Here is a 60,948-nt window from a genome sequence, read left to right on the forward strand (position 1 = left end):
GGGTGGAATTCAGGATCATTTGGATCGAATTGAAATTCTCAAGGATACTCAGCATGGTTTTGTAAAGGGAAAATCATGTTTAACAAATCTGGTTCGCTATTTCGAAAAGGTCACTCACGAGCTGGATTTAGGGAATAATTTCGACATTGTTTATTTAGATTTCAGCAAAGCTTTTGACTCAGTCCCACATGAGCGGTTGCTTTATAAGCTGGAACAGGTTGGAATCACTGGGAAAATCCTTAGATGGATAGAAGGATGGCTTCAGGGCAGGAGGCAGAGGGTTGTGATAAATGGCTATTCCTCAGATTGGGTTGAGGTAAGAAGTGGGGTTCCCCAAGGATCAGTATTAGGACCACTGTTGTTTTTAATTTTCATAAACGACATTGATGAAGGGATAGAGGGCGTGATGTCTAAATTTGCAGATGATGTTAAAATTGGAAGAGTAGTTAATGATCACTGTCAAGCTGAGCTTCTTCAGAGAGACCTAGATAGACTTCAGGAATGGTCAGAAAAATGGCAGCTGTGCTTTAATCCAACAAAGTGTAAGGTATTACACCTGGGAAACAGTAATCCCAAAATAACTTATTCACTTGGTGGAGTTCAACTAAACCCAGTATTGGAGGAAAGGGACTTGGGTGTTACGATACGGTCAGACATGAAATTCTCTGAGCATTGTAAACAGGTTGCAAGGAAGGCCCATGGTGTCCTATCGATGATCTATCGAACTTTTGCAAGTAGAGATAGGGACGTGATAATCCCATTATATAAGGCTTATGTTAGACCACACTTGGAATACTGTGTTCAAGTATGGAGACCGCACCTGAAGAAAGACATCGAGCTTCTTGAAAGGGTGCAAAGAAGGGTAACTCGCCTGGTGAGATCGGCAAAAGGGCGTCCTTATGAAGAAAGACTTCGAATATGTGGGTTGCAGAGTTTGGAAACTAGACACCTTAGAGGAGATTTGATTGAGGTGTTTAAGGCTCTGAAAGGCATCAGTAAAATGAATGAGGACGAAATTTTCAAGATTATAAATGATGCTAGAACTAGGGGACATAAATTCAAGTTACGGGGGGAAATGTTTAGATTGGATTGCAGGAAGTTTTATTTTAGCCAGCGAGTTATAAATTACTGGAATAAGTTGCCTTCATAGGTGGTAGAGGCCGACAGTTTGGGGAAATTCAAAGGTCATCTGGATAGTACTTTCGGGTAAGGGAAGCGCATAGGATGACAGGTTTAATTTCCTTTTTATTTATTTTTTATTTTATTATTATTTTTTTTATTTATTAATTATTATTATTTAGTTATTTATTTTTTTTTTTTTTGTTTTTATCATTGTTTTGTTCGGATTTTTTTTTTTTTTTTTTTTTTGGCTGGTGCAGCATAAGCCATAGGCTTTCTTGCACCATGCGGCCGTTACTAATACTAATACTAATACATCGATAAATAAGGTCATAGCATCTGTCTTTTTTGATTCAAAATGGATAATAATGGTAGATTATCTTCCAAAGGGAGAAACAATAAACAGACAGTGCTGCTAATATAGTAATTAAATTATGAGGTTTAATAGAATCAAGAAGACTTGGAAATCTCACTAAAGGTGCATTCTCGTGCAAATGATATTCTGGTGCCTTGTGGACTTCGTTGCCTAGGCGGAAATTATAAACAACTAAATAACACCGCTCTCATCACTCTTTTATTGTGACGAAATTTATTCTTTTTCGATGTAATGGGAAGTTCTTAGAAAACAGATCGATGGTGTCAATAGTTTTACTGGAGGTCTGTACCCTAGCATCATGACACTGCTCTGAAACTTCTTTACTTTCTTCTAATTTCTCTCTTTTTCTACTACTAGGCTGAAATTCATTTCCCAGATTACCATAAAACAACAGTTATAGTAACTAGATAATTCTCAAAATTTGTCAATAAAACTTTATGTTCAGAACACCAAGTTTGTGTCTTCTTGGGAGAGGGTTGAGTGCATATTTACCACCGCCAATTGATTGTTTGCAGGTCAATATGGATGAGGAAACCGATAACCTTCTACTTTCGAACAGCAACTTAGGCCATATTGCGCCTATGTAATGGATTATACCATCTGGGCAACCAAAGATGGCTGGCGTTCTATTACCAGATCAGCTGGACTTGCTAATCGATTAAGTCCATATCGTGGGTAGCACAGTTGGTAGGGTCGCTGCCTATCCCACGACGAGTGGAAAAAACTGGAGTTTGAGTGCTTTCGATGACGGAAGGAATTTTTATGGGTCTTTCTCACAACGTGGCTGAGTTGGTCGATTTCACGCGAGGGTAGCATGGTTTTCTCTCCAGGAAACTCGGGTTTTTCCTCCAGCAAACAGAAAATCGACCTCAGAACACATGCAATTTATAGACAATATACACGGAACAATGTCCCTTAGTTGCTGATGCTCCTAGAACCCTACTACAACAACAACGTCCACATATACTTCACAATTATGCATTCAAATTTTTGGAGAAGTCCGTCCATCTTTCTCAGTTGGGAGATTTCACATTTGAAATACTTTTGGTGATCATAATTTCATTTATAAATTTCAAAAAGAGAGAGAAACAGTTCTCTATAATGCAATAATGTGATGGGTGTACATAAATTAAAATTTATAAAATTGAATAAAATATTTTTTAATAAGCGACTTTGTACTTACCATCCAAGGCCATTCACCAAAATGAGAGTCCGTCCCACCTACAATTCTTCCTCGTGGTCCGAGTGCAGGTCTTCCACATACTGTAACAAAAAACGGAGTATTCTTTTAATTTCAATCTAATTCTCCAACTTCCAAGTACTGGAAGAGTAATCCATTTGATGTCATAACTTATTATTACAGGTTTGTTCATGTTATAACTTGTTATAAATCGTTAGATATTTCTTATGCGGATTTGAGGCCGGTTGTTTTTTTTTCTTTGTTTTCTGATACTCGCTATCAACTAAGGCTATGAGGCGTCAGTATATTTTGTCTGTAATTGAGTACGTTTTTTTTTTTTTTTTAATCCAGTTACTGTTCGGTTTATCAGAGAAAAACCAACAACTCCCGACTGAGATCGACTAACTCTTGGAAAGAGCTCACATTCCCGAAAAGGAAGAGGACCATGGAAGATTCAATTTACATTTCAGAGATTAGCAAACAACCGCACCTAGCTGAAGAATGTGAGATTTAGACCTGACGTAGCCAAGTGGGCAAGCTTGCTTCATCCATTCAAAGCCTTAAACATCTCAATCAGATCACCTTGCAGGTGTGTAGTCTCCAGACACTGCAATTTACACAACCGAAGCCTTTCTTGGTAAGACCACCCTTTTGCTCCATTTGCCAAAGTCGTTGCCCTTCTCTGCATCCGTTCCAGCAGATCGACATCGTTTCCTATAATGAGGCCTCCAGACCTGTATTCAGCACTCAAGATGTGGCCTGATCATTGCCTTGTACAACCTTTGTCAAGTGTTTTTCACGCGGTGTGGGGAGGACGGTGATTATACCAACTGTGCCACTTACCCACGAGGGCTGGTCCCGACGATAGGTATAGAAGACGCCATGGAAAAAATGTAAGTGGTTCAACAGAACTGTTGGACCACTATCATTTATCGGTTGGTTGGATCCTTTTTGGTAATTATAAGTATGTACTTTCAATTAGTTTAGAAGACATTCTATTGATCAGACAGCATTGGCTATGGATCAGAGAGTACGATTTATAGAGCATGCTGTGTGTTAGAAATCATGATTTAGAGAGAGAATTCTATTGGTTGAGGTGCATGATTTGGAGAGTATTGTAGCAGCATTATATTGGCATGATTTGAGAGAAGTTATGTAGTAAGGATTGAATGGATCAGAGTCAATTAACCAAGTATTATTGTTTGTGGTATGGTAGACAAAAAGAATTGCACCATCCTTCCCATCCAGTTGGGAAGAACGGTGACAATGCCATTGTGCTACGTGCGCAGATCACCTCCTGCGAACTGCAAGAATTTTTTGTGGGCAGCTTTTTTGGTATTGATGGATGAAAAACCATGAAACTCCTCTTTCCCTAGACCTCACCTTGACAACAGTGTGAAAAAATAGTTATAAAACTTTCCTAAATACTACTGAACTGACAAAAAGACTCAATCGTATCTTATCTACCCTGACAAATGACAATACATAAAATCATGGAAAAAAATTTAATAACTCATGAAATGTCTCTTACCTTTTCTGTAGTCAGAGATGTCAGTCACAGTGGAGTATACGGGTGCTGCAGAAGAAGTCTCTGTTGAAGATGGTGGTGAAGTGGTTGGTATTCTTGTAGTGGTAGTAGTGATGATGGTGGTGGTGGTGTCTGGAAATGTAGTTTCTGGAGGGTCCGTTTGGCGATCGGTTGTTATAGGCAGATCACTGATTGTAGTTTCTTCTTGGATTGTCGTAAGAGGAGAACTAGGTGTCTCAGTTCTGTACTCTGTGGTTGAAATCCTCGTGGTGAGTTGAGATTCCGTAGTACTTGTTCTTGTGGGTACTGTCTCGGGTCGAGGTTTTATTGTCATTTGTGATTCGGTAGACAGTTCTTGATCAATGTGCTGTACAGTTATTGTAGATGGTACATGGCCAGGGGAAGTGCTGCTGTATTCTGTGGCTGCTGTAGTTTCAGAGTCATTGGATTCAAGGTTTCCGGTATCCATAGGAGTTGTCCTATGGAAGACTGAAAACGGCACTTCACTGGTGGAAGCTGTTCCAGTGCTTACACCTTCCCTAAAAGACTCGAATGCAGTAGGTGTTCCAGTCTGTGGATATTTTGAGGAAAATTCCACGGTTGTTGAAGCATCTTCGGGACTCGTCCATCCTGTGGTTTCTCTCTCGTGAACAACAATAGTCCACGTGGGCGTAGTCGATTCTACATCATTAAGCGTGTTTTCCAATGGTCTCCAAGTGGAAAGTCCAGGAGGGAACAAAGGACTTGTAATTGGTCTCTGATTTGTGGCCGAAGAGGAAATTTTCGAGGTAGTTGGAGGCTGGTAAGTGGTGGACGTCGGAGATGGAAAATGAAAATGGTCATTTTCTTCACTAATGTCATTACTGCTGATTTCTAAGGAGTCAATAGTGGCACCCGGCTGTAGTTTACAGCAACTACCGAAGTAAAACCTATCAATACAGAAGGTTAAGTGAGTTCCATTTGCCCTATTACAATTCCAAGCAAACATACAAATTCCTTCTTCTTTTGTATAACTGTTTTGACACGGATTAGGCCTAATTACTCGACCTGAAACTAAAAATTGGACTCTTAGACCAAAGTCACCAATATTTAAGTTTTAAAATAATCTAATAAATGTATAATTAATAAAAACATTTAGTTTTTAATTACAATAGTTGTTATAAATACAGTTTTTATGGAATTATACAGTATTCAAACCATTATTTGAAAACACTGATTAAGAAATATCGATGTACACTGAGGTCCAAAAAATATATATCCAAAGTGCCAATTACATTAAGGTTCATTGCCGTGACTTCACCCTCCTGCCAGTATTTTAAATAATAAAAATATTAAATTTACCAATAGTATCTTTTGAATAGTAATAAAAATGAATGAATCTCTCTCTCTCTTCCCCCCAAACTTGCTTAAAACCGTTATTCGTTCCATCGGAAGGTGACCGACCTGCATGATGATTCATAAGGGGAAAAACCTAGGAAGGTGGTATTTGGTTTCTATGCGATTCGGAGAAAACGATACTGTCATCCTCTTTATAAAAAATATCCAATTTCTCGTTCACTTCCTATAATTATCACCAATCAGAGAAACTCAGACACTGGCACGGCGTCACCAGATCCTATCAGTGTTCCGATGCTCAATGGCCTGGAGCGTGTAGCGGCATTTATTGCTGTTGGCACGCGGAAATCTTACTCCCTCTTCGACCCCAAAAATGCTGTCCTTCAGCCTAACTTGGCCCGGTCATTCACCCGATAGCGGATAAGGTAGCTGTTTGACACACACCTAAGGAAGTCAGACACAGTGCTTCGTGTTTCAAGGTGGCGCTGATGAGTTAGCGCAGGTTCTACTGTCCTCTTTCTACCAGTCTTCACTTCTAACCATTCTAGCCAACAACGCCGGTTTTCTGGCAAATAAACGATAGATTATTATTTTATATCTAAGAGTGGTGCGTAGAAGACCAAATCATCCTAGAAGTACGGGATATCTAAAGGGGTTTCTAGCATGTGTAGGGTTAACAGAGTATGAGTTGATGAAGGCGAATTAGTTAGACCACTGGTTAAACTCAAAATCCAACACGAAACAAACTGATAGTGATTTATAAGGCTTTATTAGTTTCGGGATGAAAATTTACGTAACATTGTAAGTTCTTTGTAAGTCAATTTATATATTCAATAATTTTAGATTTAATTTTAGAATATATACCAACGCCAGTTGTAAATAAATGTACATTTATTTACATAATCCAAGACAGATTATTAATTTTAAAACTTTGGATCGATATTATCCATTCTCCAAGTGTATAAAAACTTAGTACATGTTTCAAAATAAAGATTTCGCCCATAAATAAATTCATGTCTATCGATTTACGGTTTACTCGAAGTTTATTACAGTTTACTCGAAGTTAAGTTTCATTTAAAACTTATCGGGTTATTTAAGGGAGAGTTGGAAATTGAAATACGAATTCTGATTATCTATTTCGAAGATAAACACTTTTAAAATAAACTGAAAGAGATTCTCAAACTTTGGTGATATAAGGAACTCTTTTTATTCAGAATAAATCAATCAATAGAAACATAAGAACCCTTTTCAGCTCAAAAATATTTTCGCGGGGGACCTAACTCCCACTTTCTACGATCCAAATTCACCTTTATCGATAACAGCCTTAATCGCAGACCCCCTGAAGTAGCTCAACGAGCCCTTCAGGTGTCCGCGGACTACACTGAAAAGCTGAACATAAAAGGCACATCTAACAAGTTGGTCATGCCACTCCAGGAGAAGAAGAAGAAACGGAAAGATATAATTAAAAAGCATTGCCCACAATGAATAAGAGGTCAAGAAACTGAAAACTTCCTCAATTTCTTTATAATTTTACTCCGCCATCTTTCTCCCCTACAAGTTTCCTAATTGACTTAATTCCCGAATTTAAAAATTCAATGAAAAAGTGGTCCAATTTTTCCTTGTTTATCTACTCCAACTGAATTAGTAGTGGTTTTAAAATTACTCTTTAGAACCGCTCTCAATAGGTACCCGGAGTACATTCATCCTTAAGATTTCTCATAACTAGACACAGACGTGTAGAAAGTAACAGTTCTAAGCACCGTTTAAAGAATAAAACCCGAGAATTTGAAAAATAATAAGAATATTATTCTAAAAATTACAAACCACGTTTATTTCTTAAAGATAGTTTCAAAACTTATTTGAATTCTACAAAACAATAATCGAATTAATTAATTTTCATCCACTGATCTTTCCATCTTCAGCAATGACTTAAAACATAAAGAACAAGTAAAAGTATAAAATACATTACCTGATCTTTGGCCCACAGCGCTCCTTCCTATCCGCAAAGCTGTTAGCAAGACGAGCACTTCAATAATAGTTGGCATTCTGTTAACTGGCAACATGCAAATCATGTCTGTACGTTGTCTCCTCGGGACCTGCCTTGCGCTAAGGGACCCCTTGAGGGAATGGGAAAAAGGAGAGAGAGTAGGCACTCAGCTAGATCGTACCGTTAGTCGGACACTCTTCCGCTCATTAGCAAAGATCGGGTGGGCGGTGTTACCAATAGTAGCGGAACCCAGGTACATCGACTTCTGCTCTTGGCGAATAAATCACTTTCACCACTTGTAAGAGTTCACCTCAGTATGTGTGTGTGGTGTTTGTGTGTGTGTGTGTGTGTGTGTGTGTGCGTGTGTGTTTGTGTGTGTGTGTGTACGTGTGTGTGTGTATATGCCTGGCCTTTCCGGTCGGATGGTCAGATACAGCCCCGGGAGTGGCTGAAGAGGTGTGTGTTTGTCTGTTGTCAGCTGTTAATCCTCGCACTAGTGACAGTACAAGTTAGCGGACCCAGATGCCAAATGCTCTTTTAGTAAGGACAGCGCTTGTAACCCGTCCTTCTACGGCCCTCGTTCTGAAAAACCACCCGTGGTGGGTACCTGGGGCAAGTTCCAATACAACTGAACTCTCTCAGTCTTTCGGGTATAACACAAAAACCGGCCCTATCCATTTAGCCCGGACTTAATCACTACGCATAAAACCTGCTATGACAAAGACGCCTCGTTAATGACCCCCCATACTCTCCTCCCCATTGGTACCGCTATGATACCGGTCTTGGCCAACATCACACACAATTCCTCTACACTAATACCACTACTGGTCTTGAAATAAACGATCAAAATGCAACTTTGTACAAAGTAAAGAGTGAAGAAATGTCGTCATTTATAAATCGCTCTCGATACTGTCAACGCATCTGCCTGTACGGGTTCTCGGAATTCCTTGGATCATCCGTAACCATGACCTGACCCACGGAAAAGTGAATGACCCATGGTAAACTTCACCGCGGGGGATGAAAGAGCACAGTAGGACAAGGGTCTCCCCCTCAATATTCTTAATTTTACCCGCTTAGCAGGAATGAGCGCAGTCTTACGATGTGCGTGACCCGCTGTTGCTAAGCAACAACAAAAATGGCGTTCACTACCGAACTAAACAAAGAAAAAAGCTCGGCACGAAGGTGTAGCCAAACGCAAGCAGGTCTGGTTACCTTTAGACAAGTCCTGTTTTACAGGGCTCTGATTGGTCCACGGGTTGAGAAAACCACAATTGACATTTACTGTTGAGCCTCACGAACCCGTAGGTGGTCTAGCTACTGACGTGAGCAAGCGGTACAGGGCCACGGGCAAGGTCTCTGCCAGGTGAATAGGCCACTGTCAGTTGTTTAGTGTTCAAATAAAGGTGTTTGTCATTCTGATTCTACTCGGCTCCCACTTATTGTAATCGCTTCTCGCAGATGGATCGTTTAATTTCTGGGAGTCATCCCAATGCCCAATTTTCAACTAGTAGATTTATATCTAAAATTCCATGAAATTAATTTGTTCTGAATGGCCCCGGTACAGATAAAATAAATACGAAAAAACGTGCAGAATTCCCCAGTACTCCAGAAATATTTGCAAGAAATCCTCAGGGCGAAACTAAAAGCTGAGAAATCGGTCGTTGATCAGAAAAATAAATTGAAAAGAAAAGTCTCAAAAGGTTAAAATAACAGACATGGTTTGTTATTTTAACCTTCAAGTGCCACTTCAATGAGAAATCAAAGAGAAACCATTAATTACAGATAATAAGGAGATTTTAATCCCAAATTAATTGCTATTCCAGGATTTTATAACAAAGGATTATTGGTCAACATTGTAATACCAAACAATTGTTGTCCCACATTGTAATACCAAATAATTGTTATTTCAAGCAATTTAATTATTATCCCAGATTTTTTCACAAACAATTTCATTGTTATACTAAATAAATTAAATTTTATCCCAGATTGTTATCATAAATCGTTATCCAAAAGAAATCAATTTTTATCACAGATTGTTACACCGAAAGAAATCAATTGATATCTCAGACTGTTATAACAAACAGTTGTTGTCTCACATTGTAATACCAAATAATTATTATTCCAAACAAATTAATTATTATCCCACATTGTTATCACAAATTAATTATTATCCCAGACTTATAAGAATTATAATTAATTATTATCCAAATTAATTATTATCACAAACAAATTCATTGTTATACCAAATAAATTAATTTTTATCTCAGATTTTTATCCCAGATTGTTACCCGGAAGAAATTAATTGTTATCCCAAGCTAATTGTTATCTCAGACTGCTAAAATAAAAATTTTTATCCCACATTGTGATATCGGATAATTATTATCCCAAACAAATTAATTGTTATCCAACATTTTTATCCCAAACGATGTCATTGTTATACCAAATAAATTAATCGTTATGTTATCCCAGATGTTATCCCATTTAATTGTTGTCCCATACTATTATAACAGCCAATTGTTGTTAATCTAATTTGTTTAGGATAACGACAAATAATTGTTATCCTAAACAAATTAATTCTTAACCCAGATTGTAATGTTGTTAAGTGTTGTTAAGTTATATGTTGTTAACAACATATAATGTTGTTAAGATAACAACATATAATGTTGTTATATGTTAACAAAATATAATGTTGTTAAGTGTAGTATACTCTTGAATTAAAAAATGCATAAATATTTAAAATATATTGTTATTTATTACAAATAATTCAGAAAAGCAGTAGAATTTGTAAATTGTAATTAATAAAAATTTAATATTATTTGAATTAGACAAAACTGTTGTTATGTCGGGGTAAGGGTGAGAAATATACTTGGTGGGTGGGGTATGGTGGGGAGATAATCCTACACGAGAAGTTAATTGTTTTCCACCTAGTTTAAGTGGCTGAAACGAAAGGGGTAGCAAAGCCTTCAGCTCGAGCAATAAGGGAAAACAATAGAGCTGAGGGCAGGCGATCGTCCCCTGATGCTACCCAACCCTGCATTGGTACACACTCACTAAACATCGGATCAAGCGAAAGAGGCAAAAGTAGACCGGAAATTATCCGAAACGATCAGTGAAGACAATAAAGGCGATCATTACCCCCTCAGGGAGCTGGAATTCTGTACGCATAAATTTTATGGCAGGTAATATCAATGACCGCAACAGAACTGGGAACGCCAATCCCTTTTTCATTGAAAGTACACATTGCGAAGCAATTTCCAGTGAGGAACAAAACAGGAAGAACACCGATTGCATTAAGAAATCCTCTTTGGTGTCATAACGCTTTCCAAGATATGGGACTGTAGATTCTGGTGAAGCAACTGCTCATAAAGTAAGGCTTGGGCGTCCTGTTTACCGGTTGTCCTCAAGTCACCTCTAAATGAATCAAAGTTCCTGTTGTTATTTTTAATCCGCGTTTTGGCATTTTAACATTGAAATGGCAGGCGTTTATTTTATTTAGGGAGGAATGGGAACACCAGTACAGCCATACGTTTCCACCGGAAGATTTACAGCCAAGAACACTCTCGTAATCATTCATCAGCATTTTTCGAGAGACGGAATCGTTTTCATCTGTTACCATTGATTGTGGGAGAACCAGAATTGTCCGGTCACTGCTTTAGACGAACTGGTGAAGGACACGGTGGAGGAGGATCCTGGAATGCATTAGCAGTAGTGTTGCACATTCAACTACATAGAAAATTCTTCATGAGTAGCAACTCTTTCCATATCACGCTCAACGAGTGTGGGTCTTCTCACACGATGCCTTACATGGGCGAGTCGTTTTTGCCAATGACTTCTGCAGTAGTACATTGAATCTTAGTTTCTCCTCCTTGACTGGTCCATTTTCCTGCCATCTACGCTTATTGGCCAAAATTATAAGCATTTCCTGGAGGGAGAAGAAGGAATCACTTGCATTGCTGGAAGAAGTTCCATTGGAAACACGCCGTCAAATGTGGTTTATGCATGATGTGGTTCCAGCACATTTTACCATCACTACTGAAGGATTTTTCTATAATAACTATCCTGGACGTTTGATGCAGGCCATGCAATTAGTCCAACTTTTGATTCAAAAGTTGAACTAATTGCATGGTCAGTTTTTTCAATTTAAAATACACTGGATTTTTTCTTATGGGAACATCTTAAGACTCTTATTAACGTTACCCCAGTTAGTAATTCACAAATAAGAGATATTGAAAAGTCACTTTCAATATCTCTTGAAAACTTTTCAAAGGGACGAATCTGTACCTTTTGGGAAACAATACTGTATAGCTGATGGCTCTATTGTTTTCTCAAAATGCATTGAACCTTGGTTTCTCTGTCACACTATCCTGATTAGTCCATTTTTCCTGCCACCTACGCTTATGGCCCATGGCCTGTACACTTACATATTCTTAAAATATATAACCGTGACAAGTTACAACATGACGTTGTTTTAAACTCTAAACTGAATTCATTCGTCTTCCTCCTCTAATTCCGTATAGACCACATTCTTTATGCTTTGTACTTGATCGCTCACGTCCTGCTTGATTTTTTTCCCCAAAAACTGTTGTTGTTGTTGGTTTTTTGTTTAATGGCACAAGGGCTGCTAAGGCCATATTGTGCCTGTTCCAAAAACTCTTGCATCGTTCAGTATGGTTGATGACTTTTGAGATTATGATGAACATCTCGGTGAGATCCAATATTCCTTACATTTCGAGGGTACAGCTCTAAAACGGTGTTCGCAGGCCGGCCGCTAGATAGTACACCGGACCAAACCTATTGGTAACTCTCTAGGAGGCTTCCGGATCAGCTAGTGTATAATCTTGCTACCTCTACTCTGCCAGATAGTGACTGAAGGGAGTCCGAGTAGTGTGTATGCGGGAGCATTGTCGAGGCCACGTTATGTCAAGGATCTGGTTATATTCTTACCACGTGTACGCCATATCCAAAAATTTCATTACTTCATACAGCATGTCCCACCCACTTTTTTTACTATTGAATACACCATGAATTGTCAAACTAATAGAGTAAGCTTATCTGCAAAAAGATCTAAACCTCCCAAGCATTTCCTAATTCATTTCACAAATATACGTGGTCTCAATTCTAATCTCAACGATGTCCATTTCCACTTGCAGTCTGCCAAACCCCATGTACTTTTTCTGACAGAATTTCAGTTATCGGTTGATTCAACCACTGCTCATCTCAGATGCCCAAATTATTCGCTGTATGATTCCTTTCTCCTCAAAGGTGGTACTTGTGCATATGTCCGTTCCGATATTCCCTGTCAGAGACTTGGCAATTTGGAATCTCCTCTCTTTGATCTTCTCTGGCTTAAAATCTCTCTACCTCATTGTGTAAAATTCATCTGTTGTCTCTACCGTTCTCCCAACTCCACTAATCACTTGGAGCTCTTTGACTTCCTCTCTTTGCAAATTGACTTCCTCCAGTCCAACTTTCCTAACAGTGAGGTAATTTTCCTTGGTGATTTTAATGTTCACAACTCCAGCTGGCTTCCGTTTTCTAGTCACACGGACCCAGCAGGTCGAGATGCTGAGGCTTTTGCAATTATTAATGACCTAGCACAGATTGTTCATTTACCTACAAGAATACCTGACAATCATAATCATACAGCCAATACGCTTGATCTTTTTCTCACAAACAACCCTTCTAAGTACACGGTCGAAGTGAGAGGTCCTTTTGGCACTTCAAGATCACAACTTGGTGATTGTCTCTTTTCCAATTGAGCCTTTATCTCATGGTTATTCCCAACCTCGTGTTGTTTAGCATTACAAGAATGCAAAATGGAATGACCTGCGAGACTTCTTTTCTTCTTTTCCTTGGTTGGATTACTGTTTCAAAACTTCTGATGTCAACGTTTGCTCAGATCGTGTCAGTGAAATTATTCTTGCAGGAATGGAATCCTTTATCCCACACTCCACTTTAAAATCTCGTCCTTTATCTAAACCTTGGTTTTCCAATAAATGTGCTAAGGCTGTTCAAGAGAAGAATGTTGCATATCGTAATTGGCTTGTTTCTAATTCTTCAGTTTCATTTTCTGCCTACACCAAAGCTCGCAACAATTGTAAAGCAGTTATTAATCAGTCCAAACTAGAGTTTGAACAGGCTAAGAGTAGAAAACTTGCTTCTTGCCCTAATGGTAGCCGAGCATTCTGGTCTCTTGCCAAAGCTATTGGCCGCAACTTTTGCCCATCTCTGCTCCCACCTCTGTCCAAACGAGATGGTTCTGTTTTCACTTCAGCCAAGGATAAAGCTGCCCTGCTAGCATCCCATTTTTCTTCCAGCTCATGTATTAATGATCTTGGTAAAACACCTCCCACCATTCCTAACACGCTCCATTCAATGCCTCCTGTGGTCTTCCGTCAAAAGGATATCAGAAGGATTTTGACGAATCTTGATGCTAAGAAAGCTCCAGGTCCTGATGGTATTTCTCCACTTGCTCTCAAAACCTGTGCTCCTGAACTTACTCCTATTCTTTGCCGCCTTTTTTCACTTTCTTATTCCAAAGGTGATTTTCCTTCTGCTTGGAAATTTGCTCATATCCAGCCAGTTCCTAAAAAGGGTGACAAATCCCTCCCATCCAATTATCGTTCCGTTGCAATTACTTCTACTCTTTCTAAAGTAATGAATAATATTTAAAAATAACTAAATATACAAGCCATAATATGTTAAGAGTTTAATATCGGTGTAGATACACCATAGACAACTCTTAAGAAACTACGAAGTAGTTGTTGTAGTAGGCATCATTTGCTCTGTTTCTCATATTGTGCTCTTCCTTCACGATGAGCAGTTTTTTCTTTGTTTATGGAGAGCCCAATCGCGTGAAGGTAATTTTCAAGTTCTTGTAACTGTCGTCTGGAGATCACTGTGGCAGACTGGAGAGACTAATGCCGTTTTGTAACAAAGAACTTTATATCATCGGCATACCTGGTAAGATATTGCACTACCTCGAATAAGTAACGCTTCACTAATAGAGAAGACTACTTCGTAGTTTCTTAAGAGTTGTCTATGGTGTATCTATACCGATATTATATAAAGTAATGGAGAAATCGATTAACCGCCAACTCTTAAACTACCTTGAAACCTTCCGTCTGATCAACAATCGCCTGTATGGATTCCGTCAGTGTCGATCCACTGGTGATATTCTGGCTTATGTTACCCATTTATGGACTAATTCAATGGAAAGGTTCGGTGAAACACAAGTAGTTGCTCTTGACAACTCAAAGGCTTTCGATCGTGTTTGGCATAAAGGTCTTCTAAACAAGCTTCCATCTTATGGTTTGCCAACTGTTTTTAGTAATTGGCTATCCAGTTTTCTCTCTGATCGCTCACTAAGGGTGATGGAAGATGTCTTCTAACTTCTCCACTAATGCCGGTGTCCCCCCAGGGTTCAGTTCTTTCCCCCACCATTTTCCCCTTGTATATTAATGACCTTCTTCCATTGACTGGAAATCCTGTTCATAGTTTTGATGATGATAGCACATTGCATTCCACTTTCCATTTTGACAAACCTTGCCTGCTCAATCAGCTTCAACTTCTCGAAAATCTGCTACCAATTCCTTAAATGCCAATCTTCAGGTAATTCTCCATTCGGGCAAAGACAACTTAGTTGATTTCAACCCTTCTAAAACTCAGTCTTGTCTTATATCTCGCAAAAAGGATTCTTCTGCTCTTATGCTTATCTTTGGTGACACTCCGATTTCTGGGCAAAATGATATATCTCTTTTGGGGATTACCCTGACTTCTAATCTCTCTTGGCACAAGCACATTACAAATATTGCTTCCTCTGCATCTAAAAAACTTGGTTTTCTCTTTCGCTCTCGGCGTTACTTTTCTTCCAAACAGCTGTTCACCCTGTATAAATCGCAAATCCACCCTGCCATGGAATATTGTTCCCACATCTGGGGTGGTGCCCCCAAAACCTCTCTCAGGCTTCTTGATTCCATTCAGAAGAGGGCAGTTAGGTTAATTAATGACTCCTCTCTAAGAGTCTCTCCACTCTCTGTCTCATAGACGTACTGTTTCTGCTGCATCCTCTTCTACAGATACTTCCATGGGCACTGTTCTTCTGAATTGGCTTCTATAATTCCCGCTCTCTCTCTCTTTCAAAACAGTCCGAACGCGTGCCGCCACCTGCCAACATCTTTCATCTTTCATCTTCCTCGTTTATTCATTCAACTGTCGTTTTCTGGAACAACCATCCTTCATACGTATTTCCTGAAAATTACAATCTACAGAAGTTCAAGTCCAATGTCAACAAATATCTTCTTTCGTCTTCTCAACCTGCAACCCAAGCACGGTACTAAGTACTATAGGTTCTAATACCTCTCCTGTTTGGGGTTTTCATAAAAAAAAAAACCAAAAAAAAAAACCTCCCATTGTGATGACAGGAAGTTAATGGATCTGTTTTCAAGTTAGCTGGTATCTGTTGCCGGGTAGTTTTTGTCCTTAAAACTAGTTTTCATTCATGAACTTAGTCAAATGCGTTTACTATTATAGACAAAATATATACTGCATTTCCAAAAGTAGCGCAACACTACATGGAAAGACAAACATATCCATAGATCAGAACGTAATACTGTGTTGGGCCTTCTTTGACCATTGATAAATGATTTAGTTTTCGTGGATTAGCAATTGATGAAAGAAAATTTTCTCCATTCCTCCAGGAAACAGTTTTTGAATGGACATTCCGTAGATGGTCTCCGTGGACGAATCCTCACATATCATTCCAGTCGGCCTACAATAGATCTGTTAGTCTAAATTGTACGTTATGAGGAGACCAGTCTTCAGCTTCATGTTATACCCGCAATGGAATTCCTAACGGAAACATTGTCCTACTGAAAACTATGTTTTCAGCCATTATTAAGAAACGGCCCTATGTAGGATACCAAAATGTTGATGTTCAACAAGGTACCGTCTACAGAAACAATGGATACAACAGTACGAAAAACGGCTCCACCTCTGTAATATTACCATACCTTTCGGCCGTTGAAATAAGCTAAAAGTTGAAAGATAAAAATTTCATGCTGATGATGACTTCATTGAAAATCCTTTACACACTTGTGTTCAGCAGGCATCGTCTAATACCTGTCCCCAAGGTATTTCTTTAATTTTGGAAACATATATAGAAGTCGCTTGGATGCGACCTCATGGGCGAACAGGTTGTCCATGATGTTACGTCTTCTGAATACATAATATCCTGATAGTAGGGAAGCCGATTAGCTGGCACCATCTGTTAAAGATTTCTTGTGGAAATTCTGGGAAGATTTCAAAAGTTTCCTTATTTGTAATTAAATAATGTTCGTTTCCAGGAGAAAAGATGTAGTTGAGATCCGTTGCCAAAGGTCTTGGTAAATTGAGCAGGAATAAATTGTGTTGCCAGTCCTCGATGCCACTGCAGAAGCAAGAATCTGTAGTGGTCAGATTAAACTGTAAGAGCTTCGCATTCAATGATCCATGACCTGTTATTAAGTATGATGTGCAGAGACTGGGGAAGAACCATTTCTGTACAGTGTTGGAAGAGGTAAATGAGATGTCAGATATAAACGACTTGGTTACAATACCTTTAGTAGACAAGGACCACCTGGATTGCCAACAGTTGGGTGAGAAGATGAGAGGTGAGAATACCAAGGTCTTTGTGTGTGGACACTAGAGGATGCGAATTTCCTTGATATTTTATTACTGGAGCCCTACCATAATTTAGTCTTCCCTAAAAAGATCATTTTTATTTTTGTCACTGAAACGGTGAGCTTGTTTTGAGGGCCCAGTCAGATAGTCTGGACAGAATATTGTTTGCAGAAGTTTCTAGGTCCCTTCTGGAATTTCCGTGGACAAGAATGTAGAAGTCATCGGCTTCAGCTATTGTATTCATATTTGTCAGATCGTCATTGAGGAGAAGCCAATAATTCAGTACTAAGTTCCACACTAGGGGTCCAAGAATAGATCCTTGGGGGCATCCTCGAGTAAGGCAAAGCATGTGATTTGGTTGTAGCTGATAGAAGCGTTTAATAAAAATGCATTCCAGTACATCTAGTCCAGGACATTTGTCCTTTTTCGTTGAATTAACTGCAGATTATCATTCATCCAATGAGGAAGGCAGCATTGAAGTGGGGGAGAAATCCGATTCATTTAAATTTCTGATTTCAGCCTGCACGGGGGAGTCAAGAGTTGGATTGTCCTGCGGGAAGAAAAAGCCTGTCTAATATTTTATTGATAGTATTGGTCCAGTTTAAAGAGTCTTCAGTGTTTGTTATTACTGTATTAAGGATATCTCCTGGATTTATTTTGTTTCTGCAGATTATGTAAACCAAACCCCATGGATCCTCGTTACCACAGTTTTTACCAAATTTTGCTAGGATTCCAACTTATTTTTTTAATGGTTTGAACCTATAGTTTCTTAGTATTTTTAAATTCTTGGTGTAGTCTTGAGAGTTCTGATGGTAAGATATTGTTGTTTCTTCCGGCTTTTTGAAAGATTTTTATAGTTCGATGACCGTTAGGTCTTAGTTGACCAAAGATTTGGATTGCGTGCCCTATGATCTCCTCAGATATTGCTAAAGTGTCCTCGGACAAATCGGCATTTTTATTTCAAACCAACAACTAACCACTCTTGAATATACAAGAGCAGAACATCTCAAGGATCTATTTGGTTCCGTGCAACCATAAATCCGACATATCAAGAAAAATGTCTACTTAATGGAAGGGAATTCTAAGACTATATTATATTGTTTTTAAAAATAAATACGCTTCTCTTTCCATGAACCAGGCAATTCGTGAATTCAAGCATCTATCAAGTATCATCGGCCCAGATATCCAAAAAACTCTCACAATGATATGTCATCAGTTTATAGGACTCATGGTCATACCAGGTGGTTATAAATCCCACTCTCCAACAAGCAAATAACGTCGTATCGGAGCCGAGTGGTCAATTAAGAAGGTACAGTAGTACACGCATTTCAGTTTATTATTGTCCTAGCGCATGGCTGCTAAATAGTATTCTATTTGTCCAAAAGTATCTGGACATGCAGACAGGCTCAAAAAACAGACTTTGAACTTTGTCGTACTTGACAACCTCCATCCATACACTCTACCAACTTGTGGTAACTGTCATCTGGAATTCATATGATTTATTTTTTACTTTTGACGTATCACTCACAGTGTTTCCACAATGAATTTTGAAAGGTTCAAACGAGTGCCAGTTGCATGATCAGAAAGATTAGTAATATGGCACAGCCGCCATCCCACGTTGAAAATCTGTAAATTCAATCCAACCCTCCATAACCATTTCTAATGTATTCCAGCTGCATAAGCAAACCCACGAGATTTGTATTAATATATCTGAGCCGAGTGGTCAATTGGAAGGACCTCGGGTGGTACACAATATTTGTAGAGGAGTATCCGAATAATTTGAGGCCAAAGATGTGTCATTGGGGATACACCTTCGGCCTTATTAACAGCGTCGATCCGCTATCTGTGTCAACTCATACTTCACTACAATCACCAGTTCAGCTCTAGATGGAAGGAAGGTATTGGCTTTGTTCTAATCCGGCATTGCAGTTCATCACAAAGACATTCGATCGGATTGAGATCTGGACTCTGGGACAGCCAGAAAAGCTGTTGGACTTCTTTTCTAGAAAATAAATGGAGCTCTGTTATGTGATGGAGCATTGCCGTATTGGAACGTGGAAGGGACCACAAGTAGCAATAGACAGCAGTGCTACATGTGGTTCCGTTGTCCAGGATTTCAGTGTTCCATTCGATACCAATGTCGAGTGGAATTCCAGGATGGATTGGTTTTAAAAAAAAAAGGAATATCAGAAAGTTATACACCATACAAATGAACATGCTTATGATTGGCTGTTGATCAAAGAGAGGAAAAGAACAGAATTTGGAATGAGTTAGTAAACAAGAACACTGGATGAACAGTGAAAAAGGGAGAATAACAAAATTTCTGCCTAGAGTAGATGGAATACCATATAAAGAGATGGTTTCAACCAAAACTGCCAATGCTAATCTTGTTGATTGGACAAGGATCTATTTCTTCAGACCTGTATGAGTTGGGAATATCAACAAATGACAGGTGTCATTGGGGCAATGGGAACCATGGAGCCACATTGCATTCCATTGCCCTCGTGGATAGCACAGCTGGGAGAATCGCCATCCTCCCACAACGGGTGAAAAAGACCTGAGTTCGAGGCCCGTCGATGATGTGATTGAGGAATTCCGATCTACAGTCAATATTGGCTTCTAACCTGCACGGGCAGACCCGCAAGATTTATATTTGTATGTCTGGGCAGATAGCCATGGGTAGGGTGGAAGGGGCTTCTGGAAAGCTACGTAACATTCGGTGGAAGTTGTCCAATACTTTTGGATATATAGTGTAGTTACATTACTTCAGTAGACAGCTGTTGTTGTAGTTGCAGCGGGGTTTTATTAAGCGAAGAATAAATCTCATCGCTAAATTCGAGAGTGTAAATGGAGAATCGTATTCTGGCCGCAAGATGGCGCCACGTTTTATGCAAAAGATAAACTCGATGTTAATTTTAACTTCCCACGTTTTTGTCTCTCAAAATATCTAATAATAAATCTGTATTAAGTAATTAATTATCCGTACACGTATTTCAACAATTTTCATTCGTACTTTTGCCAAATATTTAGGGATTTTGCGATGGAAAGAAGATAATCATTAATTCGGGTGTACTTGGCAAAAGATCAGAAAATTTCTGAGTATACATGGAATAATTCCGAATTTTAATAACAGATGGCAGCACTCGCAATCTGTTGTTTTCGATATCTGTTCTCCGAATATTTAAACAAAAACCTGTTCCTGCACAGACAAAAATTGTTTGTTTAAACTACAATTGAGGGGCAGTAAATATCGCTCGGTATTAATATTATACAGGGCCGGACCAAGGTATTCTGCACCCTGGGCAGGAAGATTTTTTGGCGCCCTTTGCTAATGATATAATTTTATCTTCTCATTGTTCTGTTTTTGACGCCCTAAAGAATGGCGCCAGGGGCAACAGCCCTGCTAGCCCATTCCTTAATCCGTCTGTGCGATGGTTTTCAAAAAAAAAATTACCCGAAGAGTGGATTTCTGGGGATTGGCACGTACATCATGCCAACATCCCTACAGGTGCTTTCCATTCAAGAGTTTCCTGCAAAACACTCCATCAGTGGTCTCCAGTCCACTATGTGATATTTTTGGTTTCCCAAGCTTAAAAATCATTGAAAATTCATGGAACAAATTATTCAGATGGTAACATTGAAATTATTAACCATATCGAATCCACAGATCTTTCAAATAATTCCTCAGGATTTACTTCATTTAGATTTATTGGGCTGCAGGTATTTCGGTCTTCTCAGGGGATTCAACTCTAAATACCTCGTTATGTTTCAACAGAACATTCCCTTTCTAACTAGTAGAGACACTAAATAGGATATTTTTCTGTTCTGCATAGCCAAATACCAATTTTATCAGAAGAGACTGGATTCACTGCAACTCTCGGTCTCCCATATATACACGAGATATGGCATTAAAGTTCCCGGACTGGTGCTGTTAGCTTGCAAATAAATGAAGGCATTGCAGTTGAAGCGGTTCAAAGACGGAAGTGAGGATGTTCGCGATGACCCAGAACTGGGCGTCCATCAACCTCTTGAAATGTAGACAAAGTTACAAATCGGAAATGGCAAGAGTTCGTGGTTTGATGGCTGATCCGTTGGATATGAATAAACAGATGATTTGTCAAATTCTGTATGAAGATTTAGGACCAAAGGAAGGTCTGTGTAAAATTTGTGCCGCGCACACTCACTGTTGAGCACAAGAATGAAGAGTGTCACCACGCATAGCTTTCATCCAGACTTCTCACGACAATCTTAATTTCCTCGAACGAATTTACACTGGAGATAAGTGTTGTGTGTTTCAGTAAGACTCAGAGACCAAATACCAAAGCATGCAATGGACTTCAAAATAATCACAGAGGCTCAAAATGTTTAGAGAAGTCCACGATCAAGATGATGCTGATGATGTTTTTCGACAAACATTCAAAAGAAATTTTTACCTGAACGGGAGAGACTCAATGCTGGGGTCTATGTACAGGTGCTGACTATTGAAGCGCATTTCGTTGGTGAGACCGCAGTTTCGAGAGAAAGACAAGGCAGCTGAGTGTTCTTGTTTCCCCTCAATGCCCTCGCCCAATTCTACATTTGTTTGAAGATATTTCTTACGAAATAAAGCATTGTACAGATCAACTATCAAACCTACTCTCCCGATCTAGCACCAACGGACATTTTCCTCTTTTCCACGGTGAAAAATAATCTCAAAGGAAAGCGATTTCAGGACGTTGAGGACATAAAGAAAACCATAATCACTGAACTGAACATTATCTCTTTGGATACCTTCGCTGAATCTTCAGAAACTTTTAGAATGGTCTAATAAGTGCATTCAATCAGATGGTGATTTTGAATAAAAATAAAACCATTTTTGATCTTCTTCACTTTGTGTTCTTTATATTGCCATACCTCTTATATAAGGGACCTGAACCTTTAATTGTACTGCCAGAAACCATGTATACCGAATGGTACACTGTCATTGCTACATAATTTCGTGGTGCCCACGCCCTGGAAGTTCTATGGAAATGGGCCTAGTAGCGAGATAATGCTCATTTGCAAACAAAGTCCAAAAACATTTCTGGCTGGCCGATTCTAGGCCTGAATCCGATTAAACACATTTGGGATGGGCCCTCCACTCTTCTACATTGGATTGAGTGAGAGGATAGCACGGCAGTTATAATCATCGTGCTCTCCAGAGTGTGTGGAAAAGGATCTGGTTCGAATCTCCTCAATGACGAGAGGAACTTATGGGTTTTTTTCATCCAGGGCTGAGTTAGCCGGTCTTAGGTGTGGATAGCAAGATTTTCCTCCCAGAGTCACTGATTGTTCATCCACGAAAATCGACCAGAGGACACGCGCAATACTCATGGACCGAGGAGTTGGTTGTCGGATGGATTTAACGTGTTTACAACTAACAGAGGTTTATATAATTTCTCGAAGACATCGCGTTGTTTCATGCTCATGTTGGGTAAACAAGGAATACATATAATTGGAGTTTCGGTAGCCTAATTTTTCAGTCCAGAAAACGTGAAAGTGATTTATTAGTTTCTTTTTAACAATAATTCCTTAATACCACGTGATGTCCTTCTCACAGTCGAATATGCAATGCTTTTTAAACTGATTTATTTAAAGCACGCGAATTTGAAATATTCGATTAAACACCCTTGGGATGGGAAACCCCCACCCCACTCTTCTACATTGAATTGACTGAGCGGGTAATGGATGAGTTCACGCTATTTCTTGGGTTTTTCATCCAGCAAAGAAGTTGAAGTATACATAGGAATGAGTAAAAAGTCTTCGTTAATTTTTTTTTGAAATTAGTTATGATAATAAAAACTTAATGTAAAAAGAAACACTACAGAGTATCTTAATATATTTTAAGACGTGGCATTCTGGCGATAAATTTTTTAATAGGGTCTCAACTCACATTATTCCAAGAGATCTCAAGGTTTCCCATAAATTTTGTGAAGATGTGCAGACTTCACGGTCCAGATTATCAGAAAGCTCCATTGGGTTGAAGTCTGGCGATTGGGATGGTCGCACCGTAATTCGCAATACCCCCTTCCTGTTGCTTAGATGCTGGAAAGTCCCCGCACAACTTAGAGATGTGCTTCGGGTCATCGTCTTGTAATATAAAATTTCTTCCACAAAGTCGAAGTCCAGAGGACACTGCATTATGTTCAACAACATTTTTATAGCCTTCTTTTAAAATTCCTTCAATTCTGACGATGTCACCCACTGAAGATAAACAGAAGCAACTCCAGATCATGATGGAACAACCACCATTCTTTGGACTAACGGATTAACCAATGTGGCACCATTTTTTCTTCAGTTTACCGTCTCACAAACTCAACGCTTGGATTCAAAAATTTCAAATTTGGATTCATCCGATCCGTCCACAGTACGTTTTTCCCCTCTTCAATTGTCCAATGTTGATGGTTCTTAGCTAACTGTTTCTTTCGATTGTCTGGTTTTAATAAGGGTTTTCAGACCGCTACACAACCATGAAGTGTTGCTTGTTTAAGACGAAGTTTTAGGTGTTGATCGTGGTTTGTCCAATAAACTGCTGGTCTCCTTGAATCGTAGTTAAAAATAAGAGCTTATTCCTCAGTTTATATTATTGCAAAACACCAGAATCATCTACAATCTTCTATAACACAAACAATTCTCCCACTTCCTAGATTATTCTAGAATCATCTACAACGTTCTGTCACTTTTAAGAATCTTCTGCACCTTATTGGAATATTATAGAAATGTTTTTTTAAGTTTTTTCGATTTTTATACATAATTAAATATTTTAATAAAAATTGGTAAACAAGTTGTTTCTATTTAAAAAAAAACAATTTGAAAATTAAGAAAAGTTAAACGTGATTCCAAATGTTTAGGCGGGAGAGTATTTTGACGCTTCAAGACCTTACCTTCCTTGGCACATCTTTTTCTTATTTCTGAATTTTTTTAACCTGGAGCATGGAGTGCGAAGGGATATTAATTAATAATTGATTAATATCCCCGATGTTGCTGAAGATATTCGAACCTGGATCTTTCCAAAAGGGAACTCTGAAGAGAGAAGGTCCAGATGCAAATTTTTATTTTGAGTTCTCACCTTATATCATATTGACTAAAATCAAAGTCTTTTACAGTCTCATTTTGAAAGTAAGCTTGGCAATATACAGCACTCTGCCAAAAGTATATCGACACGATTGGATCTGGAGAATCAAGACTTCCAACAAAACAATGGTGCAAGACCATGGACCAATGACCTTTTCCACAGAAATGAGCCAACCGCAATACTCTGCGGTGTATATACTCTATGAAACAACTACAAGTCTATAATGCCCAAGAAACCGACCGATACTCTTTGCATGTCTTAGTGTTCATTGCACTGTGAGGTTATAAGGATATTTTTAAAATGGTGTGCGCAATGGTTGTTGAGTTAGTTTTCTGTAAATAAATTTAGCTTCATGGTGTGCACAAATATTTATTGATTGGGGCTAATCACAAACTGGTCATTAGATGAGGACTTACCAGTCCTCACCTATTGGTCATTTCTTTATAACTTACCTCAATTCATGAAAAAAAATTCTTTATTAACACTCCGCTGGAGTCTCCAACTTACAAACTATTTTTTTGCCCTCTTTTGGTTTAAAGTTTACTTTTAAAACTTAATATAAATACTAAGAACTGTGTCCAATCGTCCAAAACAAATTTTCCTCTTATGAGGACATCCATCATAAAAAAAAAATATATATCACAATCCTGCTGTAGGCGAATTAAATCACACTAGAGTTCTGTAGGTTGAAACAGTCAATGGAATTCACTGTACAAACACCATGCAATCTCCAGTTTCTCTTCACCACTGGAGATGAAATGTCCACAGAATGGCTTTGGCAATAGGAGTTCGCTAATAAGCTGATCCTCTTAAAACGATGAAGGATCCTTGAACTGGTAGGCTAATACGAACTTCCTCTTCTGAAAGCTAGTCAATATCCCGGCAAACGGATAACGTTCTTTGCACTGCAAATACGGACTCGGGCGCAGTGAAGGGTGTTGTTGAACAAGCAACGTGCAAAGCAACGTTGTGATCTGTACATCTGCTACAGGTTCGTATTTTAATGAGTTTTATGACCACGGGTTTAAGACCACCCACTAGGATATATTTTGTAAAATCCAGTCCTTGAATTTGGATATCCTTGTACACACTCCTGGCATGTTGGGCTCTGCACAACCTATTCCCCAGGAAATGATTCCGGCTAGAAACCAGCGGCCATCAGCACCTTGACTTTGCAGTGGTCCACCAGAATCTCCCTGAAAGACATTAATCACGTTAGCTACTAGAAAACACAGAAACAGATTACGCTATCAAATATAGAAACACATTTTGCTTATATCACTAATGTTTGGATAGAACAACGTCAGTCTAAACACTCAAATATTTGAAATATAAAGCTCTTGTTATAAAAATGTCCTGTTCTGGTATCCAAAAAGAGTCCCTACTGCTTCCCACGACTCATCCATCTGTGGACAGATCTAAACTAACTGCTGCTTAACTGCTGCTCAATGCACTATCTCCACTTCTGATGCCGTTACTTCAATCAAAGAGCTGTGGCATTACTTTGAGTTGAAGTTCTTGCTCTAAAGAAACTTATTGAAAATTGCCCTGAAATCTTAACATTCGACCAATAAAAATGCTATCCAGTTCCAGCAATCAACGACTCGCTGGCTGAAAGAAGACTTCCTAATGTAAACCTCCTGTAGTTTAAAATTTATGACTGCTAGTTCTGCAATTCTTTATAACAGCGAGAATTCCACCTTCATTCTTTTTGCTAATCCCTCTCAGAGCTTTATAAACTTCAATCAGGTTCGCTTTAAGGTGCCTGGTTGCCAAGCTCTGTTGCCTACATAATCGGAGTTACCCCCTCCCCCCTCATATGGTCGCCCTTTTGCCGATCTCACCTTCGAGTTGCCCATCTTTGGACCCTCTCAAGAAACAAATGTCTGCATACTTGAACACAGTATTCCAAACGTGGTCTTACAATTGCCTTATACAGTGGGACTATGGCCTCCCTAACTCTACAGGATAATGTTGGATAAATCATCGATAGAACACCATGGATTTTCTGGGCTGCCTGTTTGCACTGCTCAGAAAACTTCATATCTGCCCATATCGTAACTCCCAGATCCCTTTCTTCTTCCACTGCTTTTAATTCAACTCCAAGTGTATAATTTATTTTGGGGTTGCCACTCCAAGTGTAACATGCATTTAGCAGAATTAAAACACAACAACTGCCATTTCTCTGACCATAACTGAAGTCTGTTCAAATCATCCTGAAGTAGCGCTGCTTGGTACTGATGATTAACGATTGGTAGAATCGTCAAATATTTCAAGGTGAGTGTAAATCCTTATTGATCATCCCTCGGCCTTATTTGTTTTGAATAACTAGGTGATATGTTAGAAACTTTTGACGTCCTAAAAAGTTTATTTTTCACCTCATTCGATAATCCCTGGTTCAGTCAGATGCAAAAACTAATGATGCCTGATAGCCCACAATGAATCATTAATTTATGTCCTAACTTTTGATGGATGTAATATCCCAATTGCAATACAGAACAAGATTTAAAAAAAAAAAAAAAAAACCTCCAAGGTAAGACTTCCAACTGCTGGCAACTTGCCCTTCACTTTATTGGCAAGGAGAGATGGGTGGATAGGTTTAACGGGGTCAGTTTAAGCTTTATTAATATCCACATAAACGAGCCATCGTTAAACCAGTTTCATACCAATCAACTTTCTACCTTAATATTTAATAACGTACTACTGGGCTACTTAAGGGGATTCGTAGCCCCCCAACAGAAAATTGCTGTTAGGTGTGGACGAGTAAATCGTGTCAAATAACTGCACTGGACGGTCATACACATGCGAAGCCATTTCGCCAGTTATTTCTATTAATTACATACGTCTGCATCGCTGACCTCAAAAAGTGCGGGCGATTCTAACTACCCCCGACCCACCAGATAATGCGCAGCACAGACTATCGTTCGTTTGTGCCATGACCGTGGTACTAGGTGACTAGAGAGCTCGTGCAATGACCTCATTACCCATATACCGGTAGTATTAAGAAAAAAAGGAAATAAACACTCATTACTTACTTGACAAGAATCTCTGCCTCCAGTCTCGTATCCAGCACACATGAATATTTCGGGGATGGACTCGTGTCGTCCAGCTGCTAAAAACATATTTTTACATTTCTCGTTGCTAATAATAGGCACTTGGACCTCTTGTAATACTGAGGGTAAAACACCACCTGGAAAAAGAAAATACAAAGGTCTTAAGAAACAGCCTCGAGGTGTTAATTCTTAAGTTTTAATCATTTATTGCGCATCCCATTAGTCAGCTCTGTAACTATGGAAACAGCAATGATGCCATTGGATGTGGTTTGACAAACTTTAAGACTGAGAGAAGACAGTCTCATTGTTAGAGCAGTGGTATCTCAAAAATTAATGAATTTATCGGTGCGGATTGTAATATGGATTTTTCCTTTAATAAGAAAGTGCTTATATTGCTACATTTGTATCAAAATTGAAAACAATAAATTTATTTACTCCTCTTTTAGCTTACCTTCGCTTAGACGACCCCAGCCAGTGACCGTAGCATTTCTTCCAACCAAAAGGTTGTCGTCAGGAGGCAAACAAATCGGTTTGATGTGTGGGAGATAATCGATAGCTTGTTCCAGTCTTACCAGGGCCAAATCGTTCTCGTAAGTAAAGAAATTGTAGGCTGGATGCACCACCTTTCGTTTGACGTTTCTTTCCAAATATGGATACGGTTCTTGAGTACTTGTAAAGTCATATTCGCCAACACGAATCCTTATCTGGGCCAGCATGAGGCTAATAAAAGAAAAGAAATCAGTAATAACATTTCCTGGTTTTTTTTTGAGACTTATTGTTTGACAACACGTGAGCAATAGTGACGCCATCTTTAAGATACTTTATCCAAACATACGCAGCATTGTTAAGGTTAAATCTTTTATTATCTGCAATTTTCATTGTCTTAGATGTAATTGCAAGCAGCAATACCTTTAAAAATGAATTTTAAAAACTGATTTCCTGAGTTTTTCAGGAAATCAGATTTTTCCCGCGAACTGCGCAAAGTTAATTCCCATGTTCGTCACCAGATGGCAGCACTAACAATTTGTAATTCATTATTATATAAAACAAAGCAAAGTATCTGTAGAAATTCTTGCTTAATGGTATTGATCATGCGCAGGTTTTGTCCAATGGTTGAGGGATTTCTGAAGTGGTTTTATTTAAATAATAGCTGCAGTGTCTGTGGATATTTTTAGACTGGCAGAAGACCATTGTTAGAGCAGCAGCGTCTGAGAAATTAATGCATTTATTAGTGCGGTGGGTAACATGGGTTTTTCACCCAAAAAGAACGTTTTTATTTAATTGTGTACATATAACTTTTGAAATCTTAAATAACCAACTTGATGTCCTTTCAAAACAAGCAAAAATCTATGTGGGTCATCCCAAAAGAGATACGAGGGGGGGGGGGGTTGATTATTGTTAACTTTAAAATTTTATTACTTGTGGAGTTCGTTCTCCTACATCTAAATAATATATAATGCTCATGTACTTCCTTCATTATAGTATATAAGCGTGATTTTAAATTTAATAAACACCTTAGAGGTCTAATTGCCTCCTGATGAAACACAATTTTGAGCATCCCTTTTTAAAAGTGGGATGCAGACTTCTGACATCACTATCTACATAATGTGCAACCCCCCTACATTTATAGTCTAAATTAAATCCAATTAATGGTCCATATGAAAGAGTGAACCCTGAAAGGAATGTTTTTTTACACTCAGTGTACATTCTGGATGGGACATTTCGTACAGATTGAAGCTTTAAGGGGGAGGGGGGAAGATTCTATTTTTACCATCAAAAACACTACTTACTCATCCACACAGTGGCCTGCGGTTATAATCCACTCGTCTGTTAATATAGCTCCTCCACATCGGTGAGTACTAGCAAAGCCAAAGAAGGAAGTACGTCTAACAGACACCTGGAATAACCAATCGATTAGAACGTTTCACCAATAAAAAAACAAACAACCAAATGTACTTGTTTTCAACAATTACTGTTCTTTTACTAACCTGCCATGGCCAAGCTCCAAAAGCTGAGTTCTTCCCTCCTACTACCTTAGTCTGAGGTAATGGTGCCGAAAGACCACATTCCAGAACCCTCGGTCCTTAAAACAAAGAAATCTCATTCAAAAATTGATTACTTTGAATTGTTTAATATTCCATTGAGGTTCTTATGAAAATTGTCAAATACTAGATTTGGTTGATCAACTTTTACCTGTGCTGTTGGAAGAGTTGGTAACGTTGCCATCTAAAAGATTCTCAGTCTGGGTGTGTATATTGGAAGCCGATTCCATGAGAGGATTCACCGTAGTGACCGAACCCTGAATCCATGGTGATACCTGTGGTTGGTTCACTGGAGCTACTGTAGGTGGCACTAACGTAGTAGGTCTGTGGTACACGGTGGAGGAAGGTCTCTGATTAACAATTATCAACGGTTGGGATATAATAGCAACGGAGGGCCCTGTGACTGAAGTCACCTTGTTCACTGTTGCGTAGGTAGGTTTCAATGTCACCGGAAATCCACTAGATGGAGTCGGTTTGTATTGAGTTGTGCTCGCAATAGGGATGTAAGGCACATCTGGAACGGTATTATCTTTGTCACTGTGGGAACAGCAGCTCCCCACCAAGAAGGTATCGATACATGTCCCGATTTGTTTACCATCACTTTTAATACAATCCCACACAAACATACAAGTCCCTCGCTCTCCAAGATTGTTGCTGCATGACTTTGGCCGAATCTGAATAGGGAACACTAGAAAAGGAAAAATAAAAAGGGTTTTAGATGAGTTAATACGTAATTTTCAAAATACAACACATATGTGGCCTTCTGCTCATGCGCTAAACTGGCTTCTCCAAAAGACTACACACCCCAATGGTTCTGTCCAAATAACTCTGCCTGTGACTTACACCTAAGGCTAAATGGGTGGTAAAAAAAAACTACCCCGATTTGAGCGTTAACCCAGCACACAAAGGAAGCATGGCCTAGTCAATTATCACTAAAGATTGTGATCAAAGACACCAGGGTATAATACATATTTGTGGACACATGGAGCTAATTAGGGTCCCAATAGGTACGAAATGTTGACTTTAACAATCTCTCAATCTACTTCTTCCCCTCCTGCGCTTACAAAGCGTGACGAATGCATCGAGTTCCGTAGTGGCCCAACCTTAGGAGGGGAGTTTTTTTGTCTTCTATCTATGGGGTGGCCGATAAATGCTTTCGCAAGTCAGTAATAGAAGGAATGAAGGTTCCGGGTTTCCTTGAGCAAATATCTGATCAAGATCAAGGTCAACGAGGGTATCTCATCGCGGTGGAGAGACGAGCAATTTAGTTATTTAAAAGTTTTGATCGAGGTGGTCAGGTTACCAGTTGAGCCTTTTCAAGCTCTTAAAATCCACCGCGCCTTCAACCACTAGTAAAGTGAATTTCAAGACGAATTTATTGGTGTTTCTTTAGCTTTTCAGTGGTAAAATTAGAATGGAAACATTTTTCCTCAGTGAATCAATTCTTCCTTTTTGTGTCTCCTCCTGTACATCCTTGTTCCGTTCTCTTAACCCACAATTTTTTTTATCCTTCACCAGGACTGATTCATCGAGAACTTCAACTGAACTCTGGGTGTTCCACGAACGCGGGAATATATTACTCTTGATTGTTTCGTAGGCGCAGAAAGACACACCCGGTAACCAAAGGGTAGATGTACTAAATGTTAATGACCAGGATATTGTCTACTTTCAAATTTGGAGCTGAATCTGAGCTGAAGACAAGCGTATATCGAATTCGCCCTTTTATCTCCAAATGTACGAGTAATTCAACTTGTACATTTGAACTTAGTGTGACACGAATATGCACTACACCACCTTAAGGTTAACATTATCCACGAAATTGCGCACGGATGTGCTATCTCGAGCATTCGATAATATGCAACGTAGTCCAGATGGACCACATTCAGCAACTGAGACCAATTTACTAGCATAATAAAATTTCAATTCCTAAGAAATCCCGAGGACTTAAAGAATCATCTTTATAATGAGAGCGCATCTCTAACATCCTCACCCCCCCCCTTCTCCAGAATTCTACAAACATTGCATATTGAGAGAAACGCAAAACTTACCTGCATCCCACATCAATAGAAAAGGCACCAAAGAACTCCAGGCGGGCAGATAGTTGAGTCTCATGATAGGACTTCAATCCACTGTAATTGATAAGAAAAAAATCTTTAGTGTTCTAATATCAGTACAATATTAAAGATTGAACGCGGTTTATTTCCATAGAGGACATTAAAAATTCAAACAAGTACCTCGAAATAGTTTAATCCAACAAGATGGTCCTGGAATGATTAAAGAATTTTCTTTTAAAAATTATTAGCTAGAAACACCACGACATTGTAACGCATTTAATCTCTCCCACCTACCCTACTAGGTTTAAGTCTACACCTCAACCGTGATCGACTACAGCGACCCCATTCGTCATTTTTATCATCAGTTTATGGGAAAATTCGTGGGAACATTGGGTTGTGGAACCCTATGATTATGAGACTACCTTCGGGTGATAAAATGATCTCAAACTGGAACTGCAATCACGAGGTCCATTGGGATTATAGAAGTCTGTACTAAATTGAAAAAAAAATCGTGTTCGGATGTGGGGCCACATCACACCCCACATTAGTAACAGGGACAATTACCAACCCTTAAAATAGTACCTCGCCTTCCTCCTCAAAAGAGACGAAGTAGGAAGAAGACGTAATTCTGAAATCAAAAACAAAAACCCAGTATTTGCTTAATCTCCATTTTTCCCTAGATGTTTGCCACGGTCGATCAATGCCTCCAGGGAACTTCCCCCCGTTTTCCTCCCACTTATACCCCACTTCTGTGTTTTAGAGACACATTAATCTGTTTCGCATCCAGTAAAAACTTCCATAAACCGGTTTATCTGAGAGGGACTAGAGCAGGCTCTACGGTTGCTTCAGGCACCATGAAGTATGACCCAATGAGCACCCCCCTTCCTCCCCCAAACACTCTGTATAATACCTTTTTCTAGTGAAGGGTACGAACTACTTAACCGCATCTCCACGGCGTTTGGACACTGTTTGTCTTATCCCCAAACCTGAACCACTCATAGAGAAAACACAAATATACAGACACGCGACTCGCTACCAACCCTGAATTATTATCTCAATGCAAGCGGGTTGGGCGTCTGTAGTGGCTTTGTTGCTGCTCCAGAAAGATGAATGAATAATTTATTAAGGCCCAAGGACATCAACCTTGCTCTTGTTTCTATGGTTACTTGATTTAATGACAGCCTCTTTAAGAGTCCGTCCTAAGAATGATGTATTGTCTTCTAGCGAAGAGCCTCTTTGTATGTAGGAAGATCGCTAATGAAAATCTCCAAATGGTATCCACTTACGTTCATTGGTGTTCTCACAATGTCCCATCCATTAGCAATTCAAATGTAATGGCAGGGTCAGTAACCATTTGAACGAGAACCAGACGGATACGTGGTAATTGGCGCGAGCACTGTTATTTGGGGACATCACTCCAATGATTCGATAATGAATTATGCAATTATAGCGAGGACTGAAGGGGAAATTGAAAAGAAAACTGGTGCGAGCGAGAATTGGAAAAAATAATTTGATTTAAATGCGTGATGGGAGTAAAATATCTTAGAAGAGAGATTGTAAAAGATATCTGCAATGACCATCTTGGATTATAGCTTTTAGATAGGATTTTTAAAATTTTAATGATTGTAGACCAATATAGATTATGGTTCAATTTTTGGTGAATCTATTTATTGTGGCCATAGTGCACCAAAATTGCAAGAGAAAGTAATTTGATACTTTCACCCTCGTGGGTGGTACATTGGTCATAACCATCCTCCCACCCCAGTGGAAATGGCTTCAGTTCGAATCCAGTCAATGAGAAGACAAATTCTGTGGGCTTTTATTTTCATAACGTGGCCAAGTTAATGGGTCCCAGATGGCTTTTGTTCCTGAAGCTCAGGTTTTTCTTACAACAAATAGAAAATTGACTGACAGAAGAGCCGATATCTCATATATTCCATATTATGAAATAAATTAATCTAAATCCTAAGAGATTGGTTCGTTGGTTGGATGTTGTCTTGAATTTGCCTAGAGGTAAAATGCATGAATTCTATGAACAGTTTGATTTTTAGGATGAAAACCCTGATTCAAAAAATGATAATCGAAAGCCATGGAGAGATTATTAGTCAATCTCAAATAGGTCTTTGGATTTCTGAATATTTTTGAAACGGTGGTCATTAATCACTTGAACCATCTTCGGTTACTGAACTGGATACGTACACTCATGTAATTAAACAAAAAATAAACTAATGCAGATCTAGAAGTCCAATGTAGAACCCGTGCGAATCCAGAAGACATCAATTTTATTGGTTAAAATCGGCCAACGATAAAATTGCAATTCCACCCCTTGTAAACATCCTTGATGGGACTATGCTGCTGTTGTTGTTGTAAGTTTTAGGATTTAGTCGATTTTCTGTTTGCTGGGCGAAAAACCCGAGTTTCCGGGAGAAAAAACCATGCTACCATCGCCTAACACTGACTAATTCAGCCACGTTGTGAAAAAAAGCCCATAAAAATTCCTCAAGCCATCGAACTCGTGTCTGTTCCACCCAGTGTGGGGAGGACCCACAAGGACGATGGGACAATAACCGACAAAGTAAACTGCCACAAAGGTTAATAGTTTTATAGCCAGAATGGACAGTTGAGTTCAACGGTTTTAGAAAATTCATTGGTCTATTGGATCTACAAGAAGAGGTGGTGGCGTGTTCTTTTTTGGTTGGTGTAGGAAAAGCCTCAGTCGAAAAGCCAATGCGAATACTAAAAAAAGATTCTTGGGGACTAGTGAAGAGAGATAGATAGAGAAAGAAACAAGATCTTATTGGAGTCCATGATTCACACTTTAATACAAACAGAACTTTCGTTCTGTTTGTATTAAAGTGTTTCTGGTTTTGAGAATTTCCTTCCCACACCGAGTGTAAAAGACAGTGTTCGAGTCCCATCGATGACGCGAAGAATATTTGTGGGAATTTTTCACAGCATGACTGAGTTAGTCGGTCTCAGGCAAGAGCAACATGGTTTTTTCTCCTGGAAACTTCGGTATCGTCCACAGAACACACAATTTACAAAGAGTATAAACGGAGCAATATGACCTTAGTCGCTGATGCAACGCGTGGATCACCAGTTTGTCTGCAGACTGAGTTTTACGTGTTCTTTGCATTTTAAAATGAGTGACTTCATTGATCAGAGAATTTGCATCAAATTTTAGAAGATACTTTGTGTCATTGACTTTTCAATAGTTGGTAAAGTTTAAATCCTCGAGATTATGATCCTCGCCATGTCTATTTTCAACTTCAAAAACCAGTGATCCAATCACGCTTGTTCGTAATCTACGAGAGGTCAGATCATCAACAAAAGAAAGTGATATTTCTTATGGGACATCAATCGATTTTAACACGAGATTTGGGAATGCGATATGTCTCCACCAGATTAATCCTCACTGATGATCACAGACTGTGGAGAGTTCTGGCATGCGAGGATCTTCGTTCAAATCCACATTTTGCTTCATCCATGAATTAAGAATTTCTTGCGAAGTTCTTTGTGAATGTTTTCTTCCATCCACCATATTGGAGTTAGCTTCCTGTCAGAAATGCTTCAGAAGTTGCAGAAACGTGGGAATTGATGTAGTGTCAAGGAGAGTACTTCTAAGGGGAGGGTCCTTCTGATTATTCGGTAAACTTCCATCATTTCTCAAAAATTGATACATTCAAACTCTTTATTCTCACTTCGATAATTCTTTGTTGAACTTAATGGGGTCATGTTTGAGATAGAACGAGAGTGGTGAGTGGGTATGAGGAGTGGTGAAGTGAGGGAAAAGTGATTGGTTCCTGAGTTGATCTCCCGCACAATAGAACTACTTAAACAGTTGATAACGTTCCTGGATTTCTTATTGAAACCTGTCACCAGGGATGAATCAAAGAAGAAATATTTTAAATAATTATCTCAATTATTTTGTTTGAAAATTAAATTTTTATATATTTGAGTACTACGTATTACCCTTCTTAAACTTTTGCATACTCTCAGATATTTTTCTGTACACTCCTTTGAAAAAAAATGGTAAAACTGTTGTTATATTAAACACATTATGGACATTTTAGACCAATGTCCAGTCATCTTCAGACAATTCTTCCCACTTGAGTTCTAATTTGTTCACTGCCATTAATATTGGGATATTTCTCAGAGTTAAGGGCAGGCACCCACCAATGTGACCTCAAACCACCCAATACCGATTAATTTAAGGAGTATGAATCAACAATTACCACTAGAGCAGTCACCATCCCGATTCATGGAACCACAGACATCTTCTATAGATGGCGATAAAAATTCAAACATACAAAAACGAACTTCCGTTTTATGTATTACAACAGCCAATACATATTGTTTTCGTGCCAAGGCAATTGAGTCTATGAGGCATCAATATAATGTCTCCAAATTAAAGCTGGTTTTCATATTTCATATCATATACTGACACCGGTTAACTCGGCCACAGTGTGGAAAAGCTTAAAAACTCCCAAGTCTCAAAGGGAAAAATAATTTTTTAAAAATTCAAATGTAGAATAATTTAATAGAAATAATCTATACCTACCGATAAAAAAGTTTTGGTTGGAAATTTTATCCGATAATAAACATTTTCCCATCCCACACGACCAAAAACGTCTTCCATCACAAGAAATAATTCTTGTGAACTGAAAAAAGAACCAGACAGACTGATAGGTGCCCGATTTAAGTAATGGCACCCTCACTGGATAACAATATCACTTTATAAACGGCGTACTAAGATTGAGACGTCCGAAATGACCAAAGTCCAAACTTACCTGTAGGTTACTAGGGGTGGTGGAAGTCACCATATCCACTTATACGAAAAACCACCTTTGCCAAGAACACAGGACCGCGCAGAGGCACTCAAAACAGACTCACACATCGTGCAGGTATTCCACAAACATACAGAGCGCCCAAAAAAACGCCGTGCCAGACTCCAGCAGTAGGGGAGGTAGAAGGAAGAGGTCTGGGTGTTAGCGGTAACGTCTTGCTCCACTTATCGCTGGCTGGAACGAATGACAATTCACGTGATGGTTGCAGTCGGCGAGGATGTGCCGTGTCATGCGAACCGTAAGAGAAAGATGCACTCGCTTACGGGCGATGTTCCGATATAAAGGCGCACCGGCAAGTCTGGTTTTGCAATAACCTACTTAAGAGCAAATCAAGCCCTCCTCCTGCTGCTGCTTCCAGTGATAATTTTACTGCTTGTTTGCTCTTCGGTTTTTACTGGGGTGCCTAAGTTATTATTAGCTTCGGGAATAGGGGACTCCGCGGATATTATAACCCGGGTAATTTATAGAACGACCCCTCCGATGAGGGTATTTTAATCTTCTTAGATTTCCCCAACAACTGCGAACTTTGATTATAAACGAACCAGTTCCGAAAAATAACAGCGATTCTTTCAGTCGTTACAATAAATTCAGTCGATTTCTTCTCCAAAGAAAATTCGAAATTAAAATCCTCAATAAAGGGCCGGCTTTCTTAAGAATGGGTGTAATCGAAGGATTGGTAAAAACAAAGTTCTGAATTCCATGAAATCTTTGAAAAATTTTCTCTTCTCTCTTTTTTAAGAAGAACCGTTTACTTCCTAGTGAGTAGAACTCCATAGGTCATCAGACCGTAACCACACTCTCGTCTCAGGGCCGGCTTAACAAAGAACTGAGCGTAGTAGACGTGCATATTGGTATTGGGAGGCAGTTCATCCTTCCAGAAATTTTGACCTGCTTAACGACTCTTAAGAAGGTGGTTAGCATCCCAGATTTCCACGGGACCATGGAATATGTTCGGGGTCACCCACCCCAATACACACAAGGGGACTGTTTATTGAAAGCTAGCAGTGAAATCAAAGCACGCGTGCGAGAACTCTACAATGGATTGAAATATGTTGGCAGATCAGTTCAGCTGGAACAGTTTCACGTTTTGTTCAAGACCTCAAAGTATGAATTATGGAGTGCATCCTCCTCCTCCTTAGAGAAGACGTTTAACTCCCCCACCTCCACCCTCTTCTCTTCCCAACAAGCCTCGATTGTAAGACGCACGCAAATGTTGACTAACAACTGGAAATTATGTAAGCTGGAACATATTAAACACGAAATACACTCCTTCACCAAAGATTTGGAACTTATTAAAAAATAAACAAAGCATGCCGCATGATCGAATCCACGTGATGCCACGCAAATAGTGTAATATTTTTAAATTGCCACACTCTAATTGCAGACTACTCTGACCCTATTTGACTGTCCCACAAAAATTAACATCTATTTATACATTTTATGTCCAATAAGTCGATTTTGAATCAAAATCCGCCGGTATCTAGCCATCCAGTCATTCGTGCTGCATCTTTAGAAATTAACCAATTCGAACCCAGTAGAGAAAGTCGTCCAACTTAAACACTCTGACCCTATTTGACTGTCCCAGAAAAATTAGAATCTATTTATATATTTTATCCACAGAAGTCGAATTTAAATCAAAATTCACTGTATCTAGCCATCCAGTTAAAATTAAAATCTGCCATTATAGCCATCCAACGTAAGTGGAATTCTTTTACACACAAAACCATGTATTCATGTGAGCATAATAATAGAAAAAAATAATCTTATTTTATTTTTTGTAATAGCCGTTGCCACTACTTTTTGAACAGCCCTCTAACTTCATATTACAGCTTCATTCAAAGATTTATTATAAATCTTTATATATTTTTTTAATAGCCGTCACCACTACTTTCTGAACAACCCTTATATGTAACACAACAACAGCTTCATTCAAAGATGGGAGGGTGTAGAGTTTTTTGTAAATGCGTGGTTCGTTTCCTTCTTCGATGTCAACAGCACAGTAGCTTCCAGGAAATGAACTGCACTGAAAATTAATTATAAAGAATGACACTGTTGACAAACTACATCCAGCAAACCCTCTGTCCAACTACACGCTGTGTTTTCTTACATGGGGGAGGTAAGAAGTTAGTAAACACACAAAAAGCCATACTTTCAGAAAACCCGGAAGAAAATTGCTCCTTTTACTTCCTGGGAGCCAAAAGCATCCCATAAATCCGTGCAAATCCGGCTTTGGGATATGCTGCGTTCCTGTGCTAACACGTAAACACCCTCTGCTCCCCCCCCCGTAGTTTTCAGACATTCAACGCGTTCTTTAATGTTTAAACGCAATTCTAATAATGGATACTTTTCTTTAACTGTGTTCGCCATCGCGAAAAATAAACATTACACGCATCAACGCCAGAGGGCGCTGTCTTCGCTTTGTGAGTTTCTTTATGGTGCCGCGAGAAAAAAGAAGAAATCGCGCGGAGCAGTTTATGCCACAATTCGAGGAAGCCATCAAAACGATATAATCGCCAATTGACCTAAACAAATAGGTCACCCGTCTCGTAAAGGTAGTTATGATTACTAAAACGCCACCTTGTGCCATTTTTAAATATCTAATTACTAGTAATTTAACTACCTCAGAGTTAAAACAAAAAATACGATTATACGTGTTCTCTTACAACTGTTATTAAAATCAAGGAGGATATAAGTAAAGTACATTACAAAAATGTTGACTGTGGTCGATCTTTCTATTTGATTACGTTTATTTGGAATATGAAAATCCTCACTTTCAAATTGGAAATGAGAGTAATATTCCTTGAGCTGCTATTTTGGAAGGAATATTATTATTTTATCTCATAAGTTCCTTGTTTTGTGATGGCATCTGGTGTTGAGACCAGTGTCAACACCAGATTAATTCCTTTTCTACTAAATTGAAATCCAGTTAGTTTACATGCAGACTATATTTTTAGGGGTAAGATCCATTGTTTAGCCTTTAGTCTTTAGCCTTTACTATACAAACTTATTGTCAGTACGATACAGTCCTTCAGGGACCTTTCTAGAGGCATCCGCACACCTAAGCACGTCTATAAGACTGTTAGAGTTTGGATTGAAGGGTCATGTACCATGACCCTTCAATCCAAAGCACAGTTTTCTATTGGTGTATGGGCCAATTTTTTATCTTGTGAACGAATGCGACACTGGTAACCAAGATCATGCACATATGTGTTGCGACAATGTTGACCGCAGTTCTTAACGGATGATTCTTTGCAGGGCTATCCTGTCACGCTCCTCAGCTTCTGAAATTTCCCGAGGTGATTTCGTGACGGTTTCAGCACCAGTCCGAATCCATTTGAATATCACAGCATCAATAATGTACCCAGGGATCTTTAGCGTCTTTGAAATGTTAAAAAGGTATTTAATTTAAATTTTTTAATTTATAATTTTATAGCAACAGCCACAGGAGCCGTCTACTACCCTTATTGAAAGTCTTGTACGCAGAGCAAGTGAGTAACATTAAAATAATTAAAAAATGAGAATTGAAAGGATTGCATAGATGTATAGAATAAAATGTACACTAACAGGAAAAAAGTATTGGTACAATAATTTGGAAAATGAAAAACATTTGTAGGGTTATCTACATTTTACTTCTCACAATTTTGTAGATAAATGTGTAATCTTACAGCCACTTATTAAGAAATATTCAAATACATAGCAAAAACAAAGAAAACTGAAGGAAAACCACTAAAGAATGAAAAACAGACTGGCTTTCTACCTTTGAAAACCTGAAAAAAATCCAGCAAATGAAAGGTTTGTAAGTGCTGCCATCTTGTGGCAAAATAAGGAAACACAAATAAATATTTTTTTCCTATAAGTATTTTCCTATGTACTTTTTTTAAAACTACGTAACTTATTTTAATTGTTTAATATTACATTTAAATTGTGTAATATTAAATTTAAACTTTTAAATTTCATAATCTTTCATCCTCTGAATATATCTCTAACTGCTGATTGCAGTTATCGATATTTGGCTCATGCACCTCCGCTCTCCCATGAAAACCGAAGTTCTGTAAATCAGCACGTGAGGAATTCGATATCTCAGACACTGTTGACACCTTCAAGTCCTGGTTGGGGTTTTGCAGTGAATGATGTGATGATATATGCAAATCATCGAACAAGCTGCAATTTGGAAGCAAAAATAATCAGGAAATATGTTGAGCCATTGGTCAGCGTGACGCATCCAGGCCCCGGGGTAACCTAAAATGATTGTACATGATCCATTCCTGCACAATGCGCGTCTTTGACAAGGGGCGTGGTCTCGTTGAAAGAGTCCAATACCATTTAGATACATGGAATCCATGGGGAAAAACTTGGTCCGAAACAATGTTCAAATGGGACCTGGCGGTGTGTGTTCAATGGGATGAGGAGATCCAGTAATACCCATGGAAACATCCCCAAAACCATGACATGATCAGATGCCCCAAACAGATATATTTGGGGAAGGTTTCCTGAATTGGACCAGCCCCTAAGATGGACCACTGAGTTAAATTGGTTAACCCTTATCAATAGCTCCATAATTTTTCGAATTACTGCCAATTTTCTTGCTATGTGGTCTTTTAAGTACTTTAGAATTCTAAATACAAGATGGCGCTTTGTTGGCTAGAGAAGACCATGGACTGTTTCCTAAAATGGACTCGCCGCCCAATGAAGGAAACGTATTTTCAAAGATACTGTTTAACTGTTGTCAGTCAGCTAAAAAATACACTGCTCGACAAAATTAACAGACCAAAATGTTTTTCTTGAATATTTTTTGAACAATCTCACCGAAGGCGAATATATGATATTTTAGGAATCCTGGCATGCAAATTTCGAGTATCCAATAGAGATCGATCTGTTGGATACTGATACCTTACAGAGTTGGATATCGAGTATCGAGTTCAGAGTTACCTGTTGGATACCATACAGAGCCGCACAATATGCAAATTATTCATGTTTATAAAAGCAGGGGTTGCGACCAGATCACTTCGTTCCTGTTTTTAGGCTTGCTCAGTGGGACAGCCACATCTCCAGTACTCAGGATGGCAACTCATCGCTTTTAGATGAATCTTTGAGATGGCGGGCCATTGGACGACTTCAAGTGGGGCAGTCACAGGCAGAGATGGCACGTTGGCTTAATGTGTCATACAATGTCATTTCAGCACTATGGAAGCAGTTTCAAGAGACAAGAACCATTGCAAGAAGAGATGGCCAAGGTTGGCCAAGGTTGCCCAAGGGCTAGTCAAACAGAACAGACCGCTATCCGGCTCTAACAACAAGACGGAAACCTACAACACCCTGTCATCAACTGTCTCTTCAGGTTGCTGGGCCCACAGGTGGAAACATTTACAACTGGACTGTTAAAAAGCAAGTGGTTTGTATCGCATTAATCCCAAACCATTGAAGAGCTCGCCGAAATTGAGCAATGAACGTGTGACTTGGGTTACAGTTCTGCTCTCTACAAACGAATTCTCGACGCTATTTCACCTGGAGACAACGAGAAATGCGATACCATCTCTCCAACATCAGAGAAAGGGACACTTAAGGTGGAGGCGGTGTGGGGTGGAATAATGATCAATGGCAGCCATCTTCATTTTTCGATAAAGTTATGGTAACTGTAGAGTACCCAGAGCACACTCTCCAACCCTATGTGCGACTTTTTAGAGGATTACGGTTTCAAGTGACCTTGAAACTGAAGACATTCAACGACTGCCGTGGCCAGCACGACGTGTTCTGTTACTTTTGTCGAGCACTGTACTTACAGTCTTTAACTGGAACCAGTTGTAACCCCAGTCTGTGGAAAAGGCAACTTAAATTAACATCGTGAGTTCCTCAAGTGACGTTTGATTTGTCTAGTCTTTCTGTTATTCTTCTCTTGTTGTTGATTGAGGGAAGGGGGGAATCATGCAACTCTCGTCTGAAGCTGAGTACACTGGGCACGAATGATAACAACCCATAAAAATCCCTTGACGCATAGAAAGGAAATTGAAACGTAGGCTTCTACCACGTGATTTGAAGTTCAGTGACTCAGTGTTCAATGGGACTAAGTTTTTTAAAATACATTTCTTCTTTATATGATAACAGAGTTCTCTTCTACGACTTCACCCAATGTCTGCGTCTATCAGAAGAGGAAATCCGTTGCAGCCGGATTTGTTTATATCCGAGTTCGCTATATCCAAGGTCGGATGCAGCTGAGTTGTTTTTAATTGAGCATTTGGCGCTCAGATTGCGTGTATGGGTAATGATGCTCGTGGACGTAATCAATATGGCGAAATTCATTTCCAGTTCCAAGGAAAAAAGCCACTCTGACAACAGAAGGTCACCACACCGTGTAGCTGTTGAGATTCGTCACCATGGTTACCATTAATCACCGAGACAACCAGGAAAGCCTGTTTCTCAGAGATGACAACGCGTAAGTCATACAGAAATGGGAATTTTAAGCACGTTTTCTCCGAAAAATATTTAAAAAGCTGAATAGACTGGTTTTCTGAAATCCTCCACTACGTGACGCTGATAAATCTGGAAAATGTGCTGCCATCTGCCGACAATAACGAAAAGTTTCGAATAGAAAAGAGGTTATTTACTGTGACTTAGTTAAAGCTGACTTTATATGTATTCAACAGCATTTCTTGTGGATTTTATGGGCCTTTTGCACAACGTGGCCAAGTTAGTCGGTCCCAGGCGAAGGCAGCATGGTCTTTCCTCTCGGAAAGTCGAGTTTTTTGAACAGCAAACAAAAAAATCGACTTCAGAACACACCTAATGTACAGACAATATAGATGGAGCATTGCTTAGTTGCTGATGCTCCTTGCTTATTGGAAAGCATCGCTGGAGATCCCTGAATTCAGTTTCGGCAGCCAATTGAAATGAGACAACTTTCTCAGTGCCACTGAGGACTTCTAAGTTATTTTTAAAAGTGCTTCAAGTTCATCTCTAATCCCTCCAGCTTTACATTGTGTGGTAGAGTTGGTGATTCCTTCCATCTAATCCTTCATCTCTTGCCCATTCCTTTTAAGTAGGCTGAGGTGTCTCTGGATGTCATATAAACCCTGCGGTTTACCATATTATCTATTTCTCACCACATTAACCGATATAATTTCCATCAGGGAATTTAACCAAAACGATTTCAATGTTCATACATTCTCTTGACCTTTCAGGTCCTTTCTGAAGGTTGCAATGTGACACGCGGACTTAGGAGAATGTGACCTCATCATGACGACTGCTTCGATTTCCTGTCCTTGTCTAACCCATTAAGCTATAACAAGAAAACAGGTTTTTATATGAAATGTAAGGGATTTGCCTGGAGCCTGATGGAGGCACCAAAACAAGTTCTTAGAACAACACGCAAGAGGGGGAAGTTCCAACGCTGACGAACATATTTGGAGAGGAAACTTCTTTTTAAAGCATCGCAAGTGAACGAGTAATCCTTAACCGAATATTTATTTAGGATGAAACGAACTTTTATTTGTACCTCCATAGTCCAGCTTTACAAGTAGGATTCATTAACAACAGGTAGGTATTGATGATGAAAGTTAAATTGAAATTGTAAGATTGAGCTTTGTCTACGTTATTTGATTGGTATTGTGTTCCTGCATAGCGTTAGATAATCCCTAATGGGATTCGCGTCTTCCCCGTAAATTATAAAATTAAATTTATACGAATGGAGTTATTCTTCTTAAAGGCTTTGAACGATTTGATCCATATGAGTTCTTGAGATTATTAAACCTCCATTCGACTTGGATTCATGAATATGATTGATTTTTAAGACTTGGTTTAGTAATGATCATTAAGCTGGTTGCATCCACCTGGTAAGGGGTTCAAGCCTTAAACATAATTATTTAGATCAATAACATGTTTGGGTTTATCCACTCAAACGAAGTTTTCTTCGAAGAGAGTCCAAATGGGTTGGTTTTTTTGATTACACAGAGAAATATGGTTAATAATTACAAGTATTAATTAGTTGATGATTCAGTATTACTGGTGGATGAGAAACGTCTTGATCAACCTGTAGTGGTCATCAAAAATATCTCCAACTTTAAATTTAAATTCTATAACTAGATGACTATTAAAATATTCAACATTTAAATGAAAGATGGAAAAGACCTTATAAGCGTTTTGATTGTTAAGTTCTTGTAATTCTTTGCTCTGTGCTTCTGTGCAGAATCATGCCAGTTGGCAAGATGGATCAATAACGGCTTCAACAAAGTCCCGATTCTCTTTGGGACCATTTTTTGGTATGGCTAGTATTTTGACAAAGATCAGAGGACTGCAATTACCTGAAGATTGCGATTCCAAACTACGTAGGTGGAATGAACGAAAGGCTGAAATACGATTCAAAGAAACGCTAATAACTAAAGGGGTTTTCCCTATTTTGTTTACACACCAGAGTCATATTTCATCCTCATGGTTACTCTTAGGACAATAAGTCATTAAATTTCATCAAGTAGTCTTCTTAAAGTTCAAATTACAAAATGGCGAGGAAGTTACCAAGAAATCCAATAATTTCAATGAAAGAAAGTTAATTGGAAAACTTAAAATGTTAATTCAATTTTTTATTAAAATTCGATTCATATAAACCACTCATTGATCTTGAGTACGTTTTCTTTGCAGTTACAATTAGAGATGGTTCCCAGGTTTTGGATACTCCTGTACATTTTTCTATTTGTTGGAATATATGCTGAAGAAATAATCAGGATTAAACGACAAGGTAAATATAAACTCTACGTGTACATACTTATATGTAATACTAATAAAACTGCACGTTTGTAGTACGAATACACTATATTGCCAAAAGTAACTGGACACTTGCATGTTTAACCTTTTATTGATACAATATTTAATAACGCTGGCCCACCACGTATTGAACTCATTGGCCAAAGAATTAGAGACCTTCTGCAATTGGCGTCAACGGATAATCAAACGTAGAGTGTGCAAATATAAGTTGGCACATGGTTCTATTGGAAAATGTCTGGGATATGAGAAAGGGCATTTTGGCCTCGCACATTGCAGATGTACTGCAATGCCACGAAGAGATTGATTCGTGGCATCCATGATGACCCCTGCTGGATGTTGCTAGCTCATCACACCCATATGTTGCATTTCGTTGATCTGCTTGTTCTAGAATGAAGATCTTTGCTTTTATCTTATTTCTGACACTAAGATGGTGGGCATGGTTCACTTTTCTCAAATACTAATGGTGTCCGGATACTTTTTTGAGAGTACAGTATAATCGTATAATAGTTATGACAGCATAACATCATAACGTAACTAATATAATGTTTATGGCTAATATAAGATGGTATAAGGATATAACATAAGTTAATATAACTAATTTAATAATATAACTAATTTAATAATAATATAACTAATATAATGATTATAACTAATATAATATTTATGATGAGAGTTTTGTGTCTTAAACAGCAAGTTTAAGATCACTGAAGAGGCAAAGATCGGCCATAATTGGAGATTCGAAAAGCTCCTCACAAGTGGAGTGCTTTCAGTTAAACTATTTAAACCTCAGAGTAGTTTAAGAGATAAGTTATTGGTGATTCCTTGTTAATATGCACGTGATGCATTTCCGCATAATTTCATTCCTTGGAACGATTTTTGAACACATCTTGGACCAGAATCCATAATTCTTTGGTGAATATGTACCCAAACTTTGGACAGTATTATATCAACCTTATATTAATAAATTTAATGTTTAGAACTTATAATAAACGAAATAATAGTTTGTAAATATAAGAATTAATTAGTATTAATATTATTAGTAGTATTTCTTGGTGTTAGTATTACTATTAGAAGTGGAAAATTATGCAAGAAAGCAACTTTTTACAGCCTTATCCAATAAATCTTCCACAACATGAACTGTCCATCCCTTCTAATAGTCTGTTCTAGCTTGAATTTATTCCAACTATCCGCTTCCACAACAACAGATGAAAGTTTTCCAACAATCAATCATGATGAACGTAAACGTCCACATCCATGCTTCCTCCTATTTGAGTTTATGTCCCCACACGTGTATAGCCTGAGCAAGAGGAAGAATTCCATTGGTATTGAGCTTACTCAATCTATTCAAAGCCCTAAACACCTCAATGAGATCTCCTTGCAGGGGTCTAGTCTCCAGGCGTTGCAGTTTGAAGAACTGAATCCTTTCCTGGTAAGAACATCCTTTTGTTCCTCTCACTAATCTTATTGCTCTTCTCTACACCTGTTCCAACAGATCCAAGTCCTTTCTAAAATGAGGCCTCCACACCTATATGCAGTACTTCAAATTAAACTTAGCTGTGGCCTTGTAAAATAGGACAATTACCTCCTCATCCCAGCTAGCAATGTTCCTCTAAATCATTGACAAAACCCCATGTCTTGGCAGCTTGTCTGCACTGCTCAGAGAACTTCATATCTGACTACACAATTACCCCCATGGCTTTTTCATTTTCCACCTTGCATTGGTCAATTTTAAACTTCAACTGGCATTTTTGAGCTCATCTGCCTAATTTTCCAAATCTTGTTGCAGTAGTTTACCTTCATTACTGTCATTAATTGCGCTGCCAATCTTTGTATTATCTGCAAACCTGGACATTGTCTGATATACCTTCAACAATAGCATTGATGAATACTGAAAACAACAATGGACCCAGCACCCAACCCTAGGAACTCCACTAATAACATTAGTCCACGAAGAGTAGTGTCCATTAATTATCACTCTGTCTTTTCCCACTCAACCATCCCTTTATCCAAAGCAATAACATCTCCAGTCCTTACAGATCTTCCCTAAATATAAGTTGGTAAATTCCATCCACCAAAGGTGCCTTATTTCTGTACATCTTCAATGTCTCTTCCACTTTCCTTTAAGTTATAACAAAATTATTTATAAAGCTTCATGATTAGTTTAATTATATTTCATATTATTGAACAAATCGATGTACTTGTCTATGCTCTTTGATCCTGTGATGATCTCAGGATCAAAGAGGACCTTATTAATTTCTTCACTGAAATTATATTTTAAATTCTAATTACAATGCAAACCCATTTAGCTAACCTGAGACTACAATCCGTTTTATATTTGCTGTTGTTTAGGATGGAAAAATGGTCATCTACTCGTACCTCCAGGACATGCAAAGAAACTAGGTGGAATGTATGGTCCACCAGGTCTTGGGGGTCATTTACCACCAGGTCAGGCGAGGAAGAAGTATTTCTTTTGTTTCATTAGATTTATTTAACCTGACTTGTCTTAATTTTCAAATGATATATCGCATTAGTTGATGTCTATATTTAGATTAGATAGAAATATCCCCAATGAGGAATTTCTCTTCTTCTTGGATTAGAATAGACTGACGCGAACATGAACGATCTCGGAAGTGGTATAAAATTCGCCAATGAGACCATTGTGTATGTCCTAAGGACATCATCATGTTTACCAATATTTTTAAGATTCAAGCCAAAGCCTCTTTTCGATAGATGGATTAAACATTCTTCACCAATGCTTTCATTGAACACTTTCGTTATCTTTTGCTGCATTTCTTTGAAGATTGGTGTATATAACTCCAAAAGTTAAGAAATAAACTGAAAATATCAAATAATTTTATTCTTTTGATACGATTCGCCTCGGCCTACCCTAACTAATCTTTTAGAGAAAGAATAATTGGTACATTTAAGAGTTTATCTTTCACTACATGGTTATTGAAGAAGGATCCATAAGTTAGAATTGGACCATTCTACTCCCAGATAGCCTGCAAAGGGTTGAAAAGATTAGAATGGTCCTGATCAGATCTCCCCGAACTTTGATGTCATTACTGCTCAGTTACTGGTATTGTTGACTCAACCCTATTTCTCAACCAAGAAAATTATGAAAGCTACTGTTCAAGAAAAAGTTCTTTTATACTTCAATCATAAAAATTTAGTGGCAAATGGAGTATACACTGAGTTGCCACATTATTAAATACCCACCTACTAGGTCCACTTTAGTCTTGAGCTCGGCGTGGATTCGTTGTAGCATGGACCATAACGTGTTGTCGACCGTCAAACTGGACGGCCTCCACCTTTGACTTCTGACATCAATGAACTGTTTCTGACGATCTCTTTTTGGTGGATATCATTTTGGATATTATATTGTTGCTGTCACTGACGAAGAGATTCATTCCATGAAAGGATTAAGTGTATCTAATAAAGTGGCCACTCAATGCATACCTTCAACTTCTTTTTGATTAATTGGTAAACTGATGATTATTTTTGTTAGTTACCGAACATGCTTGATGTCCCGGAGAGGGTATATCAGGTTAGTAACTTAACCAACTTGTAGCCAATGAAATGTGGATGTTTACCAGCTAGTTCTACGATCTTTATGTACCCCTGATTCCCTCCTCCTCTGCAATAAATCTTGTTTACTGTTTCATCTGAATGACTCAATATTTTAAGACTAATTTTAAGTAAATTCTGTTTTGTGTTCTCAAACCAATTACGTTTTTTTTGTTTTATTTAGGATGGAAACGTAATGGTAACCTACCTCCAGGACAAGCAAAGAAACAAGGTCAAGGAAGTGGTCGTGTTCCTCCTGGACAGGCTAAGAAACATGGGAATAAACCTCCAGAAGAAGAAGAAGAAATAGTTCCTACTAGGAGACCTCCTGAGTACGAACCAGACTGGGAGGTCGAGTGGGATGGTAGCCAACAGACGGCTGAGAGGATTCTCTCCGAATATGTTAATCGCGGTGCGGATGAACTTGAATTACCCTCCGGCAGAGGTTCGGAACTTGTTTCTGGAGATCCCTTCGAAAGATTTGGGAGTTGCCTTTCTTTTCGGAACAGACCAGGACAATGTAGTTTTGTTAAGAACTGCATGCTCCAAGGATTCGTGAACAATTATCGGACATTTCGCAGATACATGTGTGTAATCAATAATAGATATGTTGGAGTCTGCTGTCCCAATAGTTACTCCCCTCCAGCAACGTTAAGACCCCCTCAACCACCTACGAATCCTCCGAGAACACCACCACCTCCAATTAAAACTGGATCTCTTTCGGATGGTAAGACAGTATTAAGATTTCAGTGATGTTTAATGTTTTTCATTTAAAACATAATTATGGAAATTAATAGAATTAATATTTAAAGGTTATTGGGGATGCTTAAAAGGATTCTTTGCTTTCTTTCTTTGTATTTAAAAGGATGTGGCAGAAACTACAAAACGAAGATCGTTGGAGGAACTGTTGCTGATCCAGGGGATTGGATTTGGATGGTAAGTCTTTCGATATTGTAAATCTAGTTATCATTAAAGGGATTAACAACAGACCAATGCTCGATCACGTCATATTAGTAAGAAGAAGGAGGTAAGGGAAATTGGCTATTGTTGGGTCAAGGTGAGTGGCAATGCAATTAAAAAATAGAATTTCCGAGTACCAAGAAACCATTAACGAAAGAGGAAGGCAGAGATGTGTTCTCCCACCTACCTTCCCCCACTGAAAGTGAGAATACGCCCTTTTTCTACCACGGCTTCCAGTAAGACCACATTACTTTGAAAAGCAGGATTAACCACACTTGTCCAGAAGATATTGCAATTAGACGTGCTAAGTTGATTCCATACAATCGAGACAGGCAGACCGGAACCAAACACAGTGCTCTGCACGATCTCCACTTCTCACTCTCTCATTATTCTTTTGAGAGCCAGAGCCATTGAAAGGGGACAAATAATAGAAGTAAAACAACATCTGAAAGCTATATAATTATTTCGATATCTGATGGATGGTACGCACTGCCATCTATTGAAGATAAAAGCGCAATCTGTTTTGTTATTTTTAAGAGGTACCCATAAAAAATCTCCCTTCTTTTCCTAAACATTGTTACTCAATAGTGATCGCATAATATTTTTTTAACAATTAAATAATTCTTCTTTTTCTCCATAGGCTGCATTACTGAGGAGGACCAGACAGTTTTGTGGAGGAGTATTAATCAGCGAATATTATGTTCTGACTGCAGCACACTGTGTACTTCGGTAAGTGGTGATTTCGTCTCCTCTTCTAACTTTGAATTTTGAAATATAATTGGAAAGGTTGTTTTTAATGAGTTCATAAACTGGGGGGTATCACAGCCGACGACCGAACTGAGTCCCACTCCTGTCAGCAAAAGACACAGAAGGCACAGTTACACCCAAACGTATCTGGTCTGACAAATCTCGGTTTCAGCTGTGTTTCTGATAAAAGGACCAGAATATGGAGAAAACAGCATTGGTTTATGCACACATCCTGCTGTCAACAATGAAGACTGGTGGAGATGGAAGTGTAATGGTGTGGGAAAAATTTTTGTGATGAACATTGGGCCAAATGACACCAACGGAACAAGATTTCAATGCCATAAGTCATCTGTAAATTTTTTCAACCAGGAGTATCTCTTCAGGGCTGCACTGTATCCGTCTGTGAATGGGTTCTTCCAAGAGGATAATGCTCGATGTCAAAAGGTCAGAGATGTCTCAGAATTGGTTCATTAATAACCATTAATGAAACTGTTCTTCGTGGACATGTTATTAGAGAAGCCCCCAGGGTTCAGGGCTGGATTCATTGTTATTTTCTGTATTTATTAATGATATTGTTGTTCATGGAAGTAGTTTCTGTTTGCTTGAAGAAACACCCAGTTCCCGGTTGGAAAAACCGTGAAACCTTCGCCTGGGACCGATTTTCTCGGCCAAATTGTGAAAAAGTCCATAAAACTTCATCGTGTCATTCAACAGGATTCGAGCTTAGGTCTTTTCCACAGAGTGTGGGGAGGACGGCGATCCTACCAAGTCCGCTACCCACGAGAGAATAATGATAATGATTTAGGTAAATCAGGCTTAATGTCTGTCTGAAGATGATACAAAGGTTGGTAGGACAGTTAATGACAGCATTTAGGGTAAATTGTTGCAACAGGATCTAAAAATATTAGACCAATGACAGTTGAAGTTGAACATTGAGAAATGCAAGTGCTCATATGGGTAGCAGTAATTCCAGAATAAAGTACCAACTGTATGGTACTACAATCGGGGTAGTGTTAATGAAAAAGACTTGGGGGTACTTCTGCAGCCAGATATGAAGTTCTCTGAGCAGTCACTGAACCATAGTATCCAAATTTGCTGTCATAATTTGTTTACCTCCTTTTCTGCCTTTCTTAATATAATTTGATAGATCCCACCCACTGCATGTGCCTTGTTCATGTTTAGCTTCAATAGTTTCTACCCTATTGGGGAGTACAGTTGATAGAATCACCGTCCTCCCCTCACCAGGTGGGGAAGATCAGAGTTCAAATCCCGTCAATGACGTGAGGAATTTTTATGGGACTTTTTCAGAACGTAGCTGACTTAGTCGGTCTCAGTACCATGGTTTTTTTCTCCCGGAAACTCCAGGTTTTCGTCCAGCAAACAGAAAATCGACCACAGAACACACGCAATTTACAGAAAATATACGGAACAATATGGCCTTAGTTGCTGATGCTCCTGAATTCCAACAACAACAATATGTAAAATTTATCTTCCACTTTCCTTTCAGTTACCACAAAATCATTTAGCTCTACGTCAGCGTTTGATGAACATCTGGCATTTCCTTCTCGAAATAATTCCTCATGTGTGAACATAGATGTAAAATACATATTCAGTTTTTCGGCAACCCAAGCAGGGTCATCAACAGTCAAACCATCGATATCAACTGGACTAATCTGATTCAATCCATTCGTTTTACTGTTAACATAAGTAAAGAAGTCTTTGCTACTTTTCTTTGAATTCTTTGTCAGAGACTTTCATTATTATTACCTAGCCATATAGTGAAGGAAGCCTGAGGCTTACGGTGCACCAGCTAAAAAAAATCCGAGTTATCTTGAGAGAAAGAGAGAGAGAGAGAGAGAGAAGTAGAAGGGAATCACCAAGAAAGAGAAGAATGATGATATTCAGCTCAGGACCCTGGGTGTGCCAAGCCCATACTCACCAGATGTGAGCCCCTGGGTTTACTTCTTGTAATCTGCCTAAACTCCTTTGTGATTTGATGGCAGAATAATTCGTATCTAAATCTTTTAGAAATGGAGATATTTCATGGCCAAATTGCTTGGACTGCCTCTTGTTTTTCGGATCATAATGTGAAAGCGGGATTCATCTCCAGCCACAATAACGTTTATACGAGGCTAGTAATCCTTGATGTCTTACTGCAAGAATATTTGCTGATGCTATCGAGGCAGTGTTAGGTGGGTCGGAAAACTGCTAGCTTGGGGGGGGGAGACAAAGACCAATAGATTGACAGTAGCCACTGGCAGAGGTGAAAGTGATTCTTGCACTTCTTCTATTGGAATGAGCAGAAGCCTGGAAAACAAGATGCAGGATATTTCAGAGACTGCTGGAAGTCATTGCGGTACAAGTAAACACATGGGTTGTGTTAGGGTAGCTAAGAAAAAGAACAGGTGCATGTATGCTTGGTTGTACACCAATGCTAGGAGTTTGGTAAATAAATTTGATGAATTTGAGGTATTGCTCAAAACATCGAAGGCAGATATTGTTGGGATATCAGAGACGTGGTGTCACACAGATATAAGTGATGCAGAACTGGAATTTGGGGAGTACAACGCCTACAGAAAGGATAGACAGGATAGGAAGGGGGGAGGGGTTATGCTATAAGTTAAGAAACACATAAAATCCAAGGAAGTGAAGCCAGTGGACATCGCTGGACAGTGCAGTGTCGAGTCAGTTTGGTGTGACATAAGCATTGGGAGATCAAAATTGAGAGTAGGAGTGTGCTATAGGCCTAATGACTCTGATGAGTATAATAAGAAACTGTTCGGAGAAATAGAGTGGGCCAGTAAATCAGAGAGTCTTATAATGGGATATTTTAAATTCCCATATATTGACTGGAATTTGTGGGTTGGTCACTCACACACTAGCAGGGCTTTTGTAGATTTATTGGATGATTGTTTTCTATATCAGCATGTTCGGGAGGCAACTAGAGGGAGTAATACTCTTGATTTGATTATCAGCAGTGATTCTTCATGCATTAAGAATCTGCAGATAAATGAACCACTAGGTGGCAGTGATCACAGTGTGCTGAAGTGGAATTTACTCACAGAGGTAACTACCATTAGGGGTAAAGGGAAGGGTTATTGTTTCCGTAAAGGCGACTACGATGGACTGAGACAGTATTTAAATTCTGTACAGTGGGACCAACTGATGATGTTGCCAACAGCAAATTCAAAATGGGAAGCATTCAAGGAACTTATCTTGGAAGCTACTAGGCTTTACATTCCAACTAAGAAATATTGTTCAAGGTTTAGGCCAAAATGGATGTCAGATGAACTAATGAGGCATATGGCAGAGAAGAAAAATGCATGGGATACATACAAATTAATGGGTGACATGGAAGCCTCTGATAGCTATAAGCTGGTCTGTAACCAATTTACAAAGGAGGTTAGGCAAACAAAGGCAGATTACGAGAGATCCTTGGCAAGGGATGCGAAGAAAAACAGCAAACAGTTCTTTACTTATGTAAACTCTAGAAGGAAGGGGATGAATCAGATTTGTCCACTGGATATCGATGGTTCAACACTTGAGGATCCTGCTCAGGTGGCTAACAAACAAAACGAGTATTTTGCATCTACATTTGTAATAACTGAGAGGAAATTGGAGAAGAAATTGTTGAGGAAAAACATAAAAAAGGGCACTTCGGGTGGATGGGATCTATCCAGTTATATTAAAGGAGGCAGCAAAGGAAGTAAGCAAACCCTTAGCCATAATTATGAGAGCTTCCTTGGACTCAGAGGAAATACCCATGGACTGGAGATGTGCAAATGTGACCCCAATTCACAAAGGAGGATCGGAAGACGACACAAGTAATTACAGACCTGTTAGTTTCACTTCTGTTCCTGGAAAATTAATGGAGGCACTGGTTAAAGAAGCACTGCAGGATCATCTAGACAAGACTTCGGTTATAGCTCAGACACAGCATGGTTTTGTTAAGGGGAAGTCTTGCCCGACCAATTTGATTGGATACTATGATGCAGTCACAAAAGAACTGGATGCAGGGAATAACTTTGATATTATATACTTGGATCTTAGAAAGGCTTTTGATACTGTTGCACATGGAAGACTGCTGCACAAATTGAAGCAGTGTGGCATTGGAGGCAAATTGCTGCTATGGATAAAGGGGTGGTTGAGGGGGAGAAGACAGAGAGTGGTAATCAATGGACACTGCTCGTCGTGGACTAATGTTATTAGTGGAGTCCCTCAGGGCTCAGTATTGTTTCCAATATTGTTTTCTGTATTTATAAATGATATTGATGATGGTATATCAAGCTTAATGACCAAGTTTGCAGATGATACAAAGTTTGGCAGGGTTGTTAAGGACACTACTGACACTATGCTGCTGCAACAGGATCTGGAAAGGTTGAGTAGATGGGCTGAGAGGTGGCAAATGAAGTTTAACATTGACAAATGTAAAGTACTACACATTGGAAACAGCAACCCCAGATCAACGTATCAACTCTGTGGTACTACACTGACAAGTGTAAAGTGTAAAGTGTATTCGTGTCATACGGCACCAGGGGTTTTCCCCCATCTCTGCGTAGTATACATTGTCATGTGAAACAGAACACTGTTGAGGCCAGAGATTTAAAAGTGTATGGATTTTGTACATGTGTACTGTTGTTCATCTGGTCATTTAGCCGCTGGATCCCTACTGAGGCCCAACGTTGCCCACACTTGGACCCGTGGAGGCAGACCAGGTACACCAGTATTACAATAATTTACTCTGGCAGGCTACTACTACACTGCCAGTGGTAGAGAATGAAAGGGACTTGGGGGTGGTTGTGCAGGCAGATATGAAGTTCTCTGAGCAGTGCAGACTGGCTGCAAGAGTAGCCCATGGTGTATTGTCAATGATATGCAGGAATTTTTCTAGCAGGGATAAGGAGGTGATTATTCCATTGTATAAGGCAATGGTCAGGCCACACCTAGAGTACTGTATACAGGTCTGGAGGCCTCATTTCAAGAAGGATGTAGAGCTGCTGGAACGAGTACAGAGAAGGGCAACAAGATTAGTGAATGGAACAAAGGGGTGCTCCTACGAAGAAAGGCTTAAGTTTTGCAAGTTACAGTGTCTGGAGACTAGGCACCAGCGAGGTGATCTGATTGAGATGTACAAAGCCTTGAATGGTTTGAGCATGTTCAATGCTGATGGGATTCTTCCTCTTGCTCAGAATAATCACCTGAAAGGGCACAGATTCAAACTGAGGAAAGACAATTGTAGAATAGATTTGGGGAAATTTGCCTTTAGCCAGCGGGTGGTTGGTTGGTGGAATAGACTTCCATCACTTGTTGTTGAAATTGATAGCCTAAACAAATTTAAGGCTCAGCTGGACAGGTATTTTGAACGAACAGAGGGGTGAAGTGGAAGTGGGTTTTTTTTTTTTTTTTTTTTGGCTGATGCTGCATAAGCTTGCTTTCTTGCATGAAATGCCTCTACTAATGCTAATACTAATTGCTTGCTGTAAAAATTTCCGCTCTCAGAAACTAATAACTGCCAGTTGTTGAACCGCCTGTTCAGGCATGCATCCATCTAAAAGCAGTGTCTAACTGGAAATTAATTAGAAACTTAGAGGACCTACTTTGTTCTGCCTCTTAGCGCTTAGGTTATGAAGTATTCCTTTTCATTCCAAAATGTTCTATTGATAGTCAGTGTTCAGCGCTAGACTGATCTATAAGTTGATGTGATTCCATTGCAGGCTTTCACCAGCTGATATTTCTGTCCGTCTTGGGGAATACGACTTCAGCAACGACACCGATGGTGGAATCCAAGATTTCGAAGTAAATGACATTCGTCCTCATTCCGAGTTTGATCGATTCACCAACCGTAATGACATTGCCTTGCTGAAGTTGTCCAGAGCTGCGTTTTTCGCCGAAAATGTAAATCCCATCTGCCTTCCCCTGCCCAACGCGGACTACTTTGGTGAAATGGCCACCGTCACTGGATGGGGAACTTTATCATTCGGTAAGCTTATTGAAATTATCGTAAATCGCAATTATATGAAAATCCCACCTTAGCAAACTTCTTTGTGATCCGTAAAGATTTAGCTGAAAAGTCCATGAAAATCTTAAGCGATATAATAATAGATTATCCATAAACTTGTTTATCAACAAAAATATAACGCTATCATGGTAACATTGGTGAACAAGTGGACCTATGTTGTCGCATGTGGAGTGTGTTTTTTGGGGTTGCTTGATGTTTTATCACCAAGAAGTCTGCCCTTAAATGCCCTCCACGCCACAGCGAGGCGGGCAACAAGTGTTCACGTACTGCTTTAGTTCCAGATAGGCCTAATGAGATGCTTTACCCACAACGAAGTAGAAGTTAAACCTCTGAGTGCCAGCAATTTCCACGTTCTCCGGGAGCTCAAACCTAGCAAACTGTGTCAGCAAACATTAAACCTGGACGATCGAAGTGCCAGGAATCGCTATTTAGTGATAAGACCAGGATCAGGAACAGCATCAGAAACCTGAGGTGGAAGTAAATGATGTCTTCTTTGGGCCTTATGGCTAAATCCTTGAAGGTAAATTTTTATTTACTTTAGAATATGGTGTCTTCATAGCCTGGAAAGAAGGATTCACAGATTGTATCCAGTGGTTACTGGCGATCAGAGTAATAAGATTACTCTTGGGCAACCAGAGTAATCTTATTACTCTGGAGGGGCAACCAGAGGGCGTAATACTCTTGATCTCATTATCAGCAGTGATGCATTAAGAATTTACAGATAAAGGAGCCACTAGGTGGTAGTGATCACAGTGTACTGATGTGGGATTTACTCAAAGATGTAACTACCATCAGGGGTAAAGGGAGGGTTTTTGCTTTCGTAAAGGCGACTACGGAGGTCTGGACAGTAAACTTCTATACGGTGGAACCAACTGACGATGTTACCAACGTTCAATTCTAAATGGGAAGCCCTCAGGGACTTAATCTTGGAGGTTACTGGCTTTTCATACAAACCATGAAATAGTGTTGAAGATTTAGGCCTAAATGGATGTCAGTTCTACTGATGTAGAATGGATGTCAGTTCTACTGACATCCATTCTACATCACACATCAGTTGAACTAATGAGACAGGTCGCACAGAAGAAAGATGCATATAAATTATCAGGTGACACAGAAGTCTAGTCTGTAATGAAGTAACAAAGGAAGTTAAGCACGCGAAGGCTGATTATGAGAAATCCTTGGCAAAGGATGCAAAGAAAAAGAGCAAAGAGTTCTTTACTTATGTAAAATCTAGAAGGAAGGAGATGAATCAGATTGGTCCACTTGATACTGATGGTTTGATCGTTGATGATCCTGCTCAGATAGCTGACAAATTGAATGAGTATTTTGTGTCTATATTCGCACATGAGGAATTCTGTAATGAAGGGAAGGTGAGAAGCTTATTAACTTCTAACAGGGAGTTAAATGATTTTGTAATAACTGAGAGCAAAGTGGAGGAGAAGTTGTTGAAGATAAATACAAGAATGGCACTTGGGGTGGATGCGAACTATCCAGTTATATTAAAGGAAGCCGCAAAGGAAGTAAGCAAACCCTTACCCATAATTATGAGAGCTTATTTGGACTCAGGGGAGGTACCCACAGACTGAAAATGTATCTCCACAGATGTGCAAATGTATCCCCAATAAATAAAGGAGGATCAGAGGAGGACAGAAATAAGTACAGACCAGTTAGTTTAACTTCTATTCCGGGAAAAATAATGGAGTTACTGGTTAAAGAAGCATTGCAGGATCATCTAGACAAGACTGCAGTAATAATTCAGACACAGCATGGGTTTGTTCAGGGGAAATCTTGTCTGACCAATTTGATTAGTTATTATGATGTGGTCACAAAGGAACTGAACGCCAAAAATTCACATATGAAGCTATCTGAGCAGTGCAGACAGTCCAGAAGAGTAGCTCATGGTGTCTTGTCAATGAATTACAGGGATTTTGCTAGCAGGGAAAAGGATGTGATTGTTCCCTTGTATAAGGAGATGGTCAGGCCACACTTTGAGTACTGTATACTGGTCTGAATGCCTAATTTTAGGAAGGATGTGAAGGTGCTGGAATGGGTGCTAGAGACGGGCAACAAGTTTGGTGGGGGGAAAGAGTACCCTTTCCAAGAAAGGCTTAACTTCTTCAAATTGCAGCGTCTAGGGACTAGGCAGCTGAGGTGATCTGATTGAGGTGTATAAGGCTTTGAATGGGTTGAGCAAGCTCAATGTTGTTTGGATTGTTCCTCTTTATCATATTCCGCACGCGAGGGGACATAAATTCGAATTGAAGAAAGACAGTTGTAGAATAGATGTGTGAAAATTTTCCTTCAGCCAGCAGGTAGTTGATTGCTGGAACAGACTTCCATCTGTTGTTGTGGAAGTTGATAGCTTAAATAAATTAAACGCATAACTGGACAAACCTTTGGAGCGTGAAAACCATTCCCCTCTCTTTCGAAATCGACTGGAGTAAAAGGAAAAAAAAGGGTTGAAATCAGATTTTAAAAGTCCAAACAGCATCACTTTCAGAAGGGATCTAATCCAGGTTTCTTCTAAATTTATTTGCCCTTTTCTTCACTAGTATATTATATCTTCAGTCTATTTATGTGTGACGTATATAAATTTTCATAATGTTACTATAATCGTCGAAAATCTAACGAAGCCAATGTTACTATGGCAACGTAGTCCATGATATTCTGGTGTTGATTGAATTCTATAAAGTAAAAAGTTATTAGTCCCGAATAACAAACGGTTCATCTTCTATTTCAGGGGGTCGCTCTAGCCAAGTTCTTCGCCAAATCACCATTCCCGTTTGGAACAACACAGATTGTGATCGGACTTTCACGCAGACCATAAATGATGAGTTCCTTTGTGCCGGATACACAGATGGGAAAACAGATTCCTGTCAGGTAGTTGGAGACAACTTTCCTTCCTGCTTTTCTGTTTTTCTTTTCATAGTTATCAGTAGCAAAGGCGCAGACATGAACAAATCCAAAATGACAGGTCGGTAGGACCCGAACCGAGTCGGATCTACTTCTCCTTCATCACACCTTATATACATCTGCTGGACCAAGGCTCAGATCAGATCCACTTTAGGTCTTAGAGATCCTTGACTTTGGGTTTGTTAAGGCCTGCACATTTGCTACTGCTACCTCATCAATACTGTTCATTTGGTGTTATTTTAACCAAACTTTTCTTTGTTTTAGGGCGACTCGGGAGGTCCATTGATGATCGAAAGTTTGAATGGACGTTGGTCGGTGATTGGTATCGTATCTTGGGGATTAAGGTGTGCCGAACCAGGATACCCAGGAGTGTACACCAGAGTTTCCAGATACATCGACTGGATTAAGGCAAATGCGGTGTAATCAAGATGTCCGCTTTAAACTACATCGATGTGCTTTTGGTATGCAGTTGGGACTACGAATACCATTCCTCTAGTGGCAGTGCATACAATTGGTTGCTCCTAAAGCCTTTGTAACAAAATACGAGATTCAAAAGAGGTAACAATTCTCCTTGTGACAAGCCGTGACGTCCATTGAGACATTTAAAAGAGGACTCAATGAATTAGGACTTAAAAAGGTGCAAGGGGTCTCTACATGTGATCAAATAAAGGCATATTTGTGGTGTTAATAATATCGTGAAAAAGAGCATTTGTAGGTAACAACTTTTGCAAATAAATACAAGACAATATTTTTTTTTAGGAATATTGATCATTTGTTTATTTCTTACAACTTGTACCACTTGACAGAATGAAGTTCGTTTATAATGAATTTCTGAACTTTATGCACATAAATGACATGGCTGATGGATTCATAGATTCATACAAAATTAAAACTGCATATTTATAAAATATATTTACCACAAGAAGTAACACCATCAAAGAATCCGACTGTTTTAGGGGATTCATCGCTATTTGGCTTCTTTGGAAGTTGAAAAGTTTTCAAAATACAAGACTGAATTCAGTCTTGTATTTTGAAATGTTGGATTACTTAAGTAGAATAACTTTACGTTCAAACTTTAATCAAATTTAAGCAAAACAGAATATAGACAGAAAAACAGATTGTAAATCAACCCCTTCAGCATGTTATACAACTCAATCAGATCTCATTCTAATATGGGCGCCATTATTTAAACCCTCCAATATTCAAATTCGGTAGGACCATCATCTTAAGTACAGAGATAATGATCTAAAGGTAAACTGCAGCCATTACCAATCCACTGCAGGATGGAAGCTTCCATAACGATTCATGTTGAGGAAAATGGACCATAGTGCACCATGCCACGCAACCCCGGTCTACTCAAAGAGCATGTGCTTTGCTGCTCTTGGCCACTCGGCTATGATGTAGTTCTCCCTAATAGAGAAAGGTTCTATAACTCATAAACAGACACAATGTGCCTTATTTGAAGATAATAAAGCACTCAATCCTACCTTGGTTTAATTAAGTTTATTTCCGAATTAGAAAAGCGTTTGGCGGTATTTTCTTAACACTTCTTCAGCGACAGCATTCTTTGCAATGTCACGTCACAAAGGATCATCTAGGTCACAAGAATCTGTGACCTATGTGACCTTTTGTGACTAGGTGACCACCAATTATTAACCATTCTTCCGATCTCAAAATCATCAGCAAAGTTTGAGACCTTAGTCAATGTCATTTATGA

The 60,948-nt window shown here is 39.0% G+C and overlaps 2 protein-coding genes across 2 annotated transcripts; one reads left to right on the forward strand and one right to left on the reverse strand.

Annotated features, from left to right (window-relative positions):
• Window positions 1–25,124: 25,124 nt before the first annotated feature.
• On the reverse strand, window positions 25,125–31,710 carry LOC150091778 (serine proteinase stubble-like). The gene is made up of 8 exons (XM_090385695.1): window positions 31,608–31,710; window positions 31,422–31,502; window positions 29,525–30,061; window positions 29,320–29,414; window positions 29,122–29,228; window positions 27,783–28,051; window positions 27,314–27,468; window positions 25,125–25,474 (listed from the first exon to the last, which is right to left on the reverse strand). Exons 2-8 carry the CDS (start codon window positions 31,483–31,485, stop codon window positions 25,316–25,318), a joined length of 1,386 nt encoding a protein of 461 aa, XP_090241821.1. The 5' UTR covers window positions 31,486–31,502; window positions 31,608–31,710; the 3' UTR covers window positions 25,125–25,315.
• Window positions 31,711–43,645: 11,935 nt separating this feature from the next.
• Window positions 43,646–59,967, forward strand: LOC150091779 (trypsin-1-like). Its single transcript, XM_090376894.1, has 8 exons — window positions 43,646–43,804; window positions 44,903–44,999; window positions 48,777–49,319; window positions 49,458–49,528; window positions 50,193–50,281; window positions 56,014–56,279; window positions 59,059–59,198; window positions 59,496–59,967. The coding sequence occupies exons 2-8, from the start codon at window positions 44,915–44,917 to the stop codon at window positions 59,652–59,654; spliced, it is 1,353 nt and encodes a 450-aa protein (XP_090233020.1). The 5' UTR covers window positions 43,646–43,804; window positions 44,903–44,914; the 3' UTR covers window positions 59,655–59,967.
• Window positions 59,968–60,948: the final 981 nt, after the last annotated feature.

Source organism: Mastigoproctus giganteus, chromosome 1, assembly GCF_048544385.1.
Source record: "Mastigoproctus giganteus isolate SK-2022 chromosome 1, ASM4854438v1, whole genome shotgun sequence".
NCBI classification, from domain to species: domain Eukaryota; kingdom Metazoa; phylum Arthropoda; class Arachnida; order Uropygi; family Thelyphonidae; genus Mastigoproctus; species Mastigoproctus giganteus.

Coding starts and splice junctions, on each gene's coding strand:
- LOC150091778 (XM_090385695.1), bottom strand. CDS start 31,485: ATGAGACTCAACTATCTGCCCGCCTGGAGTTCTTTGGTGCCTTTTCTA. Junction 29,415..29,524: donor CAACTCTTCCAACAGCACAG/GTAAAAGTTGAT, acceptor CTTTGTTTTAAG/GACCGAGGGTTCTGGAATGT. Junction 27,469..27,782: donor CTGGGGTCGTCTAAGCGAAG/GTAAGCTAAAAG, acceptor TTCTTTTTCCAG/GTGGTGTTTTACCCTCAGTA.
- LOC150091779 (XM_090376894.1), top strand. CDS start 44,915: ATGGTTCCCAGGTTTTGGATACTCCTGTACATTTTTCTATTTGTTGGA. Junction 49,529..50,192: donor CAGGGGATTGGATTTGGATG/GTAAGTCTTTCG, acceptor TTTTCTCCATAG/GCTGCATTACTGAGGAGGAC. Junction 50,282..56,013: donor GCAGCACACTGTGTACTTCG/GTAAGTGGTGAT, acceptor ATTCCATTGCAG/GCTTTCACCAGCTGATATTT.